This window comes from Oculina patagonica, unplaced genomic scaffold (assembly GCF_052425735.1).
Source record: "Oculina patagonica isolate OP01 unplaced genomic scaffold, crgOcupat unplaced2, whole genome shotgun sequence".
In the NCBI taxonomy this organism is placed as follows: domain Eukaryota; kingdom Metazoa; phylum Cnidaria; class Anthozoa; order Scleractinia; family Oculinidae; genus Oculina; species Oculina patagonica.
The window spans coordinates 1,835,200-1,896,941 of NW_027558036.1; the positions used below are offsets into that span (position 1 = coordinate 1,835,200).

General features: G+C 38.7%; 2 protein-coding genes and 1 pseudogene across 3 annotated transcripts; all 3 read left to right on the plus strand.

Annotated features, from left to right (window-relative positions):
- The first annotated feature begins 12,722 nt into the window (after positions 1-12,722).
- LOC144640217 (uncharacterized) lies at positions 12,723-28,146 on the plus strand. The gene is made up of 5 exons (XM_078499419.1): positions 12,723-12,793; positions 13,902-14,089; positions 21,365-21,490; positions 22,788-24,377; positions 24,891-28,146. Exons 1-5 carry the CDS (start codon positions 12,723-12,725, stop codon positions 25,292-25,294), a joined length of 2,379 nt encoding a protein of 792 aa, XP_078355545.1. The 3' UTR covers positions 25,295-28,146.
- A 1,238-nt stretch (positions 28,147-29,384) lies between these two features.
- LOC144640165 (flavin reductase (NADPH)-like) lies at positions 29,385-34,140 on the plus strand (annotated as a pseudogene). Its single transcript, XR_013568297.1, has 4 exons — positions 29,385-29,552; positions 30,144-30,314; positions 30,770-30,972; positions 32,802-34,140. The product of XR_013568297.1 is annotated as a flavin reductase (NADPH)-like (transcript).
- Positions 34,141-37,453: 3,313 nt separating this feature from the next.
- On the plus strand, positions 37,454-41,964 carry LOC144640177 (flavin reductase (NADPH)-like). The gene is made up of 4 exons (XM_078499388.1): positions 37,454-37,602; positions 38,786-38,956; positions 39,593-39,795; positions 40,810-41,964. Exons 1-4 carry the CDS (start codon positions 37,454-37,456, stop codon positions 40,959-40,961), a joined length of 675 nt encoding a protein of 224 aa, XP_078355514.1. The 3' UTR covers positions 40,962-41,964.
- Positions 41,965-61,742: the final 19,778 nt, after the last annotated feature.

Sequence of the window (61,742 nt, forward strand, 5' to 3'; positions counted from 1 at the left end):
AATGTCTCAGCAACGCGGAATTAACGTGGCACAATCAGACAAACAGCGGAAAGATTCATCGGCTTGGTTAAAACCAGGAGGAACGTAAAACATTGAGAAAGCCAGGTTCTTCCTGGTAACGTCATGAAAGATGCTGTGAGCTACTTCATTGAGTTTCAAGGACCTGGGCCCGCGACCATGCCAAGCATTCAGAGTTTCTTGATTATCGAATTGCGTGTCCATTCTTCAGTCCCTGACACTGGATGAAAAAGACTCAAACTTTTACGTAAATGTGTTCGTTCAAAGGAATGTCGTCCCAGAAGTCGTCCGCACTGCGATCATCTGGATGTTGGTGGAAAGCTTCGTACTGCTGTCCAACGAAAAGCAGAAGCATCAGTTGACAAAGATACGGAAAAACGACGTTCCTGGATCCAAAGAATGGCCGGTATTGCCAGTCGTCAAGAAAACGCCAAAACCCTATTTCATTTCTTAAGGAAGGTGTTAGGATTATTTCACTACCCCACAGCTGACACTCGCTTCCCTGATATAAAATTTTGCGCCAGGGAATGCCAAAGAAAAAGATACGCACTTATCTATTAATTTCTGGATCGACTTGAGGGGAATGGTGGACTCTCTGGATAGAATGGACTTGCGTAGCTCAGCAAACTTGACTCTATATTTTCTTCCAGAATCCCAAACGCGAGACTTCTCGAATCAATGACCATTCCTAGGAAAGTTAACCGCATCGAGGCTGACAAAACACATTTATTCAAAACCAGAAAGTAACCCAAGTTGATTAATACTTTGTAGACTACAAACAGAGCTTCTAAGGCTGACTGGCGGGTGAATCCAGGGCTCCTCCATTCCATAGGTCGAGACCAAATACCCCCTCAGGCGAAAATCTCATTTACTGGCCTGTCGTCAATGAACAGGGTTCCCGTAGTCCCCTAATTCCTAAAATATTTAGTGGAGCCCAAGCTCACCGTCCGATAGACGAAAGGAGAGTTTTTCCAGCCAAAAGGAAAGGTGGTTGACACCAAGTACTAGCCCTTCCATTCCACACCAAAAAACTGTTTTGAATCAGTAGGAATTAAAATATGATCATATCCTGATTTATCGTCTATTGGCAGTTCTGGTAGGCGAAACAAGGGACTAAAACAAGAGTCACCAGGAACAAATGGTGTATTTTTCATCCAGAGGTTGTAGAATCTTGCATTGACGCATTACATAGGCTTGTAAGGCTTAACTGTTAGGGAAAAAGAAGCCAAACCGAAGGAAACAGCTTATCCACATCATGTACCGTACCGGTAGATTAACACTGTAGCAAGGACTGGGTAATAAAATCTTCAAATTGCTCATACACTTGAAAATTCTAAAACAAAACCTTACGAGTGGCACTAGGGAATCATACTTGACTGAAAAAAGCCACATGGCTGGGAAAAAAATACAAACGATAGAGCGTGCCAATGCCCAACAAGTAAAACCTACACCGGCGCTAAAAGAGAAAAACTAGAAGAATAAATGTTACCTCTAAACTCTTTTTCCCTGGAGGCCCATGGGTTTCTTTGACGACGTTTAACCTGAGTTCGAAGTGGTAGTAAGCGTGGTCGGCTGCGACGCTGAAGACTTAGCCGTAACAGTAGTGGGCAGCATGGAAGCGGAGGAAGAAACCGGAACCGTTCAAGAGCCCGAAACCGAAATAAGGTTGGAAACTGGAGCTTGTGTCGGTGAACACAGCTGTAAAACTGTAACAATTCAGGCTGCCTGTCGAGAGTCAACGCTGGACAGGGGCGGTATGTTGAAGCACCACGCCTCGCCTTTTCATGGCCAACGTACGCAACAACTGATAATTCTAAATAATTCGATAAGCTTTATATAACGTCAATGACGTCACTAGGGATGCTAATGAACTACCAATAGCAACAAATTGACAAATATTAAAGGTATACATAAATTTTCGCGGTTAAAGTGCACCCATATTAAACAGCTACGTACCAGCTAATATCCCTAAGGACATGGGAAATTGAATTCTGGATAGCTTATGAATTGTAAAGTTAAGATACTTGGCTAAAGTTTTTATTTGTGGAGTTTGAAGGATGTAGCTGGGCTAGAAAGCGTTCAGTTAAGTTTTAAATTTTCCATACATTTGTCTGTATTTTTTACGCATGATTGACGTGGTTCGCGGGAAAAATTATAGACAGATGTAAGGGAAATTAAAAACGTGACTGAACGCTTTCTATCCCAGCTTCATATTTCAATTTCGGCGAATAAAATCTTTTGCATAGTATCTAACTTTACGATTCATGAGTTGTCCAAATTTTTGCAAAAGATATTTTCCGGAAGATTCCCAAACAAACACTGCAGTTTCTACCTACTCGTCAAGAAAACCGTTATAAGGCCTATTTTGGAAGGCCTTACCTAAATAATAAGAGACAAGTGATTTTAAAGCTACTTTTTATAAAAAAAATAAAAAGTTTGGGAGACTTTCATTTCGGCTATAACTAATTTCTTGATGATAGTTTGTAAGACTGGAGTTGACTAGTTTGCTTCTTTGATGCACAGAACTTCAAATATTTATCCCTTAGAAATGTGGCAGACAATAAAATCAAGAGCATCGAAGTTGGGCATTTTTCGAATCTGAAGAACCTTCAATATCTGTAAGTACTTATTCGCTAGAAAATAGAATTGTTAAGCTGCTGCTGCAGCTGCTACTACTACTAATCGGACTAAGTCACCTGCGTGGAAATGTTTAGAATAAATTTACTGAAAGTAAACTTCAAAGAATGTTACATAGAATGAACTACGATGATAAGTGTCAGAAAAATGTGTATTTGTTATTTTTAGTATCTGCCCTTGAGGGGTGTCCATTCTACTCACTTGATCTAATACAACCCATGAATGGCATTACATGCACGATCCATACAATCCGTTAGATCATTTTTTTTGTATTGATATATCTTTTGGTGATTATTATTATTTATTTATTTTTACTAGATTTTTACAAAATAACAAGATAAGCCATATACCAAGTAAGGCGTTTAGCAGCCACACAAACCTTGAATATGTGTAAGTATGGAAGCGACACCATTGACCTTGTTACGACAAATAACGATGATTTTAACCATCGGACGTACCAAATTCATACACCAAGTCACCAGCGTGATACAAGGTGGAGGGAAAGAAGGTGTATGAAACCCCCTAAAGATTTCGTTCTATTAAGGCGAAGCGAAATAACTTTTCACCGCGTAGAAAATAGATTCGCCAACTTGGATTTGACCAATTTTTTAGAAAGTCACAAAATAACGGAAATTGATACAAAATTAAATCAAAATGCTTGTGGAATATAAAACTACGCAAATCTTACAATTTTCTTGTAAAAAAGCTGTAAAAAATAAAGAAAAATGTCAAAATTCGCGATCGTTGGCCAGACATGCTTGTAATTATGACGTTGCCATGGCAACGTCAAAAATAATGGACAGGTGGTTGACATCTTAAAATTTTTGTAAGGGAAGAACTAACAGCTATTGAGAGTTTCAGCATTATAAAAAAATCTTACGGGGGGGGGGGGGTGGGTGGTAGCATCCACTCCCCCCGCCCTCTTTGTAAATCCGAGGGTTAATATATAACGAGCTAAGTGCTCGAGTTACCAATATTTTAAAAATGCTGAACAAGTAACTTAAATACAACAGTGAAAAGGGGAAAGTGCAAATTTTGTTAAACAATGATATCGGCAGCTCCGATCGAGTTGAAATATTACGAAATTTCCTATCCATTCTGTTGGTATTAGCTTCAATACCACCAGAATATGTTTCGTCAATAAAAAGAACTTTCAACGCACGATCCATCATAAGGTTTACTAAGTCTAATAGCAATCATGGCAAGACAAGTGAATGATGCGACCGCTGTAATTACATTTGGGCCCCTGTGAAAAATAATCGTCGTTAAGACGATATGCGAATGAGGCGAAATCATAATGGTCTATATATAGGTAAACAAAATGCAGAAAGAGCCATTTTCTCGTTTTCCTATGTCAAACCTCTAATAATTGTAATAACAGCTATTGCGTCGGCACTGCACGATAGAGTCGTAGCATGTAAAGCCAGTGATTTTTTTCTATCTTCAGAAGTGTTGTGTCATGTTATCATGTTTATTTAAAGTAGACAACGGGAATTCTCTAATTTTTCTCAGGGTGCAGTCGAGTAGTCGACTACGCAAGCTGCCGAGAAAATCACTTCGTACAAAAAGGGACGCCCGCGCTCGTCACGTCTCCTTGTGCGAATATATTCTCTCGCGTGCTTCCGTGATTAGTCGACCTCGAGCTGTTGAAATTTTGTTTAAAATACTAAATGATTAGTTGAAAGTTTTGCATCCTACACAGAGACGCTTGGTTCACTGATTATTTACGTCGTTCTTGTTCAACCTTCTATAGCCCGTCTAGTAGCTTCTAGTATGCTCTCGGTAGATGTTATCATTTAGCGCGGCAAATGTGCCGGCTGACAAAGATCAAAGAAAATCGTTATCCTGGACTTCTTTAATTTGAAACAAAAATTACCAAGCTCTCTGCCCGCCTTACTTAGTTAAACATTTCGTCTTACTAAACAGTTTAAGCGATTCTGAACTCAAACTTTCGATTGCAATCAATGTATGCTGAGTTTATTTTCAATTTTACCTAACGTAACAGCGGAACGGCGTTTCTGAGAAAAAAAAATAGCATCATAACAATAAACAATCTTGCACGATAAAAGAAAACAAGCGATAAAAGTTATTTTGAATTCTATCGCTGGGTTATTAGAGTTAAAAGAGCAGAGAAAGCGAATAACACGTTCGCTTTCAGACAACGCAAAAACGACTCGTCTCAAATCGGGGCCAAACAAGAACGTGAATTTTTTTCGCCTGTCATGCGCAGTTGATTTTGTGACCTTTTCCTTAGCCTCTGGCTTCTCGGTCATCGTCCGTGCATACCGCGTTTTCTTTGCTTGAAGTCCCTATTATGTTGAAGTGATTCCTCAGTACCGCCTTGCACATCCTTACCGCGCATAATTTTACGCGTAATTTGCGCGCGCACATAAGCAAAACGGCGGCCAGGAAAATAAATCTTCGTTTTCTTGTAAACGAATATAGTTACCTATATTTTTATTGCATAATTTTGGCTTACAGATTGTCCTCCCTGAGTTAGAAAGTTAGGATTTTTTTCGGAAGGAAAAACGGTATAGTTAAAAGCGTTCACGTTCCTTTGCTCGTCGACGCAATGAATATCCTTGAACACAATGACAAGGACTGGAGGAATATTTTGAGTTGTTGTCGTTTCGATTTGTGTGATTTTTCCTATAAGTTTATTATATGTTACAGTGTTCGTTATGCTAGGGACTTTCTAGCAATTAAGTTTTGCCACCGCAAAATGTAATGTGGACCGATCATAACGCACGTGATAAATAAATGGGGCGTACATGGGGTAAGATTGACCCATCATATCTCTTTTAGCGAGCATGGTGACCTACTGTATCTTTTTTATTGTATTTTTCGGAAAAGCGCTTGGTAGAGAACATTCAGGAAAAGTTTCAGAAAAAGACTCGTTCGACAACATCTATATCTGAGAAAGTACTTTAACTGTATACAATTCCCTTATCCAACCCTGTTGAGATATAGTGTGAGATAACCGATTAAAAGGGCTTCGCACCCAGGCGGACATAGAATACAAAATAGAGCTGGAAGGTTATTTTTTATGGCTGACAACGGTTTCCCAACGGTTTCTATAAGTTTCTGTAAGTTCATTATATGTTACACTGTTCGTTATGGTGGCGCCTTTCTAGCAATTAAGTTTGTTTAAGCATTACCTTAATAAACTGTGCTTCCAGCCACCGCAAAATGATCAGAACGCACGTGATAAATAAATGGAGCGTAAACGGGGTAAGATTGACCCATCGTATCTCTTTTTGCGAGCATGGTGACCTATCTTTTTATTGTATTTTTTGGAAAAGCGCTTGGTAGAGAACATTCGGAAACGTTTTAGAAAAAGACTCGTTCGACAACATCTATCTCTGGAAAGTTAAGGTTTATACGCCGCTTATGGATTGAAAATTTGATAATTCATCTCCACTGAGTGTTCCAGCTTGAAATGTTCTTTCACCGCACTATTTCTTTAACGATTTCTTACAAAAGTTTACCCACTTTCAAGCCGAAAGTTCAAGGCGACGAAGACCGGATGTGACGTCAACTTTCGCGTTTGACCGCTGTGAAACTGGGAGCATAAAATACCAGTTTTGCTAGCATAATCGGGGTGGGCCTAGCGCCAAGTAGTAAACAGTGGTAATATTGATTCATCAAAGTATAAGAGCTTGAAAGTGCTTAAAACTAATTACCAGCCACCTTACGAGAAGACTGCAAGCTTGCGAGAGGCGAGCATGGTAGCGTGTCAGAAAATGTCTTCGCGAGAGAAGATACGACACGCGAGCGCATCCTCCTCGTAAGAAATGATTTTCTCACGAACTCGCATGCTTGTCCACTTGACTGACCCTGAGAAAAACAAGGGACTTCCTTTTGTCTACAATTATTGGCAATAGGCCAGTGGCTATAGCTACTGCACTATTTATTCATTACAATTGGATGAGCAAGTATCTTATCTTGTACATCCTTGGGTTGTCTATGTCAAGACATGTCAGGTTATTGTGTCCGGTCGTCACTTTCTAATCGAAGGAAATCTTAACTTTAACATTTCTGAATTAGGTAAAAAAAACAGCAATGATGTAACAATAAACCAATAAAGGAAAATGTTTATTTTAAATTTATTAGAAAATACAGAGATGGGTTAGGTTAGAAAAATTTAAGAACTGTTGGCCATTTTTCGTATGAATACTTTTGCCTTCGAGGATGTACTTAAGCGCGATAGCGCAAACAAAACAAAAAAAAGAGAGATTTTCAAAATTATTTGAATTTAAAGTGCAAGTCGTAAGGATAACATAAAAAATTTGTGTGATTGAATAAGTTCTTCTCTTTCATATGCTGTTAATTTTTTCGTAGAATGCTTTCAGACAATCCTATCAAGTCAATTTCGTCTGGAGCCTTCACGATTCCAAATAGCGGGAAGCTTTCTATGTAAGTATTGTTCTTAACTGTTTGCAACAAGTTCACCTGCTTACAATAGGTTGTGGCCGTATTTTTGCGAGATGTTCAGACATCTTTAGGGTGACTGACAACGGTTTACAGCTCCTTTGCTTGCACATGTAAATTTCAAGTGCTATAAACCATTACCAATCCACCTTCAGGGCTGGTTAACATGAGAGATGCAAATGGAACACAAATGCATGGGGAAAAAAAAGTGTGAACTAGCATAATACATGCGGAAATGCTTATTCCGTAGTATACCACGAGAATCAAAAGTGTTGTGAAACTATTTTATACCATGCCATAGAAAAAACGCTTACTAAATTTCGTCGAGAAAAAGATTTCAGCGCACGATGGCAAGGTTTAGTTGAATACTGTCAAATATACAACGGCTTTCCTGGCTTGCGCTTGAATTTGCACTTGCAACCAAGCAAGTGAAGCGTGACTTGTCTGCCATCTTGCGCATGAATTCAACGAGTGAATGAAATTACTGTTATATAGCGGGAATCTTTTCCCCAACAGCGCGCTTTTATAAGCTACCTCTGGAAAAATGTTTCCCGTCATAGTTTCTGAGCGGTCACAATGAAGAATCTATGACGTCAGCGATAACAGTGCACTGTTGCCCGCGGATGTTGACTGACCAACGCCGTTCTTCTTTAAAAGTCTTCGCTGTGACTATACAACAAATCACTTAATGACTCGTCCCTCGGAAAATTCAGGGAATATTTTTTATTTTTGCCCGCGTAGTGTCATTTGCGGCCCGAGGGCGAAGCGCAAGGGCCGCAAATGATACTACAAGGGAGCAAGTAAACAATATTCCCGAAAAAAAGTCATTTATTATTATTATTATCAATATACATACTAGTTATGCAACGCTTTCGGGTGGTGTACATATTATGGAATATCCCACGAGTCACTTGTATTTTTTTTTCTAATATACACACGAACCTTTAGGCGAGTGTGTATACCAAGAAAATACAAGTAACAAGTGGGACATTCCGTAGGTATACCACGAGAATCAAAAGTGTTGTGTAACTATTTTATACCATGCCATAGAAAAAACGCTTACTAAATTTCGTCGAGAAAAAGATTTCAGTGCACGATGGGAAGGTTGAGTTTAATACTGTCGAATATACAACGGCTTTCCTAAATTCTGGTTTGCTGTATTTTCTATGGCATGGTTAAAAGGCCAAATAACATCCAGATAGCTAACACATTTAATGAAGTTAACATTTTCAATAACATAAGTACTTCGTCGCAATCAAAATTTTATTTACTCGATACTTCTGAGGCCTATGTCTTATTGTGTAGTTGTAGTATAAAAGAGACCTCTGAATATAATGAGTAATGGGTTGATTCATGGATAATAATACTTTACAAACTTGCATTTTCCAATTGAACTTCCGCGTCAATTCCTGCAATACTTTAGCTAAATTAGCTCGACCGGAGATACATAATTCAAGTGAACGATGTTTTGTTTCTCGCAAGACAACGTGGCAAGAAGCTGGCTCTCTTCGTCTTTACAACAAATAGACTTTGATTTTTCTTCCAAACACAATTCGCTCAGTAAGAAACTTTTCGAGGCTGCGTTAACTTGCTGTAGCAAAGCTTGCTGTACGCGTACGCACCTGAATGGTTTTCCTGCGTCAGCGATGCTGATTGGTTAAAATTCATCGGATGACGAACCTAGAAACAATCAGCTGCAGGGCCGTTAATGCAATAACGGCCCGCTAAGAGTCATTTGCGGCCCACAATGCGCGTGTTTTCAAGAATGCGGTATTCAATTTGGCCGCGTGTATTGATAATAATGGGCCTTTTGTTTCCCTCGAATCTCAATGTTTCCCGCGGCTCCGCCTCTGCTCAGGGAAACAAAATTGAGTGTTTCTTCGGAACCAGTCATTAAGTAATACTATTCGACGGTAGTTCAGCGTGACCTTCATTCGGTTAAACTTCGTAGATTAAAGACCAATCGTGCAAGTTTGCGTGTGCAGTTTTGAACCTCACTTTGTTTTATATCGCTCGCTGGAAATTCAACTTAGTAAATTTAATAGTAATGAAAAACCTACAGGGCAACAGCAAGCGTGTTTCTTTGACTGACCACGAAAGGCCGTGTTTGTTTTTATCCGTGGGGCGAATAAAAAAACCCTGATTAGTCAGTTAACCATGCATGCCCACTGGCGATGATTTAGAGTTTTATTTGCATTCGGCTCGGTTTAATACAAATATTCGCCTTTCATAGTTAAACTCAGTGCGAGATCGAGGGGGTCTAACGGTGCTCCCATGAGCTTCACTCAGTGCAGTACAAAATTAGAAGCATCGATGTCTCAAAGGTAACGGGATGTTAGAAGAAAACCCCGACTTATTTGGAAAGACAAAATTCACAAAGCTCGACGTTTACCAACATTTCATTTCCATCACTGTCAAGTTTAAAATGCTTCACTTTATGCACTGGTCAGCGATTTGCAAATAAATGTTTACAACTGATAGACCAAGGGGAAACTGTGATCACCATGGTACTTCTGAATTCAATTTCAGACGCGTTACTGTTGTCGTTGACAGCAAGCTTTTCGAAATGTATGGTTGCTTACTTAATGTTTTTCTTTTATTAGATTTATGATACGGACGGACTTAAAAACAGTGAGTCTTCGATCTTTCACTGAGGACTTTTCTAATCTGACAGCAGACATGTAAGTATGACGCAATTAGGTTTATCCACTGCACTAAGAAATAGAAAAAGTAAAAATTCAAAAATGAAACAAGAAAGTTGAAACCAAGGTTATTTTGCATTGTTTCTCACGCGTTCTTAAGCTTTTGCGTTGAATTTAACAGTCTACAAACAAAACTTTTCTCTGTACTTAACAAATAAAGAAGCCTCGACTGTGCTCTGTTCTGTTGTAAAGCACGCAGGAAGCGGCTAGAGCACGAAAGAAGTGTAGGGTGAAACGCGAGCCGTAGGCGAGTGTTTCTCCCTACTTCTTGAGTGCTCTAGTCGCTTCCTAAGTGCTTTACAACAGAACAGAGCACAGTCGAGGCTTCTTTATTTGTTTTATAATTAAGAAATTCTTTAATTTCCCCACGAATTCGCGCAATTATTTTCAAAACAAACTTTTTTCAAGCGAATAGCAGTGGCGTCAGCGTACATCTGTACTCTGATAAAGTACGCAACAATTAGCCAATCACAAAACTTGTTAGAATGGTTAAAAGAATTTGATTGGTTGAATAAGACATCAGCTGTCAACAGCTGTCAAACCATCAAGTTTGAAACCATCAAAGTTCAGAAATCCACAAGCTGAAAACGTCAAGTGGAATCCGAATTTTAAACACGAGTCCTTGAAGTTCTTAGGACTTTTAGTACAACACAGGATAGAAAAGTAGACTGTTCAGTGAAAACCGGCTGAATTCTGGCCCATGAAAACTTGCACGTTGTTAACTTGACAACTAGAAAACAAACTGCTCGAAGCTTGTGGCTGGTACTTCACAAAATGCGGCCGTGCGGCGTGTTTCGCGAATCATTTACAGCCATCGGATTCAAGGGAAAAATTACAGTCGGCTGCTGTGGTTGCTGTGGCCTTCCATCCATCGCACTGTTAAGGATATAGAAACAGGATTGTCTTCCTGAATTGCATTGGAGGTTTTTAATTTCTGGACGTCTGCTTCTGGAATGACAGGTAAACTTGTGTTCGATGTTTTCTTTGTTTTCGCGCTTGTTCAATTTTTTCTAACTTTGCAGCAGCTTGATTGAAGCTTGAAATTCAACCCTTTTTGCAATAAAAATTCCTAGGTTTAGGGGTGAATTGTTTAGGTGTCTCTCAATAGCGTTGCGAAATCCAAGAAGCGATGACCTCGAGTAAAGTTCACCGTCTTCAGTTGTTCGAGCTTCGGCGTAGAATTTACCGAAGTTGTTGTCTAGCTTCTTTGTTGGTCATTTTGTGAAGGCTTTTGGCAATTTTTCTTTCACGACACCAAGCTGTTTTGAAAACGCCAGAAAAAATTATTCAGTATGTGATAAGTCTGAGTTGTGTGTGTATTCGCTAGCTAATTTAGTTTTCTGTTTTTTGAATTGCTGTTTGTTTGTTTTGTTTTTTACACGAAAATGTAGCTGTGCGTGTTTTATCTAAAATTCCGTACTTAAATAATGTGAAACTCATATTCAAAAACTCAGATAGCCCATTTTGTACTATCTTTCGTGTTTTTCGTTTCTGCTTTCGTTATAATGTTTTCAATTTCGGCCTTGAGTTGTTTACAAATCTTTGGTTGGATGTTTTGTTGTTAAGCTTACTTTCCGGCTCGGTGTTTTTTTTTCCGTAACTTGTACCTTTCTATCGCCGTGCAATTTGTGCTGTTAGGAACAGGACGTTTTAAATTAACTGACGCTAAAAGCTCGTTCTCATTCTCGTTTTTCAGGTCAAAAAAGAAGATTTCAGGGTCAAGACAAAACCCGAGAAAGACGTTCGGGAATAGTGGTCGGCCATATTGGGTTGATGGCGTGACATTTCCTCCGTACATCTGGACTCTGATAAAGTACACTGTTTCAGCCAATCAGAGCGCGCGTTATATGAAAACTTAAGTGTAATATATTTTATGAATGGACAGCAAATAGACGGACATGATAACCAACTAGTAGAGCCTGGGCTTATAGCAAAGGGAAACCATTGCGAGCCAATCGTGACAATTACTGGGCAAACAGCATTACAGTTGTATATATTAACAAGCTTTGACATAATAGCGGAGCTCTTAAGCGCAGCACCATACGCATGAAAGAAGGAACACTATCGAAATGAGTTTTCATGGTCAACATGGATAGCGGCATGGTTCGCGGGCGCGTACGTCGTACGTACGGAGTTGCGCAAGATGGCCGCCATATATAGTTTGATGGTAGAAATAGTGAAGCAAGAAGGCCGTATAAAGGCGACCGTATAAAGGCGGCCTTTAAAATTTAAAGAGGTTTGAAAAGAAAAACAAGAAGCAATGAAACAAAATGTGGCTGAAAATTACGTGTAGAAAGTAATCGACCGCCAAAAAAGTGGACATTGAGAGCCATATATAATCGATCGATGACTTTCGTGTCTCTCTGTAAAGCCAGCATCGTACATGAAGGAGTATCGAAAGCTAAATCGGGTTGATATAATAAACAAACCATTTTATTGCTACGGGGTAAAAAAAAAAAAAAAAAAACTTCACACTCTGGCATTTGAACTCACGACCTCCCGAGCAGCAGACTGGCACCTTACCAATTGAGCTAATCCGACAAACTCTGTAATGCACGTTGAATATATCCTATATCAATGTAATAGATATTGTGGAGTCTACTAAACTGCTGCGAAACTATAACAGGATCGCGAAACTATTTTCTATTGCTAGAAAGCAGATAATTTACTGTACTCTAAAGTAATTTTTCGTGCCATGAGTAATGATTTTGCCCCGCTTTAAGATTATTATTTTTGTCGTACTGCTGACATTCGGTTTAACCGTGAGCTATTTAAATTTGTCTTGCACCTATAAACCGCCATAAACATTAGTACTTTGGCCGCTTATTCACTAGAATGAAAACAATGTAAACTCCAGTGAAAATTAAATAAATGGGGAGCTCCGCTTTTAGGCGTGCCTAAATCTATATATTATCTTTTGTGTCCTGTAGAAGCATGGAAGATGGACAAATCGGCACCCTGAAAATTGTGGGCCCTAATCAGGAAGAACGTTGTATTGTACAGCTGTACGTAACCGTAACAATTTGTATGCATTTATGATACATTTGATTTCCAGAATATTCCTTTCTTTTATTCTTTATACGGGGTGAGAGGTGCAGTGGTTAGTCAACTGGACTAATGATTGAGAGGTTTCGAGTTGTAGCCTTGACATGGGTCACTGTTTATTAACGTTTAGTAAGAATACGGCCAGGAATACAAGAAAAATTCGAATTGCTCAACTAACCATAAATCCAATGAAAACACAAAATTATAAGCTAATTCACAAAATTATCCACTAAAACGCTGTTCAGCTTCTTCATTTCATCGACAGCGCAAATGTCCCGCTCACCGCCGATATTTAGCTGGTCTGAAGCGTCAATAAACACCCTCATCAGTTTTCACTCAAAGGTTGCATTAGTTTCTTCAGGTTTAAACCATAAATTTTAGATGATTTCCTCATTGAAAACTACTAGATTTGTGGTATGATTCTTGCCTTATCAAGAATGCAGCGCTGAATCAGTTTGAAAAGTTTGACAAAACTTTCGCTCTCATTCGTCTGTTCACTTCTTGACAATAAAAACTAGCCAATCAGCCCACGGAAATTCGCTCAGTTATTGTAAAATAAGAATTCGACAACATTTTTCCATGGTCTACACTCTTATGAACGATAGACATGACGTCGTAAAATGTTTAAATCTCAAGGGAATCCACGAGCCGTAAGGGGAGTGGTTTCACTGCAAAGTTTTGGACATTTTATGGCGTCATTTCTATGGTCTACAACAACGTAGACTATGGAAACATGTGGTCAATTTTTCATACAATAACCTTGAAAATTGACTGGTGAATTAGATGGAAAATCAGCTCGAAGACCTGGGCGCGTGCGCAGCTCGTAAGATCGCGGTTTTTACACTTGAAACCGTCAAAAGTGTGGGAAATTTTGCCCCAAATGTCCAGCTGACACAACTTGTCAGATTTTGGTGTTGGAAACGTGGCGTCTGTTAGCCGCTTCATGCTATGCAAAGAGGATACTTTAAGGCTGCGTCAGCGATTGTCCATATTGCACAGACTTTCTTTTTTTATTACCGAACTTTTAATTTCCTTACTAAAGCTTTTTTTTTTAAATTTACATTCTAGTGGTCTAGGTAGCTCGGAGTACATAACCCTTCCCGAATGGGAAGACCACTTACTAGAGGCCTTTCACCGAGCTGGATTTGAAAGTAAAAGCAATAGTAAATACGAAGTTGCTCCATGTTCCACGGGAACGTTTGTCAATGCCTCTGTCAGCGATCCTGATGAGCTGCAGTGCTTGGAATGTCCTGCGGGTAAGTCCAGTGACTGGTTCATCTTATATGAAACTCATTAACCTTCATTATTAAATGCGGTGAAACGTAATAGCTGTGATCATAACGGTCTTAATTTGTTTTCCAAGCAAAAGCCGAAGATTGGGTATGATGAGATATCAACCGATACGTTCTTATTCACACCTGATAAAAATCAAATTATTAAATGAGGTCCATGTTTACAACAATATGTCTGCAGTTCGTGGAAATAAGTAAAAAATTAAAGACTGTTTTTTTATCGTTACTGGACGAGTAATCTAGAATAACATTTCATCCAACTTGAGTGAAAACCTATAAATTACTTTAAACTAGTAAAAATAATTCGTAACTTATAAAACCGTAATAGATGTGGTTCCATCAGTATGTCCGGCAATTTTCTCACTCCTAGTACATTTTGAATTTCACTCTATTTTCGTAATTTCTTTTTTTATTTGCTATAATTTGTAGCTGCATTAGTATTTGTTTGCGAATACTTGTTACACCGCTTCTTATTAAAGCGTGAACACTTAAAATATGTCTGGAATGTTCTTTGTCTTTTAACCAATCACATGCGAGAACTTCAGACCGCTGAAACCACATGGGTTTCCATCGGTCACGGAACAATATTTGGTTCTCGTTTCGCTCCAATTTACAAGTAAACACACTAATTGTAATTCCTTCCTTTTTGAGAACATTCACTGCTCCACTGAAGAATAGGTTTGAGTGATTTTTTTTTTTATAGAAAAAATCGAAAAACCGATGCGCCCGACGCTACGATTTGCCCCAGTTGCCGCCAATTTTCAAAAATTGTAACGAATACCGTTCGCCTGATGGCATGTTACAATTTGTACTGAGATAAGCTTGCATTTTCCGGTTTTTATCTCACCCCAACTATTGTAGCAGACCTAAACACTGATAGAAGGAAGGTTTGTTTCTTCGATAACAGCGAAACGATAGCGGGAAGGAAAAGCGAAAATCAAACGATTGAGCGATTGAGGTGTTTACTTTGCACCAATCACGCCAACATTTTGAATAATTTTCGTCTGGAGCCTTTGCAGTTTGCAGTCTTACGATCACGGAACCTCTAATTGCCTAAGGGTTGAAATCGTTTGCCGAAATAAATCGAATCCCTTGTTCTACCGAAAAGATTTACAATCAGTAACGAAAACTCCACAATTTTGTATTTTATATTCGGTTTATCGTGTTTACATCTTATGTCTAGACATGTCTACAACATACTGCATGCACTGAACCATGTCGTATATCGTCGCTAGAGAAACCGTCCTTTTTTTTCTTTCAAAAATCCCTGAAACCATGTTCTGGATGTGGCCCTCGATACGAAAGAATAGCAGTTCTTTAAATTCTTAAAAAAGACAGAGCGTGTATCCTGAAACAAAATAAGAACTAAAGTTGCTCCGTGACCGATGGAAACCCATTTACTGTTTGTGGTTTCTGCGGTCTGAAGTTCTCGCATGTGATTGGCTAAACACAAACATTCCAGACATATTTTTTAGTGTTCACGCTTTTATAAGAAGGAGTGTAACTGCGCTGCGCAGTTCTTGCTCTGCACGTCCTTTTTTTTTTTTTTTTTTTTTCTCAGTGACCAGACTGATGCCCCCGCTCGGCCAGGCTGGGGTCACGCAAGGTTTAAAAGCTAGAAAACACTTACTAACGGGAAATTTTCAAATGCTTTGGTCTTAATAAGCATGTTAAGCGTGAGATGTCCGATTTTGAAGCGTTTTATTCAAACAAAATTCTAAATTTTCATGCCACGAAAGAAAAATATATTTCAGCGGGCCAGAATTTGTGAATAAATACCATTACATTGGTGTTAAAGAATGTGCTGACATGACAAGTTTCACTTTCGATCAGCTAGACATCGAGTCACGTAATGTAAAGCGAATCCTTTGGTCTTTACTTAACAAATATATTGTGAAGTATTTCTCTAATGGGAAATTTTTAAATGCTTTGGTCTTAATAAGCATGTTAAGCGTGAGATGTCCGATTTTGAAGCGTTTTATTCAAACAAAATTCTAAATTTTCATGCCACGAAAGAAAAATATATTTCAGCGGGCCAGAATCTGTGAATAAATACCATTACATTGGTGTTAAAGAATGTGCTGACATGACAAGTTTCACTTTCGATCAGCTAGACATCGAGTCACGTAATGTAAAGCGAATCCTTTGGTCTTTACTTAACAAATATATTGTGAAGTATTTCTCTCTTAAGTGTAATCTATTTTTTGGCTGTACCATTGAAAGGATTTTAGAGATATGAAGAAAAATTCCCTTCACAAACATGCCCTGACTTGTAACGCTTACGTCATTCGGTATGCTAGGGAAATTCCCAATACCATTACGTTGTTTTCAAAGAATGTGCTAGCTGACATGACAACTCTCACTTTGACAACTTTGCGTATCCTCTGATCTTTTTCTCCTTTTTTGTCTTTACAAATTAAAGACTGTTTAGTGTGAATTATTCGATTTTGAAACGTTTGACTTATGGAAAATGATAAATTTCCACGCTTTCAAAGAGAAATATAATTCAGCGGAACAGAATCTGTGAATAAATACAATTACGTTGGTGTTAAAGAATGTGCTGACATGACAAGTTTCACTTTCGATCGGCTACACCTCGAGTCACGTAATTTTTCAAGGCTTTTATAAGCTACCTTTCAAATCTTTGCGAATCCTTTGGTCTTCACTTCAAAATTCAGCGTGAAGTATTTTGAAGCGTTTGAATCAAAGAAAGTACTAAAATTTCATGCTTTAAAAGAAAAATAACCTTTAGTGGGCAAGAATTTACATTTATTTACATTACGTTTGTGTTCTGGAATGTGCTGGCGTGGTAAGTGTCACTTTCACAAGGCTTTGATGACGATAGGCAAGAATCACGCAATGTTTTGAAAGCTTTAAATCTGCTACAAATGGAAACTAAACAAATCCTTTGGTCTTAAACTAGTATGTTAAGTGTGAAATATTCGACTTTTTAGCGTTATGTATTTTTGAAGCTGTGTCATCTAGAAGATTTTTGAAATCTGAAGGAAAACCACTGAGACAAAGATGTAAGGCTTACTTCACTGGTAAAATTAATTCCCCGGGGAATTCCCATTCAGCTAAAAGCAGCTCTAGTGTTCTTCTCAAATTTGATTTAATTATTTCCATTTTCGGAGTGAGTTATTCAATCTTTAAACGGAAATTCGATACAACACTGGATGCTGATTTAAAAGATTTTTTGGTTTCATGGATCAGGATCGTGGGAATTAAATTTGGCCAGCATTAGCATATAAGAAAAATAATTAATTGCAGATGGAACTAGTCAACCATGAAATGTCACACAAGGTGTTTTCTTACCATTTTGTTTGTCAGTCACGACAGTTTTTGACGTGACGCGGGTAAAGGGGATCAGAAGGGGGGGGGGGGGGGGTTCATATTTTATTTCCCCACGTGGCTCCTCTAGGGTGGTCACGTGACCAGCGCAGTTTTAAGCTCTAAGAGCTTCTTGTTTTTTCTCAGTGACCAGACTGATGCCCCCGCTCGGCCGGGCTCGGGTCACGCAAGGTTTAAAAGCTAGAAAAAACTTACCAATGGGAAATTTTCAAATGCTTTGGTCTTAATAAGCATGTTTAGCGTGAGATGTCCGATTTTGAAGCGTTTTACTCAAAGAAATTTCTAAATTTTGATGCATCGAAAGAAAAATATATTTCAGCGGGCCAAAATCTGTGAATAAATACCATTACGTTGCTGTAAAAGAATGTGCTGACATGACAAGTTTCACTTTCGATCGGCTAGACCTCGAGTCACGTAATTTTTCAAAGCTATTATCAGCTACCTTTCAGATCTTTGCGAAGACAATAATCTTTCCTTACAAAATTCAGTGTGAAGTATTTTGAAGCGTTTGAATCGAAGAAAATACTAAAATTTCACGCTTTAAAAAAATACGCTTTAGCGGGCAAGAATTTACATTTATTTACATTACGTTTGTGTCCTGGAATGTGCTGGCATTAGCAAATTTTTACTTTCACAAGGCACTGATCGGCAAGAATCACGCAATGCTCTGAAAGGTTTAAATCTGCCACAAACGGAAACTAAACAAATCCTCTGGTCTAAACTTAGCATGTTAAGTGTGAAATGTTCGACTTTTTAGCGTTATTTATTTTTGGAGCTGTGTCATCCATAGGATTTCTGAAATCTGATGGAAAACCACTGAGACAAACCCTGACTTGCAAGGGTTACGTCATATTGCTAAATTAATTCCCCGGGGAATTCCCATTCAGCAAAACACAGGTCTAGTGTTTTTCTCAAATTTGATTTTATTAATTATTTGCTCCAATATTCCATTTTCGGAGCTGGTTATTCAATCTTTAAACGGTAATTCAAGACAACACTGGATGCTGATTTAAAAGATTTTTTTGTTGCACGGATCAGGATCGTGGGAATTAAATTTGGCCAGCATTAGCATATAAGAAAAATGTTTAATTTCGGATGGAACTAGTCAACCATGAAATGTCACGCAAGGTGTTTTCCTACCATCTTGTTTGTCAGTCGCAACATTGTTCAACGCAGGTAAAGGAGATAGGGGGGGGGCGCATTTTTTGTTCCCCCCCCCCCCACATGGCTCCCCTAAAGTGCTAACGAAACCAGCGCAGTTGTAAGCTCTAAGAGCTCTTGTTTAGTTTTGTCGGTGACCAGACGCAGACCTCCACTCGGTCAAGATTGAAGTCACGCGATGTTTAGAAGCTACAAATCAGTAACAAAAGGAAACATGTTCTCTTTTTTTGTCTTTACAAAAAATGTTAAGTGTGAAATATTCGATTTTGAAGCGTTTGACTCATGGAAAATGCTAAATTTCGACGCTTTCAAAGAGAAATATAATTCAGCGGGCCAGAATCTGTGAATAAATACAGTTACGTTGGTTTAAAAGAATGTGCTGACATGACAAGTTTCACTTTCGATCGGCTAGACCTCGAGTCACGTAATTTTTTAAAGCTATAATAAGCTACCTTTCAAATCTTTTCGAATCCGTTGGTCTTTACTAAACAAATTTATTGCAAAGTATTTCTCTTTTAAGGGTTATCTATTTTTTTGGGCCTGTGTCATTGAAAGGATTTTAGAGACAAAAAGAAAAATTCCTCTCACAAACATGCCCTGACTTGTACCGCTTACGTCATTCGGTATGCTAGGGAAATCCCCTCTGTTCTAAAAACAGCTTCAGCGTCCGCGCGTGGGAATTCGGCCAGAATTTGCATATAAGAAAAATTATTAATCGCGGCTAGAACAAGTCAACCATGAAGTGTCACACAAAGTTTGTCAGACGCTTCATTTTTACAGCCGCCTATTGTAATACGAAACCGAAAAGAGGGGCAAAATTTTGACCTGTTAAAGAGGTTCAAAAATAGTACTAACAGTATTGAAACTGCGAAACACTGCCATTGGGCCAGTTTTCAGTTTTATGCAAATGGAGAATATTGTCGAAATTCTCACGGATACTTACGTTCCTGGCGTGAAGCCAGACGTACTTATATATTGATCTTGCAGACCCAGGGGCAATTGTTGTAAACTAACGCCTGAAAATTCCCGTCGTTGGTTTCATGGATCAGGATCGTGGGAATTGAATTTGGCCAGCATTAGCATATAGGAAAAATATTTAATTGCGGATGGAACTAGTCAACCATGAAATGTCACACAAGGTGTTTTCTTACCATTTTGTTTGTCAGTCGCAACATTGTTTGACCCAGGTAAAGGGAGGGGGGTGATGCATTTTCTGTTCTCGCACATGGCTCCCTTAGAGTGGTCACGTGACCAGCGCAGTTTTAAGCTCTAAGAGCTCTTGTTATTTTTCGTTCTGTCGGTGACCTGTACCAAACCTCCACTCGGTCAGGCTCATGTCACGCGATGTTTAGAAGCTACAAATCAGTAACAAATGGAAACATTTTCTTATTTTTTGTCTTTACAAAGAATTTTTTGTGTGAAATATTGGATTTTGAAGCGTTTTATTCAAAGGAAATTCTAAATTTTCATGCGTCGAAAGAAAAATATATTTCAGCGGGCCAGAATCTGTGAATAAATACCATTACGTTGCTGTAAAAGAATGTGCTGACATGACAAGTTTCACTTTTGATCGGCTAGACCTCGAGTCACGTAATTTTTCAAAGCTATTATCAGCTACCTTTCAAATCTTTGCGAATCCATTAATCTTTACTTACAAAATTCAGTGTGAAGTATTTTGAAGCGTTTGAATCGAAGAAAATACTAAAATTTCACGCTTTAAAAAATATGCTTTAGCGGGCAAGAATTATTTACATTTATTTACATTACGTTTGTGTCCTGGAATGTGCTGGCGTTAACAATTTTTACTTTCACAAGGCACTGATCGGCAAGAATCACGCAATGCTCTGAAAGGTTTAAATCTGCTACAAACGGAAACTAAACAAATCCTCTGGTCTAAACTTAGCATGTTAAGTGTGAAATATTCGACTTTTTAGCGTTATTTATTTTTGGAGCTGAGGATTTCTGAAATCTGATGGAAAACCACTGGGACAAACATGCCCTGACTTGCAAGGGTTACGTCTTTGGTAAATTAATTCCCCGGGGAATTCCCATTCAGCAAAACACAGGTCTAGTGTTCTTCTCAAATTTGATTTAATTATTTGCTCCAATATTCCATTTTCGGAGCTGGTTATTCAATCTTTAAACGGTAATTCAAGACAACACTGGATGCTGATTTAAAAGATTTTTTTGTTTCACGGATCAGAATCGTGGGAATTAAATTTGGCCAGCATTAGCATATAAGAAAAATGTTTAATTTCGGATGGAACTAGTCAACCATGAAATGTCACGCAAGGTGTTTTGTTACCATCTTGTTTGTCAGTCGCAACATTGTTCGACGCAGGTAAAGGGGATAACGAGAGGGGGGGTGCATTTTTTGTTCCCCCCAAATGGCTCCCCTAAAGTGCTCACGAGACCAGCGCAGTTGTAAGCTCTAAGAGCTCTTGTTCCTTGTAGCTTTCGTTGTTGCTTATTCTGTTGTTGATGATAATGATGATTATAATGGGGACGACAATATTAATGTAGCAGTAGTTGCTGTTTTTAGATCACATTTTGAATAGAAAGCGTTTCAGTAAAGAGGACCCTTGCTTCAATTTGTGGGCATCACACACAAAAGCCATTCATGATCATCGCATTAGGAAACATGGATGCTCTAATGTAAACCATAACAATAAGTTGTCCATCACTGTTAAGAGCAATGTTTGTTTTCCTTTTCAAACATTTTTATAGGTGGTTTTTACTCGGACACTAAAGCGTATGTTAGCGAGGGCTGCCGGAAATGTCCCAATGGAACTTTTGTGCCCTACAATAAAGCGCCTGGAAAAAAGGCACAAGATTGCATTGCTTGTCCACAAGGTGAGCACATAAATAAAGAGCAGATTCTTGATCGTTAACACAAGATATATTAGTAGGCTTTATGTTTCCAATCTGTAACCCTTACTATAGAAGCAAGAAGGGGTAAGTGAACGAAGGGCACTAGGTCACTATATATACCTTATTAAAACCAATGGAGAGGAGGGAGGGAGGCTTTTTGTTATGGGATTGAAAACCGAATGAAATGTTGCTCAGCCAGCCTAAGCTTATTATTAGAATATTTACCATTTCGCTTTATCAAGTTTGTTGACATGCATTTTACACCGCCGCAACCCGTTTAACATTGAAAATAATTTGTTACACATAACACTTTGAAAGCGTCTCTCAGATTTCTCAAATATCGCTATGTTTCTTTTTATACCATTTTAAAGCCACAGCCTTTTAACCAGGCTGAAATTCAATAATCGGAGAAATCCTTTTGTGGAACAGCTATCTGAGAACATTTCAACACAATTCAGCTAGATCGGTCGACACTGTGCATGACAGCTAGCACATGATTGTCAGAGTGAGATCATTCGACGTTAGAGGATCACGTGCAGGAAGTGATTCAGACAGGAAGTTACTGGTTTATTCTCTCGCTAGAAGGAGTACTTAAGCAGGTCTATGGTTATGACATTGCCTTGAATTTATATTGATGTATAAATTAGCCTTGAGGAAGAAATGAAATAGCGCTCCTGGAAATTGCACTCTCAATTAATGTGGGAATAAAGATTGTACCTTGAATCTTAGATTGTGTTTTACAGGAATGTATAATGACGCTTGGAAGTTCTTATAGTTTTGTCCCCACATGTTTCTTTAAGGAGTGTACCTTAATTTAAAAATATTGATTTCGTTTACCTGCTGACTGTCTTGAGAGTATCGATGGCTTTCTTATTCTCTCGTCAATTCTAATTACAAATTTGAGAACATATCATTGATCCAGCTAAAGAATAGTAATTGCAGGTTAGAATTGTTTTAACAATTCTAAAAAGTCATTAGAAAATTAAGATCGAGAATCGTTTTCGAGTAGCAAGTGACACTGAATAACGAATATCTCTTTAACTGTGTTGTGCAAAGTTGATATTTACCATCATTTCTTTCAACACTTATCCCACGTGTAGACAAATCTATTCAATCCTAGCGGTATGCAGGATGTTTGCCCCATTTAAACCAAATTAAATAGACAGTGAGCTAGCGCTCACGAGTCTACTGTAGCTCATTGGTTATGCGTCCGACTGGTGTTTTATATTATATAATAAATTATATAATTATTAATTTGTAGTTTCCACCTTTATTGCAGGAACAAATACAAGCATTTTTGCAGGATTCAGAGCCTGCAAATGCTTGGATGGATTTTTCCGGATACATCTTTTTGAAGGTTGTAAACAGTGTGATCAACCTGGACTGAAATGCGTAAATGACTATGCTACTCTTGAGTCTGGCTACTGGTGGAAATGGGGAAACAATACACACAAACTATTGTATGAAGAGTACACCATGAATCTCGTGAACATCACTCCTGTTGTAGGAAATTCTTCACGCAATTCTTCGCGTAACGGTTCCCTCATAGAGTACCCTTACGTCCTGCCTAAGACACATAGATGCCCAAGAAAGGAATCGTGCAGGGGAGATCTAGATTCTAAATGTGATGATGGCTATGAAGGTCCATTATGTGAGGTGTGCAGTGCTGGGTACTACAAGCAAATGCAAACATGCAAAACATGTCCAACAAAGACCTGGATGGCCGGCCAGCTGTCAATTGCAGCAGCTGTGATTGCGATAATCATTGCACTCGTGGTGTGGACAAGCAAAAAGAAATGCAAGAAGAGTACTGGACGCTCTACAGTGGATATGATTCTTGGAAGACTGAAGATCGTAATAGGCTTCTACCAAGTAACGTTTGGTGTCCTGGAAGCATTTGCCTACATAAAGTGGCCAGAATCACTCGCGCTTATTGGGAAATATTCAGAACTGTTACAGCTGAACGTACTCCAGATGGCACCTATTCACTGCATACTACCAGGTTTGAAAGTCGATGCATTTGGAAGCTTGTTTGCCATTCTCGCTTTAAATGCTACCGCCATCACGATGTCTCTCGTTATCTACGGACTGAGAAAGCTCTTTCTGATGCGGAGCAGTTTAGATGAAAGGGATCTAGTGGTGAAAACTTCACAAGCGAAAGAACTAATCTACAGAAACTTGTTTTTTGTTCTTTACGTGACGTACCTGAATACATGCTCTAAAGCAGCAAGCGTGCTCCCCTTGGCTTGTCGGGAACTTTGTGACGACGAAAACGAAAAAGAATGTCCAAAGTTCCTCAAAGCCGATTACAACATAATATGCCATGGTCCAGAGTACAATCGTTTGGTCATCGTTGCATACTGTGCGGTTTTCTACATACTCCTTCTGCCAGCCGTATCGATGACAGTTCTTTGGAAACAACGAAAGGTGATTGGTGAAAGCGAAGCTGACAACGAAGCATCTCACACACAGGAACCAAGCACAGAAGTTTCCAGGGGATTGCGATTCCTATTCGAGAATTATAATTCTCATTCGTGGTATTGGGAGTTTGTCGAGATGGTTCGGAAGGTTGTATTGACATCCGGTTTGATACTTGTGGGAGGAGAAAGCAGGGCCTATGTTGGACTTGCGTGTGTCATGTCAGGTCTCTATGGAATGCTCTTTGCATATGTCCACCCCATATTGGATAAATTCGAGAACAGGTTGATGCTGACATCCCTCGCGGTTACCTTCGTCAACCTCGGCATTGGAACTGTTAGCAAGATTCCCAAAGAAAACATACCCGCCTCAATAGACTCATACGTGGACAGCACCGTGTTTACGGTATTAGTCATCGGAGCTAACTCTTTGGTGATTGGACTTTTGGTGGGTAAGTGTCGCGGTTTTGACATGTTTAAAATTTTAACCTACAAAGGCAAATACCTCTTTTGTGGATGGGCGGGGGGGGGGGGGGGGGGTATTTACTCTATGCCAATGTACTGCTGATGGTTTGTAGCCAAATATACCTTGTGGGTAAAAGTTTGAAAATGCATCAATCATCGGTCATTTTCAATGACGGTCATCGGCCCACGGAAGATTCGCTATATGAACAAGCCAGTCCCAGAAAGCGGTCCAATTATCTATACGAATACAATTTATCGTTTACACAGGACCCATATGGATAGCAGTTTTTATAAATAAAATGGTCATCCTGTATAAATATGTTTTAATTATTATTATTATTATTATTATTATTATTATTATTATTATGTTCCTTACTTAATGTTTGCTTATTATTATTATTATTATTATTATTATTATTATTATTATTATTATTATTATTATTATTATCGTGTCCTCATTATTACTTGATTACTAATCCGTAGCTTCTTTTTCTTTGCAGTCCAGTACCTTCTACTAGTTTACCGCCACATAAAAGAGTGGCGCAAAAATCCACAATGGTCCTTTTCGTGTTTTTTGGCCATGCTGCTGCCTCTGAATGAGTTACAGGGCGAATTACGTGGATTGGTTGGCAGGAATGCTCTTAAGCAACAACTGCAAACTGGAAAAATAAACATGCCGTCGATTTCAAACACTTTAAAAGACACCGGAGCTATGGAATTTAGCCTTGAGGAAATCGACGAAACTAACGTGAAGGAAACTCAGAATAATGACAAGAAAGCCGATACCAGAAGTGAGGTGACTAAAATAACAAAACCCAAACCTAGCACGATTTATCCTGAAAGTGACGTAGTCATTGCGGACATTCATGAGCCACCAAACGAAACATACGGGACCTCCTTTTGAGCAGTGTTAAAATGTTGCGAGGTATCACATGGATATCATTGCTTTTAAAGACGCCATAATTCTGTTTGTAAGAGGGGGGCGTAAACCTTTATTATAATCATTTCATCGGGCATTGTGGCGTACTTTGCGGGCTAAAATGGAGAATTCAGTGGCCTAAAATATATTTTAGCCCGCTGCAGTGGACCAACGATTAGAACTGAAAACCATTCAACTGTTCGCGCCGTTTTCTTGCTGGCTGGCACAAGCTGGCATATTTTCAAGCTTCGTTAAATTTGAGTCGAGACGCTTCGAAACTGTTTTTGAGCTTTATAACGACAAAATTTTTAAAAGACTGAACGGGAAAGCAAATTTTCAGTCTTCTCAGCTAGATGAAGAGTAATTACAGAAACTCAAAGAAGAATCCAGGCGGCGAAAAGAATGTGAGTTTGTCTTCGTCGAGCGAAACTCGTTCAGTTGAATTTCAGGCATATTCCAAACTGCCAGTTCAGTTAACAGTACAATTAATTTTAAAACTTCTAAATGACGACTATTTCTTTGCTGCCGATAGAATTCTGTAATTTCTTTTTCAAGCAAAGATTTTCTGCCAAGTTTTGTAAAATTTTAAACCTAGTTTTCAATCAGAAATAAACGCGGCCGACTCACGAGTCGGCAGTTTTCAAGATATCGCTTACTTATTTTAGTTCCTTAACTTAATGCCCTCTGAAATGATTATAATAGTAATAGAGTTGATGTTCTTGGGCGTAAATATGTTTTTGGCCCTTCTCAGAGCTCATTTTTTAAAATGAGCCTGAGTCGGGCCAAAAACATATTTACGCCCGCGAACATCAACTCTATTGTTATATTATGTTATTCTTCACTTAAAAAGAAGAAACTAGTCGAATGATGTTAGCTGATGTAATTTGTAATTAGGAATTTGGTAGCGTTTTCAGACACTAATAAAAAATACGTACTCAGGATTAATAAAGTTATTAATAGTAAGAAATTTGGTACTGACATTTATAAGTAGCAATTTGGTAGTGTTTTTAGTCTCTTGACAAGAAAATACTAAGGTATAATAATGAAATTTATAATTAGGAATTTGGTAACGTTTTTTAGTCTCCTATCAAGAAAATGCCAAGGTCTAAGGTCTTAAATCACAAGATTCTCATGTTTTACAAAGTTATAAACAATAAATCATGAACTAAAATTACGGAGCACTAAAAATAATATTTCACTTCATAACAACAGTTTTATTAAGGTATTTTGTAGTGGTTATAGCCACCAAACAAAAAATCGTGATTTTATTTATGATCAAGAATTAAGTAATGTTTTAGTCTCTAAACAAGAAGATTGTGAGGTTTTTTATTTCATTTATAATCAACAATTTGGTAGTGTTTTTAGTCTCTTAACAAGGTATACTAAGGTTTTCTTATTCCATTTATAATCAAGGATTTGGTAGTGTTTTAGTCTCTAAACAAGAAAATACAAAGGTCTTATGAAGTCACTTGTGATTAGGAATTTGGTAGTGTTTTTGACTGTGGCGCATTGTTGTATTTTGCGTCCTCAGATAGTTTTATTGTAGGATAAGTGACGTTCATTCAATTTTCTCGACAGACATGATAACCCTTGCCCTCTAAACAAGAAGATTGTGAGGTTTTTTATTTTATGTATAATCAAGAATTTGGTAGTGTTTAGTCTCTAAACAAGATATTCAAGAATTTGGTAGTGTTTTCAGTCTTTAAACAAGAAATACTAAAGTTTATTACGTTATTTATAATCAAGAATATGGTAGTGTTTTTAGTCCTAAACAAGAAAATACAAGGTCTTATGAAGTCACTTATGATTAGGAATTTGGTAGTGTTTTTGACTGTGGAGCATTGTTGTATTTTGTGTCCTCAGATAGTTTTATTGTAGGATAAGTGACGTTCATTCAATTTTTTCGACAGACATGCTTGCCTTGCTGTGAAGCTTAATCAAATTTTAACGGCAAATTATTACAATTTTCTTTGACGAGTCAAAATACAAATATTGGGAAAGATTTACAAACGCGAGCTTCGCACTGAACCGATTTATTATCCAACCGCTTTTTTGCTGTAGAATTTTTTAAACTTTCTCAGTAAAATCGCCTGTGTCGGTTTAGATTCTTCAGAAAATTTTTGCAGTACATTTTTGTTTTTCAGTGCAGGTTCATTTCAGTTTTGTGGAACATTTGCAGGAAACTTTCATTAAATGATTTGTTTAAAAGTAAATTGAGCGTTATGCAAGCATTGTTTTACGGAGGCTTTACGATTTGGGGCATCGTCTATAAGAATCTCTAGTTCACGACTAAGAAAGTACGACCGTGCATCTGATCAAAACAACGGAAGAGTACTTCCATTCTGCCTAAAAAGCCCGGTTTGAATTTGATAATTACCAATACCGACTAAAACCGACTTTCTCAAAGTTTAAAAAGGCGTCTCCCGTAAAAACTCCTTCGATTACACAAACCAATCGGAATACACTGCTTTTAGCAAAGGCAATGTGTGATCTTCCTGGTTCTAATTGAAAATTCCTCGAAAGACAGAATACGAAGAGAGCTTTTGGAATACGAGCTGGTAACCACTGGGTATCCAGCCAACCAAAAAGGTAATCTTGGCTGAGTATAACGTGCAAAATACGTATTTGCATCGCGCGTGATTTGTACGCCATGGAATGGTGTTTGATAATAAATTTTCTTGAACAGCGGAGAGCCGTCTGACTATTAATATCACAGCACTTCTGATTAACCAAGCATGTTTGTCGTCGGAAAGGCTTTTAATTATGAGCACGGTTTTATGTAATAGGGTAGAAAATTACTTGTTGTTTAGAAAACACTGTAAAGTGGGTCATGTTTTGCTGGAGAAGGAAACATAAGCCTCTAATAAAGCCTTCCTTTTGACCTTTACTGGTGTCTCTGCTTCTCTCATTATAACCCCCACTGACAGATTGGTCACATTCATTTCTGTCTCGGAGTATGTATCGAGCGTTATTTCCATTCTTTTTCGGGACCAAATTCTCCATTTCCATTACTTTGTACTGTGCGTGATAAGTTAATAGCACGTCATTTTGTATTTGACATGGGGCCTTTCACACAAAAATCTTGCGGCGAACCCCCAAAAAGTAGTATTACGTAGGCGGTTTCACTATCACCTGGGTTGCACTCGTTTTTGTTTTTTCGAGAAGATGAGAAACGCACGAAAGCTTGGGACGCCAGACGGAGCAAAAAGTAATTCAGATTGGCGATGGGAGAAGGACACTTGCTGTTGTTGTTGTTGTTGTTGTTTTTGCCGTCTGAAACACAAAATATCTAGTAATTCCCCCTTTCCCCACTTCCAATGTTGTACCATTGTAAAAGGGGATGGGTGGGAGGGGGATCTCTATTTCCTAGCATTCGTGACGAATTGTCGCGTTTTAAATGGTGTCCCAAGTACTTTTCTTTGAGATTGTGATTTTCATAAAGACGCGATAAAAATTAGCGATTGCTACGTTTATTTATTATTTAGTCAGTCGCTATAGTACGTTTCAACCAATGACGTTTTCAATCAGTGTAGTTTACCACGAGTTTCAAGATCCTCGGGGAGGGGGGATACTCAAACATGTTTTGTTTTAATACGGGAAGGCTCAGTTCCGAGGTCGAAACCCCTTACTCTTTCATATACCATTTTTGACAGAAAAGGTAAGCCTTCCGTATACCTTCGATAGAAAATGGTACCCCTTTCAGATACCTAAAGAGAGGATACTGCATTTCTTTTCTTAATTTTTCACTTTCGCCTACAGTTTCGCTTACAGCTTTGTCTCCCCTTTTATAAAATTCCAGCGAAAAGGTAGCTCCCCGGAGCCTCCGAGTAGAGTCCGATTTAAGAAGAGCCCCGTCCCCGACCGGGTTCTCAAAGAATGTACTCTAGTTGCAGAAAAACGTAACCAATTAAAATAACGGAACAGAGCATCGGAATTAGCAGAGTAAACAATCTGCTGAGCATGAGAGACTAACAAAACCTGTCTGAATCAAAACGGCGTGGGGGCAGTTTCTCTTTGGTGTCCAGCCTTTCCCGAAATGTGACAGTTCTCTGACCCAGTCCCACCTCAACTATTTCATATCCAACATGGCGGCGGCACCGGGAGACAGCAGTCCTTCCAAAAAGCTCAAACTTGTTGTGTTTGGAGCTACAGGTCGGACAGGAAACGAGGTGGTAAAACAAGCACTGGAAAAAGGACATTATGTGACGGCTGTAGTGAGAACGCCTGAGAAACTGACTACTCAGTGAGTGATCATTTGATTTCAATAAACATCGCGCAGTGAGCTAGCGGCCTGCAAGAGCATTTGTTTTTTTTTCGTCTCCTGAAACCTGGAAATGCCTTTGCATGCTAGCGTACAGCTAAACTTAAGTGTGTTCAAAATCAGTCAAATTAATGAGTTCGGTTCAATGCCTCCGAAAGAAAGCGACTGTAACCAGCCAAGAATGTCTTATCAAGGGTGTAAAATACCTTTTTTTCAAGTAGCCACTTGCTCCTAAATATTTTAAAGCAGTAGCCAATTCCAAAAAGGTGGTCGCCATTTTAATAAGGACAAAAACAAATTTACCCTGTCTTTGTATTAAATAGACCCTCCTATAAAATAAATATATTGCTTTTATTTTTTTAAATATTTTTTTTTTTTTGTAAGCTTAAATAAACAAAAAAAATAATTCCTCGCTCAGTTTAAATTTAAGTTACCTCACTTGTAAAGAGCTGGATATTTTGCTGTTACCGTTTGTAGAACTTATGTTAATGTTCATAAAGTTACAAGAATATGAACAAGAGTGAATGGCAGACATTCACTCTTGTTCATATTCCAACATTCTCATTTCAACAGACATGAGAATTTAGTGTTAGTGAAGGGAGATGCTTGTGACGTGGAGAGTTTTTCTGCTGCTCTTGATGGAAAAGATGCTGTGTTGTCCAGTTTAGGAGTTTATGCAAACATTTTTAACCCAACCACTTTCTACTCGGAGTCCATGAATGCCATCACAGAGGCAATGAGTAGGTGAGCAATGTGTTAAACCTGGTTTTTAGCCAGATAGCTCATTGAGTATCCTGTGTAGATGCCTAATTTTTGAAGAACATTATTATACAAGTACTACATGTACTTCACATCTTGATTGTTGAATTACATAGCTTGAGAGTTATTATTAAGTACTGTATGGTGCTTATTCGGGTGCAGCACCTCGCTGTGCAAATCTGAAAACAATAAACACTTTTGTTATACTTTCAATTGGAAGATATTTTGGCTCCATCACAGTCAATTTCTTTATAACTGTTCCCCGCAGATTGAGCTGTCAGGTCATTTGATGGTTTTGTACAAAAAAGTTTCATGTCCAAGTTAAATCAAATTGTTCACAGTTTTCTTATTTGTGCTGTAACTCTATGTTCTGAAAGTAAAAAAAAGAATACTTCACTCATAATTTTTTTTATTATTTTTATTATAACTTCCTTACTTAGGCACAAAATCACTCGGCTAGTGACTGTAACATCATGGTGTACTCAGCCAGGGCCAAACAATTACTGGTTTCTGGAATGGGTTATAAAGCCACTGTTTCTTAATGGAGTGATCAAGGATATGGCAACCATGGAAAAAATGCTGGAAAGCAGTGACCCACAGGCATTGAATTACACTATTGTTAGGCCTTGTCGGCTACTAGTGGGTATGTAGACCCGCTGTCACATTCTCGTCTCTAGAGCCACTTGTTCATCTAAGCCGACTGAGCCTGGGGCACGAAAAAAAATTGGCTCTGGGGCACATGATTTTGATTGGCAGAATTTGTACCCAGGGGGGTACTCGAAGTATACATGTCGGAGGGGGGAACACACCTCGCTGAAAAAAAGTTCGAATGATTATTTTTCCGATCCACTGATCGCAAGGAAAACCCGAAATGAAAAGTTCACTCGATAAGATAAGATAAGATAAGACCCAAAAAATATGCGTATTTTTTAAGACCTAAAAAAATATGTGACAGATTCCTTGACCCAAAAAAATACTGAGCATGTAAATTTTTAACCCCCCAAAAAATACGTCGACTCCCCCCTCCCCCTCCCCGTCATGTATATCGAGTACCCACCTGAGGATTTGAACAAAAGGAACAGCCAATCAAATGAAATATTTAAAAATTTCTTTGTTATACGAGAAATTAAAATGGTTGATTTGATAGGCTAGGTTTGAAATAGGCCATTTCCGAGTTACCCTTTGCCTCTGTTTCAAAACGAGTCTACGTGCGAAACCATTTTAATGAAAATGAGTTTGATTTGCAGGAAAATGGACCTTCATTTTCATATGAATAGTTTCGCACGTAGACTCGTTTTGAAACAGGGGCATAGGATAACTCGGAAATGGCCTATTCCCTTTGTTCAATTCCAGCTAATCAAATCATGTGTCCCAAGAGCCACGTGTTCCTTGTGCCCCAGCCTCAGCCAGCTAAGAGGGACAAGTGGCTCTGGGGACAAAAATGCTGCTGTCAGTACTTTCAATGAGATCCGGCCAGCACCTGCAATAAGATGTTTCCCGCTTATATTATTGCCCTCCAACAGGTGCTGCACAAGGTCAGCCACCTTCTTTAAATCTTATTGAAAGTCCTGCTGTTTGTAAAATGACACAACCCTCCAAGTTTATTTTTTTCCTTAGTGGTCATTTGGCCACCAACTGCTCAAGTTTCGTCGCCAGTGAACAATATTAAGCTCACGCTTTAAATCCTTCTTCTCAATTTAGGTCGCCAATCTGGCGACTTCAGTTCCAATTTAGTCGCCGGCTCCAAAATTTTAGTCGCCATGGTGACAAAAATGGTCTTAACTTGGAGGGTTGTGACACATTGTTTGGTGAGCATTTGCTAACAGATATCAAGATATCTTTAATCAAATTTATTGCTACAGAGGGTATTTTCAGTCATCACTGACAACAGTTTTTAGCCTCACTACTTGCATTGCACACCACACACACCCACTACCCACTTTGCACTTTATATTTCACACCACACACAACACACTTCACACCACACACTTCAAACCTCACACTTCTGTTATACTATTCCATACTATTATTTTTTTCACGCAGGAATAAATTCCTGTATCAGAGCCTTGTTACTATTTCAAATAAACTTTTAAACTGCAATTAGCCTTATTTATCGCAAGTTACTTGCTGTTTTCAGTAATATGCAAACTCTGAAATTCAATCCTCAGCCAACAGTTTATGCTTTTTGCTGCCGTCAATCATCTTAGTGAGCCTATCGGGAAACGGAAGTTCACTTTAACCTGGTCAAAAGGTCACGTCCACCAGTTGTGATTGGTAGATTGTGATCAATTTTGTTTGTTTTTGTTTTTGATGGTTCGTTGGCTGTCACGACAGCAAACAAGGCAATCATTAGTTAAATTTTGAAAATTAGAAGTCACATATATTAACTGAAAACCACAATAAATAGAAGGCTTCTGTGTAGAGAAAGTGGGCTTTTTTAAAAGAGACTGACATGACTTGCAACTTTTTCAGGTGAACAGACCGGGAACTATAAGGTTGAGGAAGGGCAATGTAACACCTGGAACAACAAACAAGATCACATGTGCAGACGTGGCAGAATTTATGCTGAAGACTCTAGAAAGTAATGAGTACGACAGAAAAGGAATTGCAATTGCTGGATTGTGAAAATGTTCAAGAAAAACACTACAGAACTTTATGTTTGTAAACAAAATATCAAAATAGGATTTAGAGTATTTGATTACTGATCCATTTAGGTTTTTTCTGGCTTAAGATTTGATATCTTTTGCAGATTGCATCAGACAATAACGAAAATATTATTGGCTAGCATGAAAGGCGTGCAATCCGCAAGAAAAAAAAGTAACAGCTTTGCACGGCCCTTTGCTGAATAATTTCAGCATGCCTTTGATACTAGTCAATACTTTTATTTTAATACAAAACATTGAAACATAGTCCAACCGGTTAATATAAAACACTATCTAGATAATATATATTAAATACAAACAACTTAAAATAAAGGCAGTGTCATATGTCAAGCGACAAAAAAGGGTCAGATTTTAGTGATTGTCTTAAGATCTTGCAAAAAGTCCAGTTTCCTGTTCTATTGTTGTTTGATTAGTTACATTTTGGTATTTCTTTGGCATCTGTAAGCAATTAACAGTGGAGCCGGCAAAACTTAACTTACACTGAGAAGCAGAAAAGATGTTGAAAAACTCTTCATGTGCAGCTAAAATTTTGAGCTCCAATTCTCCTTTAATTTTCACCCCCAAAATGCTTGAAACGTGATACTAAACTTATTGTCATTTGAATGAATATGATAATAATTCAATATGGACATTTCAAGATCGTAGTTAGTTACAGCATATTTCACAAGATGGCGGGACGAAACTTTCTGACTGCTTAGCTATTAGGCTGAGTTAATAAAACTTTTATTACGTAATGTTTAATAAATGAGCAGCAGTGTTTTATCAAGTTTGTCGAGGCGCAGCCGAGTGTTTTAGACTTAGATATCTTATCTTATCTTAGATACCACACGAACTGCGAATTTATTGAACGGCTTAAAAATCTTCTGATGTAGATTAACTCATTCTTGCACTAATATTTAGATTTGGGGTAATTTTGGCCTAGAAATTTGGACGTTAAGTTTAGCCGTGTCTTTATCAGATATAAAGACACTCATTAAACATTAATTTCTTTTGTATTTTCTTTATGAATTATTAATGAGTTTTTTAATAAAAGTGAATTTGGAATATTTTTTTAAAACATTTGCAGAAAAATATATTTTAATGTATTCACTGAAAGGGGAAAATTATAAAAACAGGTGCATGTATGATATAAATTTCACTTTAAAAGATCTGTTTCATTGTGCTCTCTGACACCAGGTATCTACCGATGTGCAACAAAATACAGACTGCAGTCTGGCTGACTGGCATTCCGGTTAGCCTGAATAGCGCCCCGCCTAACCTAAGAAAAGGTCCCGGTTAGCCTTAATAACGGTCCGGCTAGCCTGTTGATAGTTAGCTCTCAATAATGGTAATGATAACACGATATGTACTTAAAAAATTCTACAAGTCTGCTGGGCTGAATTTGTCGCACACCAGTTATCGAGGGTCTAACATAAGGTTGGCGGGATGCGGGATGAGCCTTTTTTCGCTGCTGTGATACTGGATGAAAGTAACTTTTGAGGCGGGATGCGGGATTGTAAGGGGTCGGCGAGAAGTAGGAAGTTGGTTATTCATGACGGGACGCAGGAATCATTGTTTTCTTTGTTGTTGTTGTTGTTTTTTTTTGGGGGGGGGGAGGGGGGGGCGGGAAACGGGATGATGGAAGACGGTCGAAACAACACGGGCAACACACGATAACTCACTTTTTTTCTGGCTTTTTTTATCCTTATCAGTTAATTATTTCGCTGCCGAACTACTGTCTATATAAGCACCACAGATTTGTCAAAGTTTTCTATAGCTGCCTCGTCCCCAGTAGGCTTTAGTACATTATGCTTTTGTTTTGCCACTAAAATGCTCCATCTGAATGCTCCATTTTCCCCACAAAAATGCTCGGTCTTCCAAAAAAAAGTCACTAAAATGCTCGGATAATGCTCATTACACAAACGGAGTATTTTAAGTTAGTTTCAAAGTTTTTAACATGGTGTTAGCTGTTAAAACAAAGTCTTACAAAAACGTTCAAGTGTTGCAAGTAACAACAAATGCGTATACAAGTTCATAAATATGTCTGAATTTATCAAAACCGGGTCAAAGAAAAGTGACGTCAGTATTCTTGAACAAGTACGTTACTGCGCGAATTAGCTTAAAACACCACAAGAAAGGGAGAAAAAAAGAAATACAGCGCTGAAAGGTAGAGAAGAGAGAGGAGAAGAGAAAAAAAGACTGACATTCCCTTTAGTTTTTATATCATGGAGTTTGGAAAAAATGCTAGCATAATGTACAAAAGCCTAGTCCCCAGGTGCCGGTCGGCCGGTCGGTTAACGCGGTAACGCGGGAAAACAGGAAGCGCGGGGGTCGATGGTTGCCCCCGTGCACGACCAAGGAGGAGGACGCCTGGGGACGAGGCAGTTTCTATAGAATTCTAAAAGGAAAGTCACGTTAGCGTTTTCACGCGATAATCTAATCGGCTTAATTGAAGTTAATCGAATGATTGGATTCGTTTAGTTCTCCAGTGCAAATATGGTATACGCGGGTTAACGAGTTACCGTAAAATTCCGGTTATAAGCTCTGGGCTTATACATAAGGGTTTTTGTGTGGGCTTATAAGCGGAAGGGCTTATACCCGGGAGGGCTTATAAGCGGAATAAAAAACGTTTCAAAACGAGCCATTGGAGTGTTGATCGAAATACGTTTTCAAGTTAAAAACTCATAATAAAGCAACATTTAGCCCTGTTTAGTACTATCTTCCGGCACGGGGGGGGCTTATATCCGGAGGGGCTTATAATCGGATGTAGTTTTTGTTTCCAGGTAGATGGGCCTATAACCGGGGAGGAGGCTTATAAGCGGTGGGGGAAGGGGGCTTATAACCGGAATTTTACGGTATCTAACGTCCAGGTCACAGTATACCTATACGGTCCTGAACGGGCAGAGATCTAGCTACAGCCTTGTGGCATCCGGCGTTCCACAAGGCAGTGTTCTGGGGCCCACGTTGTTCGTCCTGTATACAAGCGATCTCGTGGAGTCTGTACAGTCAGCTGCTGTGTATATGTACGCAGACGACACTACTCTTTACTGTATAGGAAACAGTATAGAGGAAGTCTCAGCTGCCCTTAATCAATCACTTAAAGAATTATACGCCTGGTGCACTACCAACAAGCTCACTCCCCACCCGAAAAAAGTCGGAATGTATGCTTATCCACAAAGGATCTATCACTGTCCCCCTTCCTCCGATACTGCTAGGAGAAAACTGCTTTAATTGTGTTAAACATAGCCGACTCCTGGGCGTTGACATAGATGACAAACTTGAGTTGGTCTCCACAGGTCAATAACCCTAAGAGGAACTTGACAGATAAACTAAACTTCATTAAGAAGTGTAGGTTTTTACCTAAGCAAATTCTTTAAAGTTATACTACAAAGTCATTATCCCGTCAGTCACGCATGGTATAACCGTCTGGGGGGGGGGGGGGGGGGGGGCATGAGTCATCAAGACGACTTTGACGGACTTGAAAGGTTGCACTGCAGAGCGGCAAGGATCATTTTTAACCTACCAAAAGACATGCGATCTACTGAAGTCCTTGACCGCTCTAAATGGGTCACTTTAAGAAATACGTACAAACTTTCCGCGATTCTGAAAAAAAAATCTACTAATTCCTTCATAATTTAATGCCAATTCCATGAAACTTTCAACATCTTACAGAAGGGCAGTCTGGAATCTTTTACCGCGAGAGTGTCACGAAGCAATATCCCTTAGGAGTTTTATGAAAATGATCAACACGTCGAACATAATTAAAAATTTTAACAACCTCTATTGTAAGAGTTCTAAGCGCTTTTTATCGTTGTAACAATTTAGTAATTTAAATTATTTTTAGCGATAAGTTTAGCGTTTTTACCTTAATATAGTTTAATGTCTTTATCTACTAGTATTAATGTTTTATTAACACGCGACCCCACAAGCTATGTAGCTTTTTTTACCCCATCGTGTCTAAATAAAGGTTTTGATTGATTGATTGATTGATTGATTGATTGATTGATTGATTGATTGATTGATTGATAATCGAACAAAGACCAAAAAAAGTGTAAGAGAGAGTAATTGAGCGAGCAATTGCCGATGTACGTTTACAATTTTGTGAAAATTTGTCATTCACTCTCGGAATATGCTGCTTGAGTAATTTAACGTTGAACAGTTTCTCCCACAATGTCAGATTTTGTTAAGCACTACAGTGAAATTAAGAAAAGTTAAAAGGTAATTTTTCCACGAGGTGGTCTATGGTCCGGGTCCACGGAGATGGTCCACCATGGGGTGGATCCATATTTTTACACCTGGTTCGTCGTATGGACGAACACAGAGCAACATAGTAAGTAGTAAACAACAAACAACAGAACAATCAAACAAACAAACAAACAAACAGGCAGACAGAGAACTCAATCAGTCCCTTTGCTAAGGAGTGGGCCTGGGTAGGGGTTTATATAATTCAAACCCAGGCCTTTCGCATCATTACAAAGGAAAATGGCGGCCGAAAGTGCAGATTCGAGAGCGTTAAAACTGGTTGTATTTGGGGGCACCGGGGGGACGGGAAAGGAGATAGTAACACAAGCACTAGAGCAAGGCTACCTTGTAACAGCCGTGGTGAGAACACCGGAGAAAGTCGAAAAACGGTACGTTTATTTAAGTGCAAGTTTTACAGCGAAATTCACTGATCGTTCAGACTGCAAATATTGAACTGATTGCCGTACCACCCCCCCCCCCCTCCACCCCCTCCAAAAAAAGAGGCTTAGAAGGGTAACATTGTTTTTCCGGTAATATGAGTCCATATGTTAATTTAGAAATGGAAGGGAGATCTCCTTAGAAAAGCGATAGCAAGCTTTCTGAGGTCTTCCTGCTACTTAAAATTTAATATATTCCTCTTTTAAATGATGTAAAAAGGATTTGAGTGGCAAATAAAGTTGATTGATTGATTGATTGTATGTAGCCCAGACTCTGCATATGAATTTTAGTTTACATCTTATATCAACTGATATTCCCCAGTTTTGGCTACATCACATGAAGTGTTTAGGCCAATCGTACGCTTAAAAATCTTTGATGGATTGTAAATCCCATGATATGCCCCCCCCCCCCACCCCCCCCAGAGATAAGCCCCCCTCTCCTAGTACATCATTGATTATATATTTGAAATGAAATTGATTAATGATGAGATTTTAAAGCTAAATTCAAAACCAGTTAATGAAAAATAATTTCGATCAATGCTGCTATAGTTCATTGTGACGTGTTTTTTTTTTAAGCTGGTTTTAAACCCTCACCCCCTAGATATAAGACCTCCTGTTTATTGGCCCATCCAAAACCCCTTACGAAGTAGTATAAACCCAGGGCTTATAAGTGGAATTTTATGTATCTCCAAGAAAGTCTTATTAGGGCTGACTTACGTGTACCTTATGCCCGTCTTGCATTATTTTGGCATCTGTGTGTTCCTGCAGAAGCTATATTTAGACAAGTTGCACTTTCTGGGGTTACCAGTAAATTGCTTCCACTTAAAGAAAACTTACGCTAGTGAACCAGTGAGTCAACATTTTGCACATGTAGCCAGTTTATGTTAAGTCATGATGGGTATTTATAGGTTTGATAAACACAACAATAACAAGATCAGAACTGGTATGCTTAATCTGAAACTTGTTAAAGTGTGTTACAAGTGGTTGATTTCCACAGACCATCCATTGAAAATTGAAAATTGCTCTAAACACTGCTCATTGCGCGAGCTTCGGATACCTGTGCTCTAAAAATAAAAGAATTTGATAACAGTGGAACTTCAAGTAAATTCTATCACACTTTTTTATTTTCTTTTAGGCATCCCAATTTAGAATTGGTTAAAGGTGATGCTTGTGATGTGGAGAGTTTCATTGCTGCTTTAAAGGGAAAGGATGCCGTAATTTCTTGTTTAGGAGTTGTCGCAAGTATTTTTAATCCTACAACTTTCTACTCTGAGTCTATGTTTGCTATACTGGAAGGAATGAAAAGGTAATTTTAAGAATACAATTATATCTGCATTTTTGTTCTGTGCGCCTGAATTGCAGAACTCATTCACGTGAATAATTAATGTGAATGAGTTCTGCAATTCAGGCCCACACTTGATAATCTAAACGGTTTTTGTGAGTTCCTTGTGATCTGGATAATAGAGGTTTGGCCTTGCATTTCTAATACATGACTAAGAATAATAAGAAAATTGCTAAAGGCTATAGAGCACTTATTAGCAAGCATTTTTTTAGTTAGTGCTTGTAATGACTGGCCACAAGGGAAATCTTGATTAAGATTTGTTTTTCCTCATTTAGCTGTTTCCTTGGCTCTGTTTTGGAAAAACTTGATGTCCAGAAAAATAAAATGTCAGTAGCATTTCTTTTTTTCTTTTTGCCCTTGCATCATTAAAATCAGCAAGAGTTCACTAACACCTTTGTGTGCCACAGGATGAAGTTGTAATGTAACTACAGTCCAAAAATTTGATCATTGACTTTTATGCTTAAGGCTAAATGTCTTAAAATAATGTACAATTAAACTCATCGCCAATAGATGACTTGTGGGGATGCCACAAAAACCAGTTTGGGGGCCTTTGCTGTTAGTGCTGAACATTTAAACTTAAATAAATTAACAAAATTACAGGTGTGGTGTAAAAAGACTTGTAACTATGACAGCATGGTGCACGCAGCCAGGCCCAAACAATTCATGGCTGGTGGATTGGATTATTAACCCGCTGTTTCTCAATGGTATGATTAAAGACATGGCTACCATGGAGAAGATGCTGGAGAGTACTGATCCTCAAGTGTTGAGCTACACCATAGTTAGACCTTGTGGATTAATCAATGGTAAGTCGATCGCGCGCAAGCTTCAACTTATGGGTAAAATGATTTTTATGAGGGGTTAAGGCTTATTTTTGGTGGTGGTGGTGTTGGAAGCAACAATGACAATGGTGATGGGTGGCCCATAAAAGGATACCACTTGGTCAAACTCTCTAAACATATTTAGGACATAAAACAGCAAATGAGTTCAATGAACATTCACAGTGGTTAAACACAATTATGTATCAGTCTAATAATATATTAAATAAATTTAGCCAAGCCTAAAAGCGGAGCTCCCTGGTTATTTACTTCGCCCTTTTCGAAAATCCGACCGATAACAGCCCGCGATCCAATGTAAAACATTACTTGGTCAGAGGTAAATTTAAAAAATAAAATTCGACCTCGATGAGTTCTACATGTGAGCCCGCGATATGGTCATTGGATGCTGGTCAGCGGATACCTTGTTTTGACAGCTGTCAATTGACCATGACATGGATGTCCAATATCAAAGATGTAAGCTGACGTTAGCCATAACCTTAAACCTATTTCTGGAGTATGGCCACCATGTCGGGGCGACGTCGTCGTCGCTTGAGCGCACGCGCCCGCGAACCATGCTGCTAGCCATGATGACCATGAAAAACCAAAAGCATGGATCTGTTAATTTTCTGTGGGAATGGGCTCTGCTCTACGGCCCTTCGGGCCGTTGGGAGCTCCGCTAAAATTCAAAAAAAGCTCTCTGTTAAATCTGTATGGAGTGAGGCTGAGTTATGGCTCAAACGGTTGCAACATTCCAATCCAACATCGCGGAGGGAACATTTTGGAACCGTTTCATTACCTACCCTTTTGGACTGATGTTAAAAGATGTTGAGCAAAAGTTTGCTTCTAAGTCCAATCCCCTCGTACGACATGTTCCAAAATTTGAAACAACGCGTGGAATAGTTAACTTGTTGCAATTGCCAAACAAGGCCGAACATTGCTTATCGAGTGTCGGGTCAAATTACTGGGACTTATATTCACCAGGGGACCGACTCTTCTTTGTAGGTGAACGGACAGGAAACTATAAAGTCGAGGAAGGACAATGTAACACTGGTACCAAGTTTATGATGACACGCGCGGATGTTGCAGAGTTCATGCTAAAGGTTTTGGATAGTGACGTGTATGATCGGAGAGGATTTGCAATAGGTGGATTATAAGATATTCCTGTCTCTCTGTGAGAGTATCTGCCTTCTGTTTGTAAGGCGAGGAGTACACATATACAAACATGACAGGGCGGATCCAGGGGTGGGGGGGGGGGGGACTGGGTGCCTAGCCAACCCACTTGATCCACAAGTAAAATTTAAATAAACACGGTGTAAACATTGTTGATATTGTTAGCTCAGACAAAGTTAAACTATTTGATACCATCCACTCCCCCATAAAAAGTCTGGGGCTAAAATAAAATAGTAAACAAACTATTTGTAAACAGCCCCCCCCCCCCCTCCCCTTGAAAAATCCTGGATCCGCCTCTGCATGAACTTTTTTGAAGTGCCAAAAATGTATAAACAGTAAGATAAAAAAAGTTGTAAAATAGAAAAATAATTGATTCAAGCATGAGATACATGATAACAAAATGGGCTATATGTAAAGATAAAATTAAAAATTTCGACAAGCGTGCGTTGCATTTGCATGTTTCGTTTATCATGTCCATAACACTTACCTTACGTATAGCCTTTTTAAAGGGCTGTATGTTCAGGTTTTCGGCGTAGTTCATTAATTGTTTAGGGACCAAAGTATCATACACTGTGTTTTCCATATTTAATTGAATTTTACATAGGAATGGGAAAATCGTCGCTGTGTAAGTGGTAATTCTTAGGTTGCTTATATGGTTAGGTGCTAATGAGTTGCTAACCTTAAACATCAATATAAATATGTAATGAAGATGAAGTGTTCAACATGACACGAGCATGGGAGCATGAGTCCCCGGCGGGAATCGAACCCATGGCCTCCCAGATACCGGTTGGGCGCTCTAACCAACTGACTTTTGTGAGCTGGGCCATTTACTAGGTTGACAAGTGACACGCGTCCTGCATACTGCTAGGGTAAGCAATGTCGAAATCATCAAGTTTGTTGTAAATAACAGTAAATCATCGAGTTTGTAATAAATATTAATAAAGGTGGTAAATTTTGAGCTCGGTAATAAATAATGAAGATGAAGTGTGTCTGTGTATGTCTTGTAAACGTCTTTTCGCTAACCTTGGTAGTCATGTCGTGCCATGCATGCTATTCCACAGCCCCGTACCAATTATTTAAAGAAAAGCTTCTCTTAAAAAGAGGAGCTGAGTTGTAGAACAGCCTATACCATGATCTACGATCTGTGGTGACTTTACAAGATTTTAAACGTAAACTACGTCACCGCAACTTCGAATGAGTTCTGTACACGGCATCCTTGAAAAGCAGTTTAGTGTGTAATTAGATGTAATTCTGTAATTATAAGTTAGTTTAGTTAGGTAGATAGATTTTCATGCTGTTTATTTTTATACTGTATGCGGAACGATTTTAAACGGTGTTTAAATAAAGTTATCTTATCTTAATCATTTTTTTTATACTTAACTTTCTCCTTATTGTAAACTGATCGCAGAGAGCCCCCTCTTGTACCCTTTCTATTCGTAGTGTACATACTAGTTATGCAACGCTTTCGAGTGGTATACTATGGAATATCCCACGAGTCACTTGTATTTTCTCGGTATACAAACGAGCCTTTAGGCGAGTGTGTATGCCAAGAAAATACAAGTGACAAGTGGGATATTCCATAGTATACCACGAGAAAAAGTGTTGTGTAACTATTTTATACCATGCCATAGAAAATACGCTTACTAAATTTCGTCAAGAATACAGTCGCAGCGCACTATGGGAAGGTTGGGTTGAATACCGTCGAATATACAACGGCTTTTCTGTATTATGATTGGCTGTATTTTCTATGGCATGGTATAAATGGTAATACGTGAGATCATGGAGAATTGCTTATTCGTTTAGTGTGAGCTTAGCCGTTTCACAAATTATTCCACTATACAGGTATTTCTTACAACATGTCTACAAGAAATCAGGGAGAATTGCTGATTTGTATAGTGTGAGTTTAGCGTTTTCACAAATTATCCCACCATACAGGTATTTCTTACAACATGCCTACAAGAGACACCATCTGTACTTATGTCAAAGATCTTCGGGATATATAAGAGTACATGTAAGCAGCACCCGAAGACCTTACGACTCTTACCGAGATTATGCGAACACCTGTGACCGACTTCAGTGTTACTTAGCAACGTTTGTCGAAATTAAAATCGTGGCATCAGTCCATTCACCGATTTTGGCCAAGTAAAAACCCAAGTGTGTAGATGGGGCATCGGCTAATGTTGGTTAGAAGTCGCAATTTAGGAAATAATGAAAGTTAGTACTATTTAACAATTAGAATATGAGCTCGAAAATTCTATGAGTTAATAATTGATGAGACCGCGGGCTTTCAAAACGCCATTATTTCGAATCTTCCCATAAACCTTTTTCGCTTGTCAAAATTCTACGGAATACAGAGCACTTCGGCGGGAGATTATGCAAAGAATATTTCGGAAGAAAATTCTGTCTCGCTGGCTTTTCCTCGCGTTATCCCCACGCAACAAATTTTGTCTTGGGACTGCCCTCCCCTTCCCCAAGAGCCTATGCGGCCGGGGGAAGAGAGGCAGGGAGGGCGTGCGCTTACGTCAGAACCAAGCTTTTTCAGTTTGATGGGTTTTTACCAATATTTCTTAGGTTTAGGGCTCCGCTCGCGCGAGCAACGCTAAACTGCTACAATCCACATCATAATTTGTTAGAACACTTGAGCCGAAGTTCAACTTCAGCTGTTCAATCATGCGTGCCCTCTACCTGTCTCAATGTTGCCATAGAAATATAATTTTTTTTTATGGCGGTAGCAACCGACTACTGATGCCATTTTGACTTTTTTAAAAAAATGAGGGGGGAAGTGGAAGTACTGTATCTCTAATAAAGACGTGGATTGCAACATAAAAAACCCTACAGACATGCCGTGAGAGCTTAAGGCTCATTCAGTTGTCACTGAGCTAAGCTCATGTCTAAAGCTACTAGCTTTAGTCCAAAGGTTGGAGCCTAAAATATCGTAACAAACATGTATATGTTTCTATAATCTTCAATGGTTTTTTTATTATCTAGTTCAGTATTATTCTTGCGACATTTTTGCTGAGACCGGGCTGAGACGAGAGAGAATTTTACATGACTTATGCAAATATTATACCGACTTTAATTGGGATTGAGAACTTGTTACAAAAAGAAGAGAACCAGCTAAAACAAGAAGTAAGAGCAATTTTCTGCAGACGTGAATCGTCGCACGAAGATTAACCTTGTCGGAATCAAGAACGTGTTAAAAAGAACAGCTTTACGTAAAAATCGGTTTAGCTTTATTTAAGTCATTTGTGACATTGCCGATACTGTGATACTTTTTTAGAAGTTTATTTTTCAAGCGATTATTGTATATTTTTAACATGGCCTTTTTATATATAGACCGAGTTGCTTTTTATAGAAAATTTTAAGAAGACAAAAAAGGGCCGATATGTCTATATCTTATTCTACTTCCGTATTTTCCTGACGACACTGTTTCTTCCCTCTATTCGCGTAGATCTTTTTCAAGTTCAGTTGTTTTAACTTAAGCTTTTGTGTGGGTGATCGACATCGCGTAACCCAGGCATCAGCGGTCGTGTTTAATTTTGGAGTTTACGAATTAGTGTAAATCCTAATCTCGTACCCAGATGTATACTTTATCCATTATCCTGCCAAATGAACTCAAGCTGCACAATCTTGGCTTCTTAACGAAGGATTTATATCGTATCCTGTAGGATTATTCGGATATTTTCGGGACGTGACTTGAGTATGCCCCTCTATCTTAAGCTGCACTAGAAGTTCCTTTACAATATACCGGGCCTTAAAGGCAATCTCGTTATAACTTCCTGAGAGCTGTGAAGAACGAAAAATAAAAATAGCCAACACCACTTGGTGACACCTTATGCATTGCTTGTACTGAAGTAATTATTGAAAAACAACCAGTGGAGTTTTCTAGCGTTCTTCATAGCCTATCTATAACTGTCGTTTTAGATGCGTAGAATTCGTCGATCAAGATTTGCGTGGTTGTAGAAAAGCGAAGAAGGTAGGGATTGTTTGGCGCTTCTCGGCTTTGTCCCTTGGAGAGAAGGCAGCGACCGCGTTTTGCATTCTAGATTATCCCCTAAAATGAATCTATTTCTGCAACTTTGGCAGGATCGTGTCTAGTTATACAGATAAACGTGCTTCAAAGAAAAACAGATTATCCAAAGAGCCAGACAGGTCACGCCCTAATCCCATTCCGTGTCGTGAATTCTAACTAACATCGTCCGTACGCTCACAAGTGTTCCATCTTGTGGACCTCTTGATCTCAGCCTGTATTTAAGTAACCACACTAAATAATATTTCCTAGCAAAGCAGAATAATCCGCCATTAAGCATTTTTAGCGCCTTTTTCCGTACTCTTGACTGTTAACCCTGGAAAAGGTTTCCTGAAAGTTTTTGTCCTCTAGCTTTGTTGTGTTTTCTTTTTTTTTTCTTAATCTTCACGCAAAGTAATTTGCGGTCTATTGTGAGACCACCCACCGAGTTCTGTAGAAAACTTTAGATCGAATCTAACCTGAGATCATGCCCTCCCTCCCTACTTTTTCCTACTTTTTCCCTCTCTCATCTTTGCAAGGGAAAAAACGCCTGATCGCAGGTTAGATCGAATCGTTCAGTGTAGACTAATTGTCTTCTAGTACGAGTGTTATCATTGCGCAATATTACGCTGACGAGATGGCTTTGATGTCTTTCAAGTGGTCGGTTTGAGACACCTCTTTGTCCGGTGTCTTAACTCAGTTCTCGCCACCACAATCCTTCACCCCACCACACAAAAATTACGGAAAGCCAATTTTACCTGAAGGAAAAGAGCGGTACAATTCTGTCACGTAAAGGTGGGCCATCTCTTCAGCTTTGATGCTGACCTGAGCAGCCCGCTGTAATACCCTGCAGAAATGTTGATCGCCTGTGTTAACTCACACACTGGAGCTTAGAAATCTTTCGCTGTGTTGATAAATAGTAAAAGAGGACTAAAAACTAGGAAACACGCGCCAATTCAATAGCGCGGATGGCCTTAGCTTTAACTTCATAGTTAATCCAGTTTTGCACACATCTATCGGCTAACCCAGAAAGTGTTTTATTTGTCCTTTGTTGTTGCGAAGTTCTGGTCGTAGTACAGAAACTGATAATTCACAATTAGGAATCCAGTCCAAGAAGGGAAAGATTTTTTTACTGCTCAATTATTTGATCTCTTCTTATGAACTGCTGTGATCAGTTATTGTAGTTTTGTTTGAAAATATCTCTCGTGAATTCCATAGTTCGCGCTTTGCAGATCTTATGTCCATCAGGGACACTGATTTGAATCGCTGTAAATTAAGAACAAAGTTGGAAGGGTTCCGAGTTAGCATGCCGAATCTCTAACCTCTAAAAATAAGTTGACGAGAATGTACATTTGTATTGATTATCCTGGTGTATGTAGGTCAGAACGAGAGACAACCGTTGTCACAGATTTTAACCAAAATTAGACAAATATTGGACAAAAGAGGTTAGAAATACTTTGCCAAAAGGCCGCTCAATCTGCCCACGCAATTGCAGGACGTTTATCGCAATACACAACGATCAAGATCCTTTTGCGGTCAACCACAACTTTGGACTAAACCAAATCTCTCGTTTCCTAAACTTCTTTTTCCAATAGATAATACGTTAGCTGTCTGGCTATGCGCGTGCACAGACAGCTTTCCTTCACTGCAGGGACTAGGTTACTAGACTTTTCTTGTGTGGTTAAATTTATAAATACGTCCTAGAACACTTTGTTGAATTTTATTTGTTCAGTGTATGTAAGACATCTTCATCCTTAACCGGCAGATTCATCGTATAACTGCACAATAAACTCGAATTAAGTTTCGTAAATGTAAGCTGAACTCGAGTGTTCGTTAACTAAAAATGACTGAAAATGGATGACTGACTGAAGCCTTGGATTGGCTCAGCGGGCCATGCATGTAACGCGGATTGCAGCTTTACAAAATCCGAAGAGATACCGTTCATTTAATTGTCCCTGATCGTGAGCATGAGTTAAGCGCATGTGTAAAGTTACAAGTCCAAAGATTGCAACTTAAAATATCGTAATAGATAGATCCCTATAATCCCCAATAGTGTTTGTATTATTATTTTCATCGACTTGTTGGCTAAGACGAGAAATTTTTTTTACAAAGCTTGTGCAATACCGACTTTAAGGTGGACGGGGGGATGTAACGTCAACTGTGGTATTACAAAAGTGAGGACCTACAGGAATCCTGTCGACATGAAATTTCGCACGAAGATTAACGTCTCTTGAGCAGAATAGCTTTACTAAATTATCAGTTAAGCTTTATTTCAATCATTTATGACAATGTATACAACTATTGTGGCCCGTTTAAGACCAAGTAGCTTATTATAGAAAATTTCACGTAGACAAAGACCAATATAACTATTTCATCTTCTTCTTTCTTTCTCTTATGGCAACGCTCTGTCTTCCCTTTCTTTGTGGATCCCTTTTTCAAACTGTTTTAATAAAGCTTTCTTTTGACTTCGCGTAACCCATGCAACAGCGCGCAGTCGTGTTAAATTTGGGGGATTACGACTGAAAGCCATCATCCTCCCAAATAACTTCAAGTTGGACAATCCTGGCTTCCCTGCGAAGAATTTTTATCGTTCCTTGTACTTGGGTATTTTCATTTTTTTTTTTCATTTTCACTGGGACGTCACTAGTAATTTCAAATAAACTCGAGAGGTCGACCTGTGGCAAGTCTAGGACGTGACTTGTGTATGCTTTTTATCTCTATAAGCTGTATTAGAATTTTTTAATATACTGGGTGAAGGCAATCTCGTTATTACTTCCTGAGGGCTGTGAAGTTCTAATTATAATAATAAAAAAAGCTGACAACGCTCATTGCCATCCTGTGAACTGCTTGCTAGCTAGTATTTATTGAGATACAACTAGAAGGGATTTTAAGCACTTTTCATAACTTAAAAAGGCTGTTAATGACCTGCATTTTATTTGCGTAAATTCGTTGATCGAGATTTGCGTGCGGTTGAAGCAAGAAGGTAGCGATTGTTTGGCGCTTTTCCGCTTTGATCACTTGGAGAGAAGACAGAAACGGCTTCACATTTTAGATTACCCCTAAAATGTATCTATTTCTGCAACCTTGGCAAAATCTTGTTTAGTTTTACAGGTATAAGCATTCTACAAAGAAAAACAGATTATCCAAAGAGCCAGACAGGTCACACCCTAATCCCGTTCCGTGTCATGAATTCTAACATCGTATGCTTTTAAGTGCTTCTACTTGTAGGGATCTTGATCTAAGCCTACGTAAAAATGACCGTAGTAAGTAATCTTTCCTAGCAGCGCCGCATAATCCGACATTAAGCATTGATGGCTACTAGGTTTAAGGCCTTTTTCCTTACCCTTGACCCTTACTCGGCATGGTAAAGGCTTTTTTTTTTAACCAGGCAAAGTAAATTGCGATCTTAAGTGGAGCCACCCACGGAGTCCTTTAGAATCGTTTAGTTTAATTAGACTGATAGTCTACCAGTGGTAGAGTTATCATTAGGCGGGAAATATTAAAGATGCTATCGACGCTTTGATGTTTGTTGTCTGTTTATGACAGCTCTTGTCGTGCCACAATGCTACACCCCGAGCCTTCATACACCCCAGCAATGGCTTACAAACTCGTAATTAACGGAAAACCAATTTTACCTGAAGGAAAAGAGTAGGAAGAGTGACACATTTCGGTCACGAAAAGATGGCCCATCTCTTCAGCTTTTATTCTTACCTTCACTGCCCGCTATAATACCATGCTAAAAATGTTGGTTGTGAGTGTAAACTCGTACTCTGAGGCTCGCAAATTGTTCGCTTTATTGATAAAATAGAAAAGAGAACAAAACACTAACTAAAAAACGTGCGCAAATTCACTCGTGCGGACGGCCTTACTTTAACTTCATAGTTAATCCAATTTCACACACATTGGCTAACCTAGAAAGCCCGGGGGGGGGGGGGTACTCCCATAAATTTCGGATAGGGGTGTGCCGCCAAGGTTCTTAAATCCTGACCCTATTTAAGGATAAAGAAAGCGAAAATTGATACCCTTTTTAAGGCCCAAAACCGAAAATGACACCCTATTCAAGGGGAGGAGAAGCGTTCCGTGACGACCCAAATAATGACTAACCGCGCACGGCAGGACACAAATCTTTATAAAATCGCTTTTCTAATACCTAAACAGAAAATTCAGTTTTAAGATATCTTTTTTTTTCGTTTAGCTGGGCGTTTATTTTAGCTTATAGAATTTAGGTACCCTATCTAAGGATCACACCGGGAACACATTGCCAAAAGGAGCAAAAATGATACCTATTTAAGGAACGAGAACCTCAAAAACCATACCCTATCGGGCGGCACATACCTATATAGGCCACATATGGGAGTACCCCCACCCCCCCCCCCCCCCGGGCTAGAAAGTAGGAAGTTTTATATTCGTTCTTTGTTGTTACGAAGTTCTGGTCGTAGTACCTAGAAACTGATAATTCACAGTTATCCAATTTAACAAGAAGGAAAAGATTTGTCATTTGGCTTCGTTTGCCATGAAACGACCACGGTCACGTTTTATTATCACTTGATGATTTGATCTCTTCTGGTAAAACGGCTACGAAATTGTTTAAAAATATTGCATCGAGAGTTCCATAGTTCGCGCTAGAACTTAGCTTCGTTAGCGACACTGATTTGACTTGCTGTAAATAACGAACAAAGTGGAAGGGTTAGCATGCCAAATCTGTGAAGCTCTAAAAAAAAGTGGACGAGCATAAACAGATTATTCTGCAACAGCTTGTGTTCAAGTTAATTAAATGGTCGAGTTAAATGTTCAAGTTATTTAAAACGTTTAGGGTTTTTATTGATTTTAAACGCGCCACGGCTTAAAAATCCTCTTAATCAACCTAGGCTTGAGTTCCTACTGTTGATACTTTTTGATTTGTTACGATCTCTTTGTTGTTTTTCCTGCCTTAGAAAACTGTCTTTTTGACGTTTCCTTCTATTGGAAGAAAGTTCTGTGCGTTGAACAAGACGTAAGATAACATGACATAGTCCCTTAAAACCTGTATTGACCTATGTAAGTCAGAACGGGAGACAACCGTTGTTACAGATTTTAATCATTAGACAAATATTGGACAAGAGAGTTTGGAAATACTTTGCCAAAAGGTCGCGAAATCTACCCATGCAATTGCAAGACGTTTATCGCAATACACAACGATCAAGATCCTTTTGTGGCCAACCACAACTTTGGACTATCCCGAATGTCGTTTCAAAAACTTCTTTTTCCGGCAGTTGATACGTTAGCTGTGTCCGCCCGGCTGCGTATGTGAACAGACAGACCTTCTTTACTGAACGGACACATGGTGACAAACTTTTCTTGTGTGGTTAAAACTGTAGAACACGTCATAAGAAACGTCGTTAAATTTTCTTTGCTTAGTGGAAATAAGGTAATTTTAGTCTTAACCGTCATATTCACTGTATTGCTGTATAATAAACTTGAAGTTTCGTAACTGTAAGATGATCAGTCGAGTGTTCATTGTGGTTGCTAAAATGACTGATAATCGGTTGCTAAAAATGACTGAAAATTGATGACCAACTGAAGCCTCGAGTTGACGCAGTGGCCATGTGGCTCGAGTCAGACGAGACACGTTCGCTGTTGGTTCGCACCTAGCTGCTTAGTGTTCTGATGCATTTCCTCCATGTTTTCCAGCTATACTGTGGACACAAAACAAGAGTTCAAATAAACCTACAATACATTTAAGTACTAAAAGCCAAAAATACTTAAAACGGATAAGCCCACAATACTTTGAAAATGCTTTTAAAAATACCCCTACCTAATATTTACGATATAATCTATTCGCTACAGAGCTCAAAGCAATTACTTTTATTAGTAAAATAGTCCGATAGATTCAATTTTCCGAATTTGTTTCTAAAAATAGCTAGATATCGGGGTTTTGTTCGTCTCAGTGCAACGCAGGCTAGAGTAGGCGAAACTGTCAGATCTTTACTTTGTAGTAGCGTGGGCTTACTATCGCGGATTATTGGAAGGAATTTTGCAATTAAAAAAAATGTTTCCGTTTAACGTTACTGTTGAAAAGGGACGATGCCTGTGAAACATTTTAGGTGCTTTCAGGAATACAGCATGGTAAAACTCTCTAAGCATAACACTACAAAACAAAACAAGTTCTACAGTCTATAATGAGCACATAGTTAGTTAGTAGATGCACTTGGTAGAGGCCATAGGGGACTAGTTATTATGAACATTACAGTAAAATGCCGAACAAACTCTAAACAATTAAACGGTTTTAGGCATAGAACAAACCCTACAGTCCTTTAATGAAAATCAAAAAAAAATAAAAAATTGCAAAAAGTTATAAAAAAGGGGGCTCATATAATCGGAAGAAGGTATATCTTTCTTTAGGAGCAAACCTGTGTTGTTATATTTGGGGGGCTAAGGCTTATCCCAGTAGGAATGTAAAATTAGGCTTTACCCTTAACAGATATGTAAGTGGGGTCGTTTTTCCCGAAAACACCAGGTGCTTCATAGCTATAGTTGTATGGTAGTTTTAGCGCCAACGAATTGGTACAATTTAGACAATTTAGAAATTAAATACTTTTATTAACGAGTTTTGTGGCCAATTTGGTCAATTTGCAGCGTTTGTATGTTCGTGATCGATATTTCCACCGGCAGAGGGCGGGTTTATTTGCGGAAGACCGTGGCTGCTAAAAATAACACTTTGCTGTTTTTCTTTTTGCGACCAGCGGAAAGAAGTAATCGCTCCGTAACATAACATATGTCAAAAGCTTGTACACAAATACATGACAGCCTGAAATTTTATGTATATTTTGACGGCCACAAAGTATTTCCGGGTTCTAATTGCGGTGCAGGATGACTTAACTACGCCGAGGGCAGGAAATAAGTGAGCACTGCACGGGAAGCGAGGGCCACGCTCGCGTGCAAGTGGTTATTGGGATTAATGCCTGCGGTTAGATTGTAGAAAGTAGACGCAACGAGAGGAATGCAAATAAATTAAAACATGACGTAACTGTATAAACAGGGTTCGTAGTTTTGCTTGTTGGTCTGCCTGCACAGTTTTATCTTCTTGTCTCGGACTCAAAACACGTTCAATTTGCTAGCAGAACCTTTCTGTAGGGAAGTTAAAAGAAGCTTCGCTCGCAGGGTGAATACTCATAAAAACTGTTGGATTTTGAGGTACCGTATACGTAAATTATAAATTGCTGACAGTTGTGCGTGGGCTTCCTGTGGTTTGTAAAGATTGAAGCAGCTAGAAGCTGATGTAGTTGAAATTTTTTTCTCCTTCTTTTTATTAACAGGTAATTTCCTGACAAGAAAAAAACTAAGTCCTGTCCGTTATTGTATCTACGTGAATCGATTCAGTTAATTTCAAAGTTCCTTAGAGTAGAATATCTTGAATTTTAAGTAGGTAGGAAATGAGGAGGAGGTCAGGGGAAAGAAAAATATTTAACAAGACGCAGATAAGCCCGCTTGTTTGATCATCGCTATTTAAGTGAACTTTGCTGTTATTACAGTCATATTTTATTATCTTTATAAACTAGGAAAAATAGACGTCAATTAACACATAAATAGGTTTGTTTGGCCTGCGACATCGCTATTCTCGGAACAAAATACCAGAGATGTTTCATATGGTAATTTTATGAGAATTTTATGCAAGATTTTTCGAGAAGAAATCTTTTTCTTGAATCGTGTGAGTTTATTTTCAAGTAAACTTTTTTTCTTACCATTTCATCGTTCATTAGTCATCAGAAGGGCGTTTCATGTGAGGCTGTTTTTTCGACAAGGGTCCTTCAAAATTGAACACTCTGGAATTTTCAGAAACGACTCGAGATGGACGCTGGAACAAACTCAGAGTTCAGCAACCCTATTCTTGGAGTTTGTCAGAATCACAATTGAGGAACAAAGGCCGGAAACTTCAAGGTGCCAATCTGTAAAAAACTGGCTGTCAAATATCAGAGTCGTACATGATAACACGGGTAAAAAATATATTAAGAGATATTAAAAGAACAGTATACAATGCATTCAATACTGATATAGCTCAAGAAATCAATTATTAAAACCATTCATTGCTCTTGCGCACGATTTGATCTCATTTTTTTTGTTAAGGCCATCGCAATAAAATGTTTCGTTTCCCATCGCCCGAACGACCCATTTTTTTTTTTTCGAAATGTAAAAAAAAAATCCAGATTCACTAGTCAAAGAGGCAAGTACTTTAATTTACAAACACACGATCTTGTTTTATTAACAACAATTGGTATGATGTGATGTCCTTGTCTTTAATTAACATGGATACTAAGTTTTTCAAAGGCTGTTTCGTGCTAAGGACATTAACGATTGTTCCAACATTCTCAACGAGATCGGCTGAAACAAAATCTTTCGGTTCTGCAACTCCTGGCTTCTTAAATGAACCCAGGCCCCTCAACCGACCGACCGACCCACCATCACAAGAGACGGGGCGATGGGAAATGAAACATTTTATTGGGATGGCCCAACTACAACATCAAAGTTCACTGCGCTCCATGTAGTCGATCAATCAGCACTTGGGTCACCCCAAAAGAGATCATCCGTTCAAAAACAAAAATTACCTATACACTTTATTCATTCATTTGCTTTGAAAGAGACCGTGACAGGAGCCTCCTGACCGTGATGAAAACATTGTTATCCGAGATAATGTCAGCTGGGATCAGAAAAATTCTTAGCTGAGTAAGTACTACTTCCACAACTATTTGAGGCATATACCTAAGCGTATATCTCTCTGTCACAATGTGCAAACATGAACTCAAATGCATTTTATTTTAGGAAAAAATAGAATTATTTTAACATTAGTAAAAGTGTACCTTTTATAGAAATTTTTTTTTTCTTAGATGGACAGGCAGTATTTGCCGGATTTGCGTCAATTTATGGATCATTTGTATTCGTTAACAGTGTGTGATTGGTGAAAAAAAGTCGAGAAACCTCCATCTATTTTTGTTACCCCACATTCAAGGACAATTTTCTCAGCTTCGCCCCATTCAAGAATTTTAACAATTCAACGATGCATGTTGTGAGAGAAATTCCTTCCCGCTCTGCAAATTCTACAACATTTAGACAAAATGTTCTTTTTTGGCTGAAGAAGTATATATCTCTTAATAAAAATAGTAACACCCTTCTACGGATAAAGGTTAGAGTTTTTATACCAACTATTTTGAGGTGAAAGAAAAAACCCTTAGGCGAGAACATGTTTTTCTTTGCAGTCACGCCAAGACCCTCGGTATTCGTGTATTAATCGTTCTCGTAAAGCTTACAGGGCAGCAAAATATTCCTTCTTTTATATTTAACTAAAAGGAAGAATAATATTTGAACACATCGACTAGAGAGTTATTAAGCAGACGGCTTTCTCCCGAAGCATTAGACAGAAGTTTTAGTTAAGTTTTTCTTTGTTTTAGCCGTTTACAAAGGTTTATCCGCTTTAAGACCTTAGCTATTTAGCTAAATTGAACATGAGAGACTCCTCTGGAGTATTTGAAGCTTTGTCTATTTATCGTTCTTTTCGTCGAGTGCTCTCTTGTGATATATGGCTCGCGATTTCTTTAATTTAAAAGCGCTTGGCTTCAAAACAATTAAAAACACGTTGTCTGCTATTGTCATTTGTGATAAACTAATGATAAACACGCTTGTATCCTCGCATTACTCGCTGTGCAAATAAACACGGCAGAATAAGCGGGTTCGAACGGAATTTACCCAAGGGGGGGGGGGGGGGGGGTTAAATAAACTGCTTTAACCCTTAAAATACCACGCTTCTGTGATTTTTTCAGCCGTTTTCTGGGCTTAGGCAATCTTTTGAATTTCATGATGGCATATAAGAAGCTTAAGTAATTAATATGTGCTGTTTCAAAACACTGAGGGCTCAAACTTTCATTGTGACGTCAGTATTCAGCCGTTGCGTCTTTGATAAGCGAGCACACGGGCTCGAATCTGGCAAAATTTTCGTTTATAAGTGTTTTTCCGAGTCATTTTCCACTGCAGAAGCCCCCAGGCTGGCATCATTAAGCTAGAATGGTGGGTAGAGGCAAACTTCTGAAAGAAACCAGAGGTGAGAGATGATTTGACGATGATTAGAACGCCAAAAACATCTGTATCGGAACATGGCGATTTATGAATGAAATTGTCTCTCTGGCCGTTCTGTGGATGGATTCCGAGACCTGCCAAGGCAATTTGGACAACTTTTGACTTCCAAAGAATGCAGTCGGTGCAGTATTTTGCCGGTAGGATTGGATGGCTCGACACTTATAAAAAACCTATGAAATAGAGGTAGGTGGACTTGCATTTCGCCGACAAGGCAGTTTTACCCAGACATTCCTTTCGGTCACCAATAAGGAAATTGCAGGTTTGCAAGCATTGCTGTAATCGAATGGTGATTGCTCAGTCTGCTGAAGGATTTTTGAGAATTTTTCTTGGTGAGCGGAAAGGAATAGGCTCGAAGTTTGCTGCAAATGTACACTTTTGGATTCAGAATTAATTTTTCATTAAAAAAACTGAAAGCGAAGATGTATGTTTTTGTTGTTGTTCTATGGAGTAAAAAACGGGCATTTTCGGATTTGCTTCAGAAAAAAACAGCCATATACAACGGAAATCTAGAACTGTAGTCAGTTAGTTGGCTTTTAAAGCTATGAAAATTATCACTTTGCCATAACAAGGGATCATTACTATCATGTGTCCAGATATGCGAAGGCTGCAGATTTTTTAATCACTGCTGGTATTTTCTACGCAAATATGCGTTGTTGGTAGTTTAAGGGTTAAGTGGCACAAGAGCTTGCCCATTAACTGTTTCGAGAATTTCTTAGGGACTCATTCGCTCGTGCTATAAACGGTTACACTACCCTGGGTGCCAGAGGGGTTTTTTTTTGCGGCGACAAAGAGCGGCGAAGCCGCGATCGTAGAGTGTCTTTCCTGCAAAAAAGAAAAAAAAAACCTCTGGAACCCAGGGTACGGTTACACTAGAAGTAAACAATTCTTGCCGCTGCGGTTTCTGACTTTTTATCTCTTGAGGGGCAGAGCACTAACCTGGGACTCGAGGCAATAATGAGTCTGCAATAAAACAACACGCGGAGACCACTGGACATGACATTCATCCTTACTATGTGGAAATACTGGAACGTGGCGTGGGTAGCCGAAACAAACGCTTATTTTTGGAATCTCTGCATTCCACTGTGAACACCAAAGCGGTTAATTAACGCCAGCCTTTCCCTAAAGCGTATTTGCCACTAATTGTATCGCTTAGGGACCATCACAATTTTTAAAACTTTTACATTTATTCTTTTAGTCATGTTCTGCTGACCAAGGCAACAGAAAGGTTCCAAAAAATTTAATTTTTACATTTCAAAGGTCAGATACAACCACATTTTTTATTTTTATTATGACTACTGACCGCCCAAACAGCATTGAAAGTCCATTTCAATATTAAAGTTTCAACATTTTCGTTTTTATTGGAATAACAGTCACAATTCAATCCAAACTCCGTAAGTGTTGATCTGTTACAGTAATGTCTGACGTCTTGTTTTAGAGTGGCTGACTGCTCTGTCAATGGATATTATGATAAACTTCTGTTCAGTTTGATACATTATCCCCCGAGTTATCGCAAGCATGTTCGCTTTTAGCCCAACGATATTCTAAAATAAAGTCAAAAAGAGACGTTTTTATAGGCGCCAACATAATTTTTGATACACATGGGAAGATGATGGTGATGTGAACTGATATTTCCACTATGGAATAAATGTTTTCGAAAAAGAAACCGGTTATTTCTATTTGCGGGATTTTTTTTTGGCGAATTATGAAAAATATGCAAACATCGAAAACTTAGTAGACTGCGAGCAGTTGGTTTTTGTTCCTGAAATATACAGATGAGGGTAAGAAACGAAGAGGGAATTGGGCGGGACAGTAAAAAAAAAAAATCCTTCGTTTCGCGGCCGCGCTTCTCGCGGCTCGCTTGGGCTGGTTCTTCGGCAAAGTCGGGGCAGCTGTATCGTAATGATCTACAGTCTCTTCTCTATCGCTCCTATTTGCTTTAGTTGAAACGACAACGTCGCTGTCGCTTTCAAGCGAGCTCGAGGAGGATTCATCCGAATCTTCCTCGATTCCACTACGTTCTTTTTCGGATTCGTTATTGTTTTCACTGTCGTAGCCTCCCTCGCCCTGATCCTGGTTAGAAGGTTCAGTGGCTTTCTCTTCTTCTGATAATTCTCCCTTTTCATTAGAAAGTGGTTTGCTACCGGCTCTCGAATTCGTTTCTGCCCGCGTGGTGGTAGAGTCCGGTAGGGGATTTGTTTCTGTATGTTCATTCATATTTTGTAACCCAACAGTCGTCGTTGAGTCGTTAAGTAATTCCACCGGTGGAAATGTTTCCTTTTCATCACCTCTCTGTTCATCGAGGGATGCTTTTAACGTTTCGTCACTCACAAACTCAATACTCTCTCCGTCGCCCGCGGAACGAAGGCTCTTTCCGCTTTTTGATCTTCGTCCTGTAGTCTTTTTCAAAAGAATGTGCTTGACCGTCGTTTCCTTTTGATGCTTCTTAAGATTCTCTTCTGTGAGAGGAGCAAGATGAGCTTGAGTCAGCATTATTCACTCTACTGTCTGTTTTAGAAAGAGAATTCTCACCTTTGAATTAGTACTTCATCTTCTACGCTTCTTCTTTATGGCATCTTATTGTCACTTCCATAAGAGACTCGATTACTATTGGCTGCATTCACGGTCCTGTAAAATAGGTGAATAGAGGACAATCATACAGATTATATATTTTTTCTAAAACAAGCTCTAATCTTGCACCCTATATTAGGAGACAGTTGTAGCAATCGTGAGAAGTTAAGGAACGTTAACTAAACGTGCGCGCGCTTTATCACACTAATTGTTACAGAGATTTCTGACGAAAATAATCAACTGAAAATGTGCGCGTGCCACATAACGCTTTCGAAAATATAATATTTTTTTGAGTGATTACTTTTTCTTTGCTCCTGTTATTTTTTTTTTTGCAGGATTATTCACCTTTAGCAAGAAAGTAATCGCTAGCCAAATACTAATTCCCGAGAAGCGTGACAAAATAGCAGATGTCTAATTTCAGCTCTCTGCGTTGCTAGGGTTATGCAATAATCTGTTTGTAATTTGTATGTTCATTCATATTGAACCGTCACCGCCCCCAGCTAAGCTGGGGGCGGTGACGACTGTCGAGGAATTAACGGCCTCAAAATGCCATAAAAACACAAAATATCACACAAAAGATGAAAGGTAAGTGAACTTTATTTATCTAGCTTACAGTAGATCAAAGTTTGGGATAAAAAGATGCGAAATTAAGTATTTTATGGAGCATTTCTCACGATCAGTTGACTCAAGCGGAGGTCAATCGTTACAAATTACAGTGAATTTATGGGATCAAATAGCTCATACCGTGACGTTCACGTCACGCTGCCTCAAACACAGAGACTTGTCTGCCTGTGGTTTCGCTTTTATTTAAATGTGACTTAATTTTCCCACAATTGCGTCCGAAATATAAACATTTAAATCCTGCCAGAAAAATTTCTTTCATCATAAAAATAAACAAATATCAGTCACAAGGGCTATAAAAATAAACTAGGTAAAGTTCAATAACGAAAAGGTGCTATAAACTTCGCTATTGAAAGTCTACGGAGGTACAAATGGCGAAATTCAACCTGAATTTAACCAAAACTTGTCGACTGAGTAGCGTTCGGCAAAAGTTTGTTTATAACTATAATATACAAATGTGGTTTATTAAAAACCACAGAATGAGTGAATTGCTAGTTAAATGGTGGCTTTCCACAAAACATAACTGAAGTAGGCCTTTAGGTGATCTTAGGTGCAAGCGAGTATCGACGATTTTTTAACTGCATAACCGATATTTTTTGAGCTTGAAATAGAAATTAAATGATCCCCTCAGGGAAAATCGAATTAGCCTTTGTCGTACCTTTTGAGAATTTCCTGCTGCGCCAACTTTATTTCTAAATTCTATGATATCAAACAAACTTGTTTCCGTCGATTTGTTATGCAGTAACTTAGTTGTATCAAAACAATTTGTTGAAACCTAAGAACCGGTGGAATTTATTTTCTTTTTCAGTAGTCAGTTTTCAACGAATTTGCGTTTTTGTAATTCGGTCAACATGCACACACTTTTGGCTCGGAAACATGCTGGAAATCTTTCTTTTTAACCGTTCTTTTTGCTATTATTTGACCGTAAATTTTGCTAATATATATTCTCCGCTAAAAGCGTGTGTATTGACAGAATTATAAACACCGGCAAACAAAGTTTTGGCTTTAGTAAAGCCAAACCAGCGTACTGCAGAATTGGGTGTTTAGACGAGACACTTCAAAAAGCAGTATTTCGCTCATTTTAAAGTAAAATGTACGTATCTTGTTGTCGAGCAAAATGTTAAAAGCTGTTTTTTCTTATTTTTTTCTGCGTTCAGTTTTTATCGCCTTTGCAAAAAGGAAGACAGGATTTATGAAGTGAGAAAAGTAACTCGTATAACAAGGGACAGAGAGCATGTTTTCATGATCATAAAAAAACATTAAGAGGAGTAAAAACGGCAGGAGCTAGCGACATTCCAATTTATATTTCAACTATAGATGAGTTCCTAGTCATTATTATAGTAGCTTTTCGTTTACGCTTTAGTAATATCACCACGAAAAAGGAAATTAATATGCTTTATAGTTAAACGCTTTTGGTCTGGACATATCCAAAAGCATTTTTTGCATCTAACAAAGACACGGATTCAATAAGTCAGTTATTGCTCGCATGCAGGACCGAATATAAACCGCATTGGCTGGCATCAACCGCTTTAAATCAACTGTGGTGTAAACCAATAGCTTTGTATGCCGAATGTAATACCGCAAAACCTATCGGAAGATATGATCCACAATCTATCGAGATAAAATCGGCGAGATTTTTTAGTAAGCCTGCAAAATGTTGCTCCGACAAAGTTGCTTAAATTATACAAGAAAAACATAGAAAAAACTCATTTACGAGCTAAGCAGATATTCGATCGAAATTATGCATTATCTCGTGAATATATTAAACGCGATTACATTCCATACCTTTAATCCAAGGAACTATCGATTTCAAGCGATTCTTCCGAACTTGAACCTTTCTTCGCTGTTTGGGATGTAATACCGGCGACCAAACTTGAAGCCGACTTCGATTCTTACAGGTTTTTGCATAAAAAAAAAATAATTATATACGTATTGATATCGATATTGATAGTCCGAGCTTAAATATGAGGGTCTCAATGGGGTGGTGGCTTTTACGGTTAACGGTTAAAATTTTGGCCTTTTTACGGCTAACGGTTAATTTATTTCCATAACGGTTAACAGAAGTTAGAAGTTAATTTTCATTGTTTTTAATAGTTAAAAATCAATTTCCATTATTGAAAAACATAGTTTAGGTCTTAGGACCATTTTTGGGACGATGAAGTGAACTAGTTTGGTTTATTTATAATCACTGACCGATTTTTACGGTTAACATATTTTACGGCTAACGGTTAAAATTTTCCATTTTTTACGCCTAACGGCTAAATTTTTGGCCGTTTTACGGCTAACAGTTAACCCCATGGAGACCCTCAAATATGCACACGCCGAGTTTCTCTGAGTTTCCACGGTATCCAACAAAACATCAGACAGCGAAGAAATGCGCAAAGCCTGTTAGTCGCGGATCGCTATTGGTCAACTACCACGTGCCAATCAGCTAACGAACGACCAATCTCATCATCTCAAACATAGCTTATGTATGGCTTCCTTCAACAATCTTTTTCGATGTGTCTTGCTGTTACGAGCTCCGTATGGTTTCTGGCTTTCTAGCAGAAATAAAATAAAGTCTATTCTTAGGTTCAAAGCATCTGGTTTGTTATCAATAAACATGGTGTTAAAGTTTCTTGATATAAACACGAAAGTTAATTAGTGCGACTCACGTTCTGACAACTGGCAAAAAAGGCTTTTTCGAAATTTCCGCAAAAAAGGCAAAACGAATTTGTAAATGAAGACGATTCCACAAGGTTGAAGTCGTATCAATGAATGATTACAAGCTCAAAAATGGATAAGATAACTATTCTCATTCATAATTATGACGCGGAATTCATAAGTGCGTGGATTACATAACCCTGTTTGTTTATAGATAGTTGTATTATGTAATGCCTAATCAGCATGTGCACAATCGCGGTATTTAAAGATCTCTTTGCTTAGTTTCGGGACATTTCGAAAGAGATACGCAAGCCGGGAAGTCCGGACGAATTTTCTTATACTCTCGCCGTACGTCGCCGAAGCCCAAGCAAGTAAATGGCTGTTCCTACCCTGCTGCTGCTATAAAAACTACAGGACTTACACTGTATTTCAGCTTATATCCAGTCTCTGCCGTTTTTCCAGTTCCACAGCATTCCGGAGAAGCGGGACAACGTATACAACAATTACTCGGTATTTTAAAACATTTATATGCTTTCTTTTTCGCTTGCTATCTCGTTTGTTTATCGCGTAGTGTGCTTTATATCTAGTTCTGTTTATGGCAATTTATTAGCGGACCCCGTTTATTACGGCTTTAGTAGCTTACGTTCGCTCGTGTGTCGAGCAGAGATTGGCAGACGCCGTGTGTTGGCTGTAGTAGCTTACGTTCGCTCGTGTGTCGAGCAGAAATTGGCAGATGCCTTTTGTCGGCTGTAATAGCTTAAACGTTCCGTCGCTCGTGTGTCGAGCAGAGATTGGCAGACGCCGTGTGTCGGCTGTAATA

Excerpts from the sequence above, each read along its gene's own strand:
- LOC144640217 (XM_078499419.1), top strand. The coding sequence starts at position 12,723 with ATGGAAGATGGACAAATCGGCACCCTGAAAATTGTGGGCCCTAATCAG. Across the intron at positions 14,090-21,364 it reads GTGCTTGGAATGTCCTGCGG|GTGGTTTTTACTCGGACACT; the intron begins GTAAGTCCAGTG and ends ACATTTTTATAG. Across the intron at positions 21,491-22,787 it reads TTGCATTGCTTGTCCACAAG|GAACAAATACAAGCATTTTT; the intron begins GTGAGCACATAA and ends CCTTTATTGCAG.
- LOC144640177 (XM_078499388.1), top strand. The coding sequence starts at position 37,454 with ATGGCGGCCGAAAGTGCAGATTCGAGAGCGTTAAAACTGGTTGTATTT. Across the intron at positions 37,603-38,785 it reads CCGGAGAAAGTCGAAAAACG|GCATCCCAATTTAGAATTGG; the intron begins GTACGTTTATTT and ends ATTTTCTTTTAG. Across the intron at positions 39,796-40,809 it reads ACCTTGTGGATTAATCAATG|GTGAACGGACAGGAAACTAT; the intron begins GTAAGTCGATCG and ends TCTTCTTTGTAG.